The sequence below is a fragment of the Leptodactylus fuscus genome, chromosome 1 (genome assembly GCF_031893055.1).
Source record: "Leptodactylus fuscus isolate aLepFus1 chromosome 1, aLepFus1.hap2, whole genome shotgun sequence".
NCBI classification, from domain to species: domain Eukaryota; kingdom Metazoa; phylum Chordata; class Amphibia; order Anura; family Leptodactylidae; genus Leptodactylus; species Leptodactylus fuscus.
In genome coordinates this window covers 335,802,751-335,869,641 of record NC_134265.1, presented here as the reverse complement: position 1 = coordinate 335,869,641, position 66,891 = coordinate 335,802,751, and the positions used below count along the sequence as shown (strand labels likewise).

Here is a 66,891-nt window from a genome sequence, read left to right as displayed (position 1 = left end):
GAGTATTTTGACCCCATAGGTTTTAAAAGAATTTGCGTCAAACAAAAAATTCTCATATTTTTTACACAAAAGAGTCATTTTAAAGGCAGTTTTTTTGCACACAAGGCATGAAAATGAAGAAAAACACCCCAAAATAGATGGCCCCAATTCTCCCGTGTTCAAAAATGTACACTTTGTGGCCTTAATTCTATGTACGGACGCACGGCAGGGCCCAAAAAGAAGGGAGCACCAACTGGATTTCAAGACACAAATTTTGCTTGCAGATATTTCAGGCCCATTGCACATTCAAACAAGATTTGAGTTACCAAAACAATTGAAACCCCCCATAAATGACCCCATTTTATAAACTAGACCCCTTAAGGTATTCATTGAGGGGTATAGTGAGCATTTTGACCCTATAGCCGTTTCACAGATTTTACTAACCTTAGGATGTGTAGGTTAAAAATTACTAAAATGTCCCTTTATCCCCAAAGTTTTCATTTTCACAAGGGGTTAAAAGAGAAAAAGCCCCCCACAGTTTGTTACACAATTTCTCCTGAACACGGCAATACCCCATATGTGGCCATAATCTGCTGTATGGGAACATGGTGGGGCTTAGAATGAGAAGAGCGCTATTTGGCTTTTGGAGGGCAGATGTTGCTGGAATAGTTTTCAGGTGCCATGTCGCATTAGCTGAGCCCCTAAAGTATCAATACAATGGAAAGTCCTCAGATGTGACCCCATTTTAAAAACTACACCCATCAAGGAATGTATCAAGGGGTATTATCATTTTGAGCCTAAAAATGCTTCCCAAAAATTAATGTACAGAATGAAAATTGAAATTTTTAAAGAAATCTGCCATCTCGGTGCCCAATACGTTGCACCCACTTTGTGTTGTCAGAGACCTGCACTCCTAAAACTATTAAGGGGCCATCCCGAGGGGCAAAAAATTATATATGTGGGTGTAAACTGCTGCTTGGGAACACAGCAGGGCTCAGAAGGGAAGGAGCACTGCGCTTTTTAGCTATTGGGGTACAGAGTTAGAGGGACTTTTGGGGCGCCATGTTGTTTTTGCAGAGCCCTGGAGGTGACAGTAAACTGGAATTCGCCAAGAAGTGACCCCATTTTGTAGGGGAAATTTTAGGGTCTCAGCAAATATGACATGGTGTCCAAACACCAACAATCTAAATCTGCACTCCAAAAGCACATAGCGCTCCTTCACATCTGCGCCCTGCTGTGTACCCAAATGGCGGTGTATGCCCACATGTATGACACTGGTGTACCCTGGATAATGGACTTAATGCCATGTGTGGGTAGAATCGGCTGTTTGGGTACAGCCGGGCACAGAAGGGAAGGAGCGCTATTTTGGTTTTTGGAGAACAGTTTGGTTTTTGGACGTCACTTTTGCAAAGCCCCTGAATTGCCAATAAAGTGTAATCCGCAGACATGTCACCCCATTTTGGACACTAGCCCACAGATGGGATTTATCAAGTGGTGTAGCGAGAATTTTTAACCCTTGAGTGTTGCATTTATTTGGTTTCCAGAAATGAAATTGCGGCTGATAATGAGAAGTTAAAAATGAAGTTTTCCAGAGATTCACCATTTCAGTATCTGATATGTTGTGCCCGACTTATGTCAGCAGAGACACTCCAAACACTGGTAAGCGGGTATCCCGGGCACAACAGCTTTCAGAGCGTTCATCTCTGATACAAGGTGGGCACAACATATTAGGCACTGAAATGACGTATTCCTGGAAAAATGGTCATTTTCACCTTTCACAATCATCTGCGTATTCATTTATGGATAATAAGTTATAGCAACATTTGGGGGTTAAAATGCTCTCTGTACCCCTGGATAAATCCTTTAGGGGTGTAGTTTCCAAAATAAGGTCACATATCAGGGGATTCCACTTTACTGGCGCTTCAGCTCTGCAAAAGTGTCATGGCATCCAAAAACCAAACCGTCTGTGCTCCAAAAACCCAATAACCGTTCTTCCCTTCTGTGTCCGGCTGTGCCCTAATATCAGTTTATACCCACATATGACATTACGTATGTTATCCCGGGTACACCAGTGTCATACATGGGGCATAATCTGCAGTTGGGGTACACAGCAGGGCGCAGAAGGGAAGGAGCGCTATGCGGCTTTTGGAGTACAGATTCAGATGTTTGGTATCTGGATGCCATGTCATGTTTGTAGAGCCTGTAAGGTACCAGAAAAGTGGATTCCCCAAAGGAGTGACCCCATTTTGAAAACTGCACCCCTCAAAGAATTTCTCAGGGGGTGTAGTGAGTATTAGTATCCCAGACGTGACTGCACAGCGGATGGCGAAGAGGGAATATATAAGCTGTGCGGAGGACATTGGGAACACCAAATTCCCTACTATGTCCCAGTAGCTCCTATGATTGGGGGAGTTGCTCTGGGGGTCACTTTGAGGGTCACTTCTGGTGTCTTTTCGCTCATAAGCTCTAAATCTGGGGTGTCCCCTGATATTCGCTCGCACAGCTTATATATTCCCTTCCTGCCGCAGCCAGTTGTGTTCTAATGATTTGGCGATTTTGGGGTTGTTTGTCTTCACATTACTAGATGATATATTTTCTTTATTTTTCTGGTGACGTGGCCATATAAGGGCTTGTTGTTTGCGGGATGAGATGCATTTTGTAATGACACCATTTTTGGGTGCCTACAACTTATTGAATACATTTTATTAACTCTTTTTTGCTGGATTTTCTAAAGAAAAATCAATTCTGGCATTGCATTCTACCTTTTAAATTTTTCGCCATGCAGCGTACAGTATAAGTATCATGTGACCTTTATTCTGCGGGTCGGTACGGTTACAGCGATACCTCATTTATGTTATTTTTTAATGCGATACTAATTCTATAGAATAAAAACACATTTAGGGACATAAATCAATGTTTTTTGTATCGCCATCTTCTGAGAGGCGTAACATTTTTATTTTTTGGTTGACAGTGTTGGTTGAGGGCTTATTTTTTGCGGGACAATGTGCGCTTTTTATTGGTACTGTTGTGCGGTGATTATGACTTTTTGATCACTTTTTATAGCATATTTTGTAAGGTGAGATGGCGAAAAATCACTACTTCCGGCGGGTTTTTTCCGGTTTTTTTTTCCGACGATCACCGTATACATTAAATATTGTTGCAGTTTTATTGTTCAGATTGTTACGGACGCGACGATACCAAATATGTATTGTTTTTATTAACTTTTAGGGTTTTTTTTAATATAATTCATTTTCTATAGAAAAAAGGGAATTTTGGGGCTTTATAACTTTATTCATTTTTATCAGACACTTTATTTATTTATTTTTCACTTTTTGTTTTTTTACTTTTTTATGTGTCCCTTTAGGACACTTGGATTAGTGATGCTTTGATAAAAGCATCACTAATTCTCTATCAGACGCTGCAGGACACAGCTGTCAGTGTCTTGCAGCGTCTGGAGGAAGTCAGACGCAGGGGCTGCCTGCGTCTGACTTCCTCTTAAAGCGGCAGGATCAACCAGGTATTGGGGGTCTCTTGGAGCTTGGGGTCACTGGCCAGACCCCAGGCTCCATGTTAGAGACATCGGCACCCCTCGATCTCGCCGCGGGGGGTGCCGATTCAGCCGGCACCGTCACGGAACCGCTTCAGTTCCGTGATCATGTTTGATCACGGAACTGAAGGGGTTAAAACCCCCCCGATCGGAGACCCCTCCGATGGGGGGTTATGGAATGGGGTCTTAGCTGTTAGATACAGCTAAAATCCCATCCAATTATGTCGGCACTTACAGGGAATCCTTCCCTGACTGCCCGACGTAGTTTTCCTATAGGGCAGTCAGGAAGGACCTGCAAGTGCCGACGTAGATTCCCTATGGGCCGGTCGTTAAGGGGTTAAGAAGTCAGCTCCAGCAGCAGGCTCTTGGCAGAGCTTGGCTGGAGAGCAAACAGAGAGGTCATATTTTTGGAGCTGTGTCCTCAATGATTCTACTGGGTTTTGATTTCTGCTATTCTAGGTGAGGTAACCTATTCTATGTTTAGTTAGAGCCTAGTCGGGCAGGTATTTATTTTTGTATTGTTTCCTTTTGTTGCTGCATTAACTTTTTGAGTGAGAATAAAACTCTATCTTTGTTTTGGACTAAAGAATCTGGACTTGTGTGTCTATGCCACCCTACCTAGCAACCCCAGACCCTGACAATGGTGAAAGTGCAATGTGAGGCTAAGTTTAAGATTTTATCAAGCATTCACTTCCCATGACCTGTAGTATAAAATCAAAAGTAAAATGCAAAAAATGAGGACTAAGAACTTCATAGAACACAAGATATGAAGAAAGTCAATCACTCCTTTATGAAGTAAAACAACATGTAATGGGTGTTTAACTGAAACTAGCACTCGCAAAAACATATGAAATCATGGCCTAGAACATCCACAGCAGAACATGAGGAAAGGGTCATCAGTGCAATTGTGCAGATAGATCTTCTACAAGATTTCCATTAATTTTAGATGGACTTCTGGGATCTCCAAAGATGTGGCTTGAAGCACCTGGGTCTAAGTGTAGAATATGTAACAAGGGCCCAAGTTACCTTGTGCCATATAGAATAATGGCATATTTTATGTGACATAAGGACCTTTGGGGTCCCTCAGGGTATTGGGCCTAGAAGAGACTGCTACCATTGCACACACTATAGCTACACCCTTGGCTATCTCCATCAGTCTCATGGAAGTGAATGGAGCAGTAGCCATGTATGCACAGCCAAGGCTGGATTAAAGATTAGCACCCAGGACCTCCACTATGGAGTTCATAGAGGGGGCCCTCCACTGGTTGCACAACTGAGACAAACATAAGAAGCATGCCATCAAGAAGATGTCCTTTTTAAAAATTAGGCATGTCTGATACTTGTCAGACTTCTTAAAGGGATCCTATCATTAAAACTCTTTTTTTTTTTTTTTCTGGGTACCAGCTTTAAGAAAGGCTATTCGTCTCCTACTTTTAGATGTCTTCTCCCGGCCGCCATACGTTATATAATCCGGTTTTCGTCGGTATGCAAATTAGTTCTCTCGCAGTACTGGGGGTGGGCCCCAGAGCTCAAACAGCACTGGGGACGCCCCAATCCTGCGAGAGAACGCTCCAGCGCCGCCTCCATCTTCTTCAGGAATGGGTCTTCCTCAAGTCTTCTTCCGGTGGTGGCTTCAAACTGCGCATGCCAGCTGGACAAAAGAAAATGGCCGCTTACACAGTATTGTAAGCGGTCATTTTCTTGTGGCCGGCAGGGATGCGCAGTCGGCTGCCCGAGGCCTAGAAGTTTAAAACCACTGTTGGAAGAAGACCCGTTTCTGAAGAAGATGGAGGCGGCGCTGGAGAGTTCTCTCACAGCATTGGGGACGCCCCCCAGTGCTGTTTGAGCGCTGGGGCCCGCCCCCAGTGCTGCGAGATAACTCATTTGCATACTGACGAAAAACGGATTATATACTGAACGGCGGCCCGGAGCAGACATCTAAAGTTCGGAAACGAATAGCCTTTCTTAAGGCTATTCCTACGTGGTACCCAGAAAAAAATGAGTTTTAATGATAGATTCCCTTTTATGTCCACACACAGGTAGCAGCGAAGGGAGAGTCCTTTCCCTAGCTTTATGACATCTTATATGACGTCACTGTGAATGTGAAGATTAGTCACATGAAACGTCCCTCAGCTCCAGCACTGTTAGAGTAGCAGCAGCTGAAATTTATAGTACTAGGCTAAGCGGCCATTGTCAGAAACCTTAACATACAGTCTGCACATTAATTTTTAGCTTCTTCCAATGAAGTGTCAGTGGTGTAGGCAGCAAGGCTAAGTTCATATTAGCGTTGGGTGTCCGTTGTTCTGAACTTTTGTTGGACAAGAAGAATGTATAAAAAAAAAACCTGAAAAAATAGCGGGCCCCAAGGGAGTCTGAGGATCCCCATTGACTGTAATGGAGTGTGTCTGATGTCCATCTTACTTTTTAACTGAAATTGTAAGACAAAAAAGTGAGGATTTTGGGACTTTATCGTCTGGCAATTTTAAACAGACACTGCGATGGAGACCGTGACGCAGATGTGAACCCGGCGTTACGTCCACCGTCATACAACAAGGTAAAAGGTTATGGGTGACTTGTCTAGTTTTGTTTTGTTTGGTTGGTTTTTTTTGCACTGTTTCGCCACGTTTCACTCTAGAGCATGTTCACACGGCGGAAAATGGATTCCACGTGTGACCATCCCGCGCGGCTAGAAGAGAGGGAATGCTGATACAATGCACAGGCATCCCGTCGTGGCATTCCACTCCAGATTAGGCCCGAATGAATAGGCCTAATTGAGAGGGAGTCTCACGCCGTGGATGCCGTGGCTGAGTTAGCCGCAGAATCCGCGGGAAGAAGGGGCATGACGTTTCTTTTTCCTGCTACTAGCTAGAAGAAAGAAAGCAAGTGGCTCTCATTGAAGTTTTTTGGCAGCAGATTTTGAGGCGGATTCCACGATAATAATAAATTTTATTTCTATAGCGCCAACATATTCCGCAGCGCTGTACAATTTGTAGGTTCAAATACAGACAGAAAGATACATTACAAAGAAAGTCATTTCACACAATGGGACTGAGGGCCCTGCTCGCAAAAGCTTACAATCTATGAGGTAGAGGGGGTGACACAAGAGGTAGCAGGGGCGGCATTGCTTATACAGAGGTCAGACACTTTTGTAATAGAGGTGACTGGTCACGTTAGCCCTAAGGAAACTATGAAGATTTTTATGTGGTTATAATAACAAGTATCTTACCACAAACCTCACATGCCCGACGTTGCAGTGGTGCCCTCGCCACACCGGACAGTCACAAGTAGTTACCAAAAGCAAGTTAGAACTGAAGAAAGTAATAATAAATACATGTGTAATACAACTTATCTGTGCTTGCTGATATATAATGCAGTACACACAAGAACACTAGAAGAAATATAAGGGTACTGCATTGTAATATAACAGGTTACTAGTCACTGACTAAATACTATTATAAAGATGTGACCACTAGGGGGCAAAAAGATCCCCCAACAGAACATAATAGTGACGGCTACTTGGTGTTACTGATAAGGAACACGTCCTTATAGAGACAGGTGAGCAGTCACCACCAGGAGGAATATATGTATACATACATTACATTTATAATGGCTTATATGGCACCAGCCTGACCTAGAAGCGAAAATCTAACATCACCACATTACCACAGCTCCTGAGCAACACGCATGACGTCACATCTGACGTCCTACTGAGGGCGGAAGTGAAAGGAAGGATGGGGAAGTATCGGGCGGAAGACGGAAATAACTGACACCGGAAGCGGAGTGCGAAGACTCTAGCTGTGTTTTGTAGTTGTCGGATAGGTAGAGATGGGGTTGTTCGGGAAAACACAGGAGAGGCCACCGAAGGACTTGGTGAGTAGATATCAGGGTGCAGTCATACACAGCTATATATATATATATATATATATATATATATATATATATATATATATATATGTCACCTGGTCTTATCACTTTGTAGTATATACATATATATCACCTGGTGTTATTACTGTGTAGTATATACATATATATGTCACCTGGTCTTATTACTGTGTAGTATATACATATATATATATGTCACCTGGTCTTATCACTGTGTAGTATATACATATATATCACCTGGTGTTATTACTGTGTAGTATATACATATATATGTCACCTGGTCTTATTACTGTGTAGTATATACATATATATATATATATATGTCACCTGGTCTTATCACTGTGTAGTATATACATATATATCACCTGGTGTTATTACTGTGTAGTATATACATATATATGTCACCTGGTCTTATTACTGTGTAGTATATACATATATATATATGTCACCTGGTCTTATCACTGTGTAGTATATACATATATATCACCTGGTGTTATTACTGTGTAGTATATACATATATATGTCACCTGGTCTTATTACTGTGTAGTATATACATATATATATATGTCACCTGGTCTTATCACTGTGTAGTATATACATATATATCACCTGGTGTTATTACTGTGTAGTATATACATATATATGTCACCTGGTCTTATTACTTTGTAGTATATACATATATATATATGTCACCTGGTCTTATCACTGTATAGTATGTTTCTCTCCCTCCTGTCCACTACTGCATAGTATGTATCACTTAGTCCTGTCTTTTACTGTATATTATATATAAGCCTGTTCTGTGTATAACTGTATAGTATATATCACCCGCTTCTATCTATTGCTCTGTACTATATATCACACGCTCCTGTCTATAACTGTATAGTGTATATTGCCTGCTCCTGTATAGTATGTATCCCTTAGTCCTGTTTTTTTACTGTATAACATGTATCAGTATGTCCTATGTATGAGGGCCCGTTCACACGGAGTAAAGGCGCGTGTATTTTGGCAAAATACACCTGTAAAAATAAGACTCCCATTGACTTCAATGACATTTTACACATTTATTTTGATGTGTTTTTTTTTTTACATGTGTAAAAAAAAAATGTCATTGAAGTCAACGGGAATCTTATTTTTACACATGTATTTTGCCAAAATACACGCACGTTTCCTCCGTGTGAACGGGGCCCTTACTGTGTAGGATATATCACCCTATACTGTCTTTAAATTCTATAGTATGTATCTCCATTCCCTTTATGATTGCTGGTGGTCCAAATTCTTGAGTGTGAAGAGGGCTTAGTGCTGTTTCCATTTGCTATCACAGAAATTCCAACTAGAACACAATTAAAACATGACTTTTCCATTATTATGCATACCCCATAGGCAATATGTAATATCTCAGCAGATAACAGCACAGAAGAACAAGCAACAATGGCAGTGAATATGGGACAAAATATGATATTCACAGATATTATGGTTGTCCAATAACTCGATCCGGTGAAGAATCTCTGCAGGAGATGACAGTCGCATCAAAGTCCAGAGTCATCCTGTATAAATGAGCTCGCCATAGAAATCCCTATTAAGATATCCACATAGGACTTCTATGGTAGAATGCTTCATCCAGTAGATAAATCCCATATCAAACTCATGTTAAGAGTCATGTGAATGTTCCATAGAGTACAAACCTTGGGCCTTTCCTATCCATGTTATATGAGGTTAACCAGGGGGCTAAAACATAGTTGCCTCATACATGGGGGGCAATAATAAAGTTATTAATAGGCCCAAAAGGTAAAGGGGCGCAATCAGTTCCCCATACAATTAAAGGGGCTCTATCAGCAAAATCATGCTGATAGAGCCCCACATATGTGTGAATAGCCTTTAAAAAGGCTATTCAGGCACCGTAAATGTCGTGATTTCGTTTGGACCAAACACAGCTAAACCGAATCCGCTATTATTATACTTTGAGGTCCAGGGGAGGTGATCAAACACACTGGGGGCACGAAACCCTGATATTTTTGGCACTTCAGACTGACGTCTGTGACTGCTGAGGCCTGTGATTGGGCCTCAGCATCAAGTGGTGTCGTAATTCATAGGCGCAATTGTTGTGATGTTGCGTGAACGCTGAGGCCTGGTCACAGGCCTCGATGGTAACATCATAACAGGCAGAAGCACCAAAGAGAACAGGGAGACGTGCTGGAGCCCAGGAGAGGTGAGTAACACTGTTTTTTTATGTTTGATCACCATCCCGGAGGCTCCACTCAGATACTCAGGTATCTGAAGAGACCTCAGAGTGTAATAGCAGTTTAGGGTGGGAAGTGTTTGATCCAACCGAAACTGCAAACATTGTAATAGTAACCGAACCGTAATAACCAACGTGGACAAAATCATCATCGGTTGGCCTGGTTCATGTTTGGTTTCAGTTTCTTTTCAATTACTCGCCCAGCCCTAGTAAAAGTTTAATTTTACTTGTGTTCTTATTGGAATTTCTGTGATGACTGTTTTAGTGTAACTTTCTTCTGTGGTTATTTTGCTTGTTCCGTTTGCTGTTTCTCAGGTAGTCTGGGTATTGCCGTGCAGGAATTGATGCGGCACTACATAAGCATTATGGCAATTTCATATTTAGGATCAAGCTATTGCCCAAATAAATCTTAGTATTGACACTCTGCAATTCTGATTATTATTATTATTATTATTACACATTTCCATTCATTGTATGTATACACTCGTAAAGTAGTATATAGTAAGCCGCACTGATCATATCATCTTATATTTGACTACTGTTTAATAAGCAAGAAGCCAGTCCAGGGGGCTCGTGTTGTTTAGTTCCCAGAGCCGTCCTATATTATTATGTCTATCTAATATCTCATCTTCCTTGTTTAGGTGAATGAATGGTCGCTTAAAATCCGGAAGGAAATGCGAGTGATTGACAGACAAATAAGAGGTTGGTTTAACTCTTATTATTTTTATGCTTTATTACAATGTCGATCTTGTTAGATTGCTTGATGGATAAACTTACCTTCCCTGTTCTCTCTTAAGGGGAACCTGTCACATCTTTTCTTTATATCCCTCCCCTCCCCCCCCCCCTACCAAAACAAAGGGAAAGACAACTGTTGCATCATGTTTTTTTCACTTTTAAAAACCTGTTCAGATTCTGCAAATTTATCTCAATTAGTCACGGTGGGCAGGTACTTCGGCTTACTAGTCATGCTGCCTGAGTAGTTATTTGGGCGCTATTGTTTTTGGTTATTTTGGCAAGTTTCACCATATTAGCCGCCTCACTGATCTCTCGCTGTCTGCACCTGAAATCTCACCCAGGCACAGTTAGGACTATTCTCCTGCTATGTCTCTGCATGTGTCTATGGCTTACTGCTCAGCGCGTGCCATGGGGACAATAGTTTAGGCAGAGCTGGCCTAGTTGTCTGTGGCTTCCCTTGGCAATATGAACTGTATGCTAGGAGTGCCGAGAGGAGGATCAACCTGCTATTGCAGTGCGAAAATGGCTGTTTCTGGTGAGACAACCCCCAATAAAAACAAAAGTGTAAACAAGAAAAAAAGCTAAATATCAATAATACAGATTTTTGTTTTTTAAATGTGTGTCAAAATAACCTGTATACTAAAGTTAAAGGGTAGCTATCATTTCACTAAACCCTTGATAGTGAGATGTCAAAAGTTTTGTTCAGTGGGGTTACTGGCGCTGTGACCCTTTGTTTCACCGGTTGCTGAAATCAAGGGGCGCTCAGCTTAGCTGTGTGCTTCTTTGGCTCAGATCAGCCCTCCTCGGTGAGTAAGCAGAGTGGTGTATGGATTCATTGAAAGTTTATAAGTTTATTCACCGCAGATTTTCTGTTCTCTAAGGCCTAAATCCACTATATTATTAGAGGGAATTTCCCATTAAAGAGGACATTTCATCACCTCCACCAATTTATGTTCTTAGCATGTGTTAGGCGTGGCTCCATTGATTCCAGCACAGTTGGAATTTTCTCTCTAGCCCTCACCATTCCTGAGCAACAAGCGCAGTTCATTTTGGTACCTGTGCGCTATTTAAGCTCTGTAATGTCAGGCAGGGGGTGTGATTCAGAGCTCCAATCAGAAGCAGCCAGTGTCAGAGCTCAGAATCACACCCCTTGCATGTTCCTGCCTGATACCGTCCACCTGACAGTACAGAGTCTAAATAGTATATCAGGATTCATTGTGCAAGTTCAAAGAGGGCCTGGATGCCTTCTTCGAAAAGAAATATATCACGGGTTATGGGTTTTAGATTTTAGTAAGGACAAGTTGATCCCAGGTTGTATACTGATTGCCAAATTGGAGTTGAGAAAGAATTTGTTTTTCCTGACATGGTGCACTTTACATAAGTCTTATGGGATTTTTTTTTGCCTCCCTCTAGATCAACACTATAGGGTTATCAGTTGGACTGGCTGGACCAGTGTCTTTATCCAATTTCATCTTTATATAACCAAAACTAACAGCACTAATTCCTCAGGAATGGTGGGGGCTAGAGAAAAAATTCCAACTGTTCAAGAATCAGTGAAGGGGTAACTATTAATTGTAATGTTAGGAGTTGGACTTGTTTAAGATGGTGAAAGATCCCCTTTAAGGCTAAGGCCCCATGTTGTGGAATCGCAGCTTTTTTTGTTGAGATTTTTGAAAATTGAAATCATTCAATTGAATGAGACTGAGCTGCAAGCAAGATGTCACTGGACATGTGCCAACTGTACTTGTATGAGATATAAATTCAGTAGCTACATTAAGAAAAGTGACATTTTTGCTTGGATTTTCGGAGTTAATTGCTTTTTTTTTTAAGATGGCGTTACATTTGACCTGATCTGTCAGAGCTGTCCCTGCCACCATGAGTTTTGACACCCTGTAATGTGAGCAGACTGAGTTGCTGGATTATAGTTTCTCGCTCATACGTCAGGGTGCTATGTGCAGGTCTTGTGACTGGAGTTGCGGCCTCTATAAATAGAAGCTTTTCTCAGCTGTTTGGAGCTGGTTTCTCTGAAGTTAAGGTGTGGGTGTAACGTCAGGCCTTCCCATATCACTATCCACAAAGGCTAAGCCAAGTATGCAGCTATTAGGAAATCAGGAGACCGTGTTTTATTGTCCTTAGTAATTGATAAGAAATCAGAAGTAAAGGTAGATGAAATTCCACCACAACAAGGTCATACTGATACTATTTTCTCTGTGTGTATATAGATACACACACACGTGAATATACTGCCGCCATACAGTTACTAGAGAGAGCATTCTGAGAGTAGCTAGGTGGGACTTGCATCTATATCACCTGTCAGTAAAGGGAGGCAACTGGTGTCTTTTCTATCTGCAGTCCCTCTGATTCTTGGTCCCTCATTATTCCTGTAAAGGGCCACTGGCTCTATGCACACTATTGGCAGTCGACCACCTAAAAAACAGCAACTTCTTGGGTCCAAAATAGCGCAGAGTGACAACCGAGTAACCAAGTGCATTCAGAAGCACATTCAGTTGTGTATATGGGGCCCGATAGAAGCTAAATATCTGCGATAACTGTTATAGGAGTTCTTTCCCTCTGTGTGGCACAGCCCATATAGAGTCTGACAGTAGAGACTGTGACCCCGAAGTACAGAAAGATGAAAAGGGTGACAAATGACCAGAGTGCTTCTTTATAACATCCTGGGCAATAATAAATGGATGCAAAGTCCCTAAACGGTTCTTCTGGGAGTTATAAATATTGATGACCTATCTTTAGGCTGGGGCTTCGGTATCAGATCTGTGGGGATCTGACATCATGATGAATGAATATGATGGCACCCCTCATACAAGCTCCGCTGCTTCTTCTAGGATTGTAGAGTCAAGACCAGGTTCGGATGGAGTCAGGTCTTCTGGGGAGAGTTTACGACTCCAGCCCAAAGATGATTAAAAATTACCTACGTTAAATTATATAATACAAATATTAATTTTGTATAATTAGATACATAGTTTCTTACATATTTACTTGAATTCATAGGAATTCAGTCACTAGATTTTGGGGTTTTTTATCGTGTTTTAGAGGATCTTACCGCTTCTGTCTGACCCTGGCCTACCGACTCTACATCCCCGATCCCCACTGAGCACATATTGTTTCAACTATCCAAAGGTCATCAATATTAATGACAATTAATAATGTATTTAGGCCCTAGTGGGATTTATAGGATTGCTTCTTTTTATTTCAGATATTCAGAGAGAGCAAGAGAAAGTCAAAAGGTCTATAAAGGACACAGCGAAGAAAGGCAACCGGGAAGCATGTATTATATTAGCCAAGGAGGTGGTGCAGTCAAAACGGGCAGTAAATAAGTTATATGCTTCAAAGGCTCACATGAACTCAGTGCTCATGAGCATGAAGAACCAACTGGGTAAGTAGTCGGTGATGAACTTGGCATGAGTGCTGGGTTCTTTATGTTTTCCATTGGCTGTGTATATGAGGACAGGCTTATAACTTGATACGTGACACTCCAAGGTTTCCCAACCTTTTCAAGACTCTGGGTAAAATTCTTTTGGTACGCCGACAAAATAATTTTTACCAGAAAACAAAAAATGTCCTAGGGACACAAATAATAATGCATCACAGCATGCAGTCATCATCTAGTTTTTAAAAAAATATGGGCCAAATAGCAGGATACATCCGTGCAAAACACTTCCTAATATATATCATCTTTAAATTCGGCACCATATATCTGACTTTATTTATTTTCATTGACCTCAGAGTGATGTTTTGTTTGCAAGCTCTCTATCCCAGCAAAACAAAACATCACAGCAGCATGTGACCTCGGATGTGGGAGCCATTCATTACCTGTGATTTCATTCTTAGTGGGGACAGTGGAAAAGGAAGAGGTACACATAGAGTGAGAGCAGGCAGATGAATCATGGGAAATGTAGTTTGTCAACAGATTCACTGCATGCAATAGAGATATAACAGGCTTACAAGGAGCAGCAAGTAACGTAAAACGAAGCAAAGGCTTCACAAGGGAACAGTGATTATTTAGCAGATAATTTTTGGAAGCTGGATAACCCCCTTTAAACATGTTTTTGCAATCTCCATACTTTTTTTTTTTTTTTTTTTTTTTTTTTTTTTTCTTTTAGCTTGAAATCCCGTCTTTTAATAAATTGATAAGTGTGCGTTTTTGTTTTGTTTTTTAATTAGTTTTTTTTAATGCATCCTCATAGCGGTGCTCAGAGTTTCTGGGTCATTACAGAAGAGTACTGAGGTTATGAAAGCCATGCAAAATCTAGTGAAGATTCCTGAGATACAAGCCACAATGAGAGAACTTTCTAAAGAAATGATGAAGGTAAAACCACGCAAAGATTTTATCTCCATAAAAAATAAAATTATGAGTACAGTACTGATCCTGTATATACTCCAGAGCTGCGCTCACTATTCTGCTGGTGCAGTCACTGTGTACATACATTACATTACTTATCCTGTACTGATCCTGAGTTATATCCTGTATTATACTCCAGAGCTGCGCTCACTATTCTGCTGGTGCAGTCACTGTGTACATACATTACATTACTTATCCTGTACTGATCCTGAGTTACATCCTGTATTATACTCCAGAGCTGCACTCACTATTCTGCTGGTACAGTCACTGTGTACATACATTACATTACTTATCCTGTACTGATCCTGAGTTACATCCTGTATTATACTCCAGAGCTGCACTCACTATTCTGCTGGTGCAGTCACTGTGTACATACATTACATTATTTATCCTGTACTGATCCTGAGTTACATCCTGTATTATACTCCAGAGCTGCGCTCACTATTCTGCTAGTTGTTATTCTGTTGTTAACAAGGTTGTTGTCATATAGTGCTCTAACCTCTAAGATGAGCTCCTACAATGGCAGATGGGGCACTTAGTTTTTCCTACATCAGATGACTGTACATTGCTATTGAAGACCTCATTTTACAAAAAAATTCACTTAAGCAAACTTTTTATAGATATTAATCCCTTAAAATACTCCCTGAAGGTCACATTTCGTGCATTTTGGAGATTAGATGAGATGAGGTTGGATAAAGACATTAGTCCATCAAGTCCAACCTATAACTCTACAATCCCCTACAGTGTTGATCCAGGGGAAGGCAAAAAAAAAACCATGAGGCTCATGCCAATTGCACCATTTCAGGGAGAAAAAATCCTTCCCAACTCCAGTCCAATTTTGATTGGACCTGGAGGAGGAGGAGTAAGAAACTTCAGTAACATTACTATGTAATCCAATTAAGGCTTGTTGTCCCATAGGCTGGCATAATAGAAGAGATGTTAGAAGACACATTCGAAGGAATGGAAGACCAAGATGAAATGGAAGAACAAGCAGAGATGGAGATAGATAAGATCCTATTTGAAATCACAGCAGGTAAAGAGGAAATTCAGACATATGTGATATTCAGCATTGTTTTGTGCAGGTTATAATTGTGCCAGTATCATATTTTTGGGCTTGCTTTCTATTTTGTGGGACTTCAGGGCTGTCTGGCTATATTGCCGCTTTAACAATTATTAGTACAAAGGCTAATGGACTGGTATTAAAAACGGGTTAAAAAGTTTTTTTTGCAGCATTACAAGCTGGCTTAAAAATCTATTAACCAGATAAGATCCTATAACCCCACGAGAAAATTAGAGATGGGGTTAAAATAAAATAAAAAAGTTAAAAAAAAAAAAAAAGCACCTGTCCTATGCCTCCACCATCCCAGTCCTTGGCTCTGGTCTTCTAATCTCTTGCCACCCACATGGCCGTTACGACTAATCACTGCCCTCAGTGGTCACATGTGGGTGTTTGGGGTACGTCATTCCGCAAGAGGTTCTGGCAATGGCAGTGCATAGGACACTTGAGTCTGCTTTATTTCTTTATTTTAGTGTCTTCAAAGCTTTCTTCGTTTTGATCTGGGGAACAGAAAACCACTTTAATCCAAGACTTTTTTAAGGGCTCGTTCACATCTGTGCCCGGTCTCCGTTCATGTCCGTTTCCTGCACAAAACAGAGCAGGAGACGGAAACCTGCAGGACTCTTTCATACCTATTCATTTGAATGGGTTTGAAAGATGTCCGGCCGTGAGTGGCGGTGAGCGTTTTATGCTCTGCGCCACTAAGCCATTTTTTTTAAATTGGACACGGAGTCGGACACGCAATACTCTGTGTCCAGTTTTTAAAAAAACGGTTTCGCGACGGAGAGCATAAAGCGCTCACGGCCGGACCCGGTCTGGAAGACGGAAAGCTCAGAACGGGCTCCGGGCGCTAGTGTGAACCTAGCGTAAATTAGAAAATAAATATTAATTTGCTTTATGATTTTCTGATTTTTCTCCCTTCACAACACTTGCACTTCTATTAATCTCAACATGTTTTCCAGGGGCCTTGGGCAAAGCTCCCAGCAAAGTCACAGATGCCTTACCGGAGGCCGAACTGCAGGGTGCCACGGCTGCTGTATCCGACGAAGAGGAGGAGGAGGACTTGGAAGCCATGCAGACCCGGCTCGCTGCCCTCCGGAGCTAACAATGCACTTTACAGACTCTGGTCTTTATTTTACTTGTACCTTTCTTTTGTGAAAGTATTTTGGGTTATATATATATACTCTATAAATCTATCCTCGGCTTATTAAAGGTGGCATACTCCTCGTGCTGTCTTTTCCCCCTGATTCCCGGTACTCACATCTAGCCCTGTAAGGAGGCATGCAGCGGGAAGGACTCCACACTTGCTGAACGCCATGCACTCGTGTGGCTAGATAAACCACGAGGACCTGCGGGGTGTGATCAGTGGAATGGATGGACTATGGACTAAGAGAGTGGGTTTTGCATCTGCTAAATAAATGGTGGCTATATAACTGTACCTATATATAATCTATTTTTTATCTTCTGATTAAGTTCTTGATCGAGTTGTATCAGATGTCTTGAATGTTGTCTATCGATTCCCTAGCCAAAGAAAGGACCCGTACAAGATATATGTGCGTATGTAGCATTGCTATACATACAAATATTACAGGTGGATTCCACATAACCATAGCTATTAGAGATGAGCGAGTACTGTTCGGATCAGCCGATCCAAACAGCTTGCTCGCATAGAAATGAATGGACGTAGCCGGCACGCGGGGGGTTAAGCGGCCGGCCGACGTCAAAGCGGAAGTACCAGGTGCATCCATTCATTTCTATGGAGCGTGCTGTTCGGATCGGCTGATCTGAACAGTACTCACTCATCTCTAATAGCTATATCTAGCTGCTAGAATTGGTCTCATATCTATATATTGTCTGATTCAGGTCATGTATTGTACGCACAACACCTGCCTATGGGCTGTGTCTGGTACTGGAAGTGTTGGTTCCTTGACAACAAACACAAATCTTTGAAAATGTAAAAAAAAAAAAAAAAAGTGGATTTTTTTTGTTTTGAAAACACCACTTTTACTTGGCATAGATCCAATATTCCAAGAGTGAAGGCTACAGAATGTGTCTCAATTCTACCAGGTCTTAAAGGGTTTTTCCAGTTCATATTTTTATGATTTAATAGACACAACAAACCAATATTCTCCTTTCCCCGGGCTTCCATTTCTAGTGGTGGGTGCCCCATTCTGTTTACAAGCCCCCTGGTTGACGTCACCTGTGATGTCCTGTTTCAGCTATGGGACCACTGTAGCCAATCACAGGCCTTGGCAATGGCTGCTTCTTAAAAACGCCACATGACTACTGTGACATGCTGTTTATGAAGAGGTGAACACTGAGGCCTGTGATTGGCAAAAACAGCCTGTATACAAACCAATGGATGTACTGCCATTGGAGACAGAGGCCCAGGACATGTTTATAGCTAATCATATCCCCAATAGCAGCTCTATTACATCATAAACTTATGGTATACCCTTTAGACTAGCTAAGGCCCCACATTATGGAAACATAGCTTTTTTTTTTTTTTTAATTTTTTTTTTTTTTTTGCAGATATTGCTGCAGGTTTTTGAACCAAAGCCAGGATTGGATTGAGAAAAAAGGAGAAACTTCCTATATGTTTCCCATTCCTTTTGTAGCCACTCTTGGCTTTGGCTTAAAAAAAAAACGCAGCAAAATCTGCAATAAAAAAGCTACGTTTCCGCAACATGAGGCCGTAGCCTAAGGCCAAGGCTCAACGTTGCGGAAACGCAGCATTTTTGGATGCAGATTTTGCTAGGGTTTTTTTTTTTTTTTTGAGCCAAAGTCAGGAGTGGCTTGAAAAGGAATGGGAAATATAAAGGAAGCTTTTAGATTTTTTTTATGATATATCTGCAACAAAAATAACGCAATGTGACTGTGAGTAGTGACTGATGACAATGGTCCTCATAGGGTTTGGTATTTGCACACGGACTGTGGCACCTCTGGCAAGGTTATGGCCTAGATATCCTTAGATAAATGCTGCCTTATAAGCATAGGTCGGCAGTAATACAGTCCTTATAATCCAGCCAATCTATCCTAAGATAGACAGTAACAAGTTATTTTCAATTTTTATTTTCTCACCTATTAAACCACATAGAGAATTATTTTCCAGGTTCACCATTTCCAGGTTACTATGTCAACTTTGTAATCAAATGTTCAGAATTCTTTTGCTATACCTGTAGAGACTTACAGCGTGAACACTTCTGTATTTCTTCCAGCTTCTTCTTCACTCTTGAGCTACTAAGCGGTTAAAATAAAAATGAAGAAAAAACACTAATAAAAATAAGTTTGACACTTTAAAAAAATTTCTTGTATATATAATTATATATATATATATACACTGTATGATATATGTATAGGTCATCTGTTTTAGTTGATCTTTTCTGAATCCAACATGGAAAATCTCTTTTGAGACTAAGGCCCCACATAACAAAAGCCCAGAGTGGGGAAAAAATTGCATTGTATTTTTTCCCCGCAGTGGTTTTAAAGTTTTTGCCACATGACATGTAGTGTATACTATAGTTCACATCTAGTCTGCACATTGGAGGTAATTGGCTTTAAAGGGGTTATTAGAATATTGCTAATATTATGATAGGCCATTAATATCAGAATAAAGGGGGCACCTCCTCTGATCAGCCTCTTCATTGTTCACTTTAGCTCATTTAGCTCAGGATAAGCCATCAATATTCTGATCCTAGAAAAAAAAAAAAAAGTGATATACTGTATATAATCGAGTATAAGCTGACCCAAATATAAGACGAGGCCCCTAGTTTTACTGAAAAAACTAGGAAAACTTATTGACTCGAGTATAAGTCTAGGGGGAGGGGGGAAATGCAGCAGCTACTGGAAAATTTCAAAAATTAAAATGGTCGGAGTTTTTGGGTGCTGTAGGTGCTGGGGAAGGGGAGGGGGTGTTTTGGTTGTCTGTCTGCCCCTTCCCTGAGCTTGAGGACTGAGTTTTTTTCCCCCCACTTGGAATTCAGTCTGGCTGATATAGGGTATCTGCAGTGCTCCTATTAACCCCTTCCCGGCGGAGCAGGAGCACTGCAGATCCCCTATATTCAGTAGACACAGGGATACCTAATGTGTTTGTGTCACAGTCATTTTCTACTTTTATATGTATTCTAGGGAAAGGAGGGATTTACAACTTATTCATTTTATTTTTTTATTATTTTTTTTAAAGCTTCTAAAAAAACTGTGCTGAAAAACTCTGCTTATACTCGAGTATATACGGTAACTCTACGTTCATGTCTGCGCCTGAAAGTCCTTTCTTCTGGTCATTCACAGGACTGGAAAAACTGACAATAATGGACATGAACGGAGGCCGAGGGCCCCACTGACTATATTGGGTTCCATTGGGTGATATGTTTTTTTGGGGATGAGGGGGGGTTTAAACTGAGATCAATGGGTGAATGATTCGTCTTGTAGCACGTTCGTCCAGAGATTTCTGATGGATTTTCTCCGGACAGACCCAGCACAGATGTGAACGTAGCCTAAGAGACGATATATTATAGTAACACATTTTTTTTTTTTTTTTTTTGAGCAAGCCCTCAGTCCATTTTCTCAAAAAAAAAAAAAAAAGTTTAGAATTATTAAACTTTTAATGTACTGCATCTGCCTTCATATTTGTGTGAATAGCAGTCAAACAAAAGTCTTCTGCGTCCTTCTTTTAACCCTAAATGCAACACTAAAATTCTTAATAAAACAATGCTCTTTTTTTTCCTTTGGCTAAGGGTCGGTTCACACTAGCTTATGTGTTCCATCCAGAAGGAGTCCGCATGAGGAACCCCCGGACGGAATACAAGCGCAACTGCAAGCGCTGCGCAGTGAAAGCGCATGGACCCCATAGACTATAATGGTGTCCGTGTGCTTGCCGCCCACTGCCTGCACGAATGTCTCCTGGTGTGGCAGCATGTGCAAGCTGTTTGCTGATGATGGTTTTTGTTTTTCTTTGTTTGTATGGCGCTAAAACTTTATTAAAGGCTGTTTTTACATTGGTTGTCTTGTTGTGTATGTCGGTGTATCCTGTAGATCTGTGGTCCCTAAACCGAGGGTTGAGTTGAGACCTCAGTTAACAATCCATTTGCAAATATTCACACTTTGTGACGCTGTGATTCCCATATGGTTGTTGTTGGATTAGGTCACATGACCCTCTGGCAGCAGCAATGTGGAGATCACAGGGATCGTCTTCTCTGCTCCTCTTCTTATTCCAGGGCCAGTGACGTCATGTCTATTGGTCACATGGCCATGCTGTGACAACGGTTTTCCAAAGTCAAGCAGTTTTTGCTGTGAGTACACCAGTCGCAATGTGTGAATACAGCCTTAGATGATGGTTAAATAACCGGTGAGCAATTGTTTTGTAGGTACAGTCGTACACACTTGTCTGACCTTTAGGTGAAAATTTTAAAAATGGCTGACTTCTGGTTAGAGATTAGCGAGTAGTATTTGATGGAGTAGGTATTCGATCGAATACTATGGTATTCGAAATATTCGTACTTGATACTACTAGCTATTTTCAATAAATATTCTACTACTAGCTATTTTCAATAAATATTCTATTCAGAACCAGCGTTGATTGGCCGAATGCTATAGCATACAGCCAATCAACGCTGGTTCTGCAGCAGGCTCGTCCCTGCTAGTCGGGAGAGCTGGCAGCTTGCTGTTACGAGGGAGCTTACTTTTTCTCATAGGAATGAATTGGCCAGTGTACAGCATTCGGTCAATCAACACTGGTTCTGTGAGGAGGCGGAGTTTAAAATCGGACCACAATGGAGACCGCTGTGGTCCGATCTTAGACTCCGCCTCCTCACAGACGAGCCTGTGGCAGAACCAGCGTTGATTTGCCTCAGGCTCGTCTTTGCTAGTCGGGAGAGCTGGCAGCTTGCTGTTACGAAGGAGCTGACTTTTTATCAGTGCAACTGCAAGAGCTACCGTGTTTCCCCGACAATAGGACGTACCCCGAAAGTAAGGCATGGCAGACATTTTGCTGCCTTGCCTAATATAAGGCGCTCCCCCGAAAGTAAGACGTAGTGAATAGAAATGAATGGAAGTAGCCGGCAAGCGGGGGGTTAATCGGCGTGCCGGGCGCTTCCATTCATTTCTATGGGAGCGTGTGTGGGCACCGACCGGAGGCATTAGTGCTGGATGTCTGCATAGTTAAACACCCGGCATCCTGCCGACCGTGGGCATTAACCCTTCTGGCGCCAGTGATCGCCGGCACCTGGAGCATGCTCCAGGGCCGATGTCAATTTGGCATGACAGCCGGGAGCCTTGTAAAGGCTCCCCGGCCTGTCTGCAGTGCTTTTCTTTTGCAGGCTGCTTTATGCAGCCTGCAAAAGAAATGACGATTTTTTTGCAATGCAATGCAATTGCGAAGGTCTGATCACTAAGGCAATGCATTGCCTTAGTGATCAGACCTTTGCAAATGCAATGCAAAAAATCGTCATTTCTTTTGAAGGCAGGTTGCCTGTCTGTAATGTATTTCAGGGGGTTAATAAATGCAAAAAAAAATATATATATATATATATGAAAAGTATTATTTCAAATCAACCCATTTCCCTAGAACACATATAAAAGTATGTAAATACTGTGAAACACATACCGTACATGTTAGGTATCCCTGTGTCCAAAATCGCCTGCCCTACAAATCTATAAAAATATTTTTATACTGTACAGTAACAATAAATGTTAATTTTTATATTTAGCAATGTATGTGAATTCTTCTTTGAAAAATATAAGACACCCCCTGAAAATAAGACATGGCGCATCTTTGGGAGCAAAAATTAATATAAAACACGTCTTATTTTCGGGGAAACAGGGTATGCCGTTAAAGTACACAGACCCCATAGACTATAATGTGGTCCGTGCGCTTTATCTGCACAATGCCCCTCCTAAACACTCTCCTGCTACTCGTGGACTTGGTGACGATAGTGTCGAATAGTGGTCTCCCCTGAAACAAGCATTTTTCCCATAGACTATAATGGGATTTCGATATTCGATCGAGTAGTCGAATATTGAGGGGCTACTCAAAACGAATATGGAATCTCGAATATGTCATTGTTCGCTCATCTCTACTTCTGGTGTGTCATTGGGCAACAAAAATTGTAGTTTGTTTTTAAATTTCACTTGGTGAATGTTTGTTATGGTTGATATTGTCCATTTCCTCCAGCTTTAGTCCAATGTGAACAGGCACCTTACTTAGTCCAGTCCACTGTGTGACAAAAAGCTGAAATTTACCTTATGAAATTTCCATTTCCGGGTGTGCGAAGGTAGTGCACACATGGGATACCTGAGTAAGATGGCGCTGCCTCATACCACAGGGTGTGCGCAGACCTTGTAAATGCTGCTATGACATGCGATTCTCTGCACCAACAAGCCGCTCTTTCACACAGGCTTCATTGGGAACTTTTGCCAGCATGATCCTCCATTGGATCTAAGTGTAAACCTTCACTAAGGAGAAACTACAGCCCAGAAGCGACTACATAGATGCAACCTGCTCCTGGGTACCAGGGGATAAGTATAGGTTTAGCTGGACTTGGTGTAGGTTGAACCATCACCTACTACTCTATTTGAGAGAAATGCAAACTAAACAACAGGACTCAGAAGAGTCAAACCTGTACTGTATGTAACTGAAGAGAGAAGATGAAAATACAAGGACTCGGTGGGTCAGTATACAGGATATATACCTCTTGTAGATGGGTTCTGATTGATTGTCTAATTAATGATTTAACTGCTTGTTAACCTGTCTCTTTTCTAGTGTAAAATATCCCATTTGTGTACTGCCAACGGACGAACAGGAGATATAATATTCTGCTAGTTCACACGTAAATTACGTGTGGCTTATTTTGGTCCTGAAAAAAACCGCTTCCTAATTAGGAAGCATTTTTTTGGACCTTACCGTGCTTTTTGGAGCTTTCTTTAGAGCGTTTTTTTTTTTTTTTTTTTGTAAAAACTTGCTTCAAAAAACGCCAGGCGGTTTTCCCCTCCCGTAAAGTGAATGGGCTGGAAAAAAAACACGCGTTTTTTGCCTCCCATTCACTTCTATTGCTTTCTTCAGGCGCAAAACGCCTGAAGGTCATGTCGCTGCTTTTTTTCTGCTACCAGAAAAATCTGCTAGCAGAAAAAAAAAAAAGCTAGCAGTCTATATAGACCACTATTGTAAAGGGGCGGATTTTTAAGCGAAATCCTCTGTCAAAATCAACCTCTTTGCCCCTGTGTGAACTAGCCCTTAGTTCTGTTTCCAGCATTCTCACTACATCCCTCTAGAGGGCAGTGTGTGCTTGATATAGAATATAGCTCAGTCTTCATAGGTATTTACGCACTATTTTATTTATTTATTTACAGTTTAAGCTATTTTTCTTCCATGGAGAAGATGTTTATTGTACATTTTAAAAGGAATAATAACCATCAATAATGTTTTCCTTCTACCCAAGGATATGTCCACATGGCAGAATTTGGTGCTAATTTTGAGGCAGATTGTGTCCTGAATCTGCCTCATTGTATTCATTTGGAAGCAGAGATCAAAGCAGGACTGATATAGCCTCAGAACCCCCAGGATAAGCCCAATTCACGTGAGCCTAGTCAGCAAGTAAAGGCAAAGGTGGACAAGCAGATGGTCTGAAATTAGAGAGGAATGTGAGGCAGAGGTCTGCTTAAATTTCTGTTACCTTTCTGCCACGTGACCATACACTAAGACGTCATGCAGATGACCACATGCAGTGGACGGGTCCCTAAAAACAGAATAGATGGCACACAGAGATTGGGAACCGTGTGTCTTCCATGATTTTATACTGAATACACTGTAATGAATGGACTGATCCTCAAAAACAGACAGGAATAAGACCTGCTCCATATTTTGCAGGTTTTTTTTAATCTACGGCCCAAACACATCCATAAAAACTACTGGTGTATATGGTGCCATAGAAATGAATGAATATATTATTCACAATTATGGGTTTGTAATTATGCAGATATATGGCCACAAACTGTGGTCATGTGCATGTGGCATAAATATTGCTTCTGCTGATATCTAGTGTATATATTTTACCAGGTGTATTGTAGATGTGTATACTCCGATGGTGCTGAAAGCTTAAAGGGGTATTCCCATGACGCTTGTTCACTAACCTGCAGGCTGTTGTGCCCTCTTCACTTCCTGTTTTTCTCGGCACGTTGGTGGGCGGGGTTTCACTTGCACGGGTTTGGTTGTAAATGAATTACCACAGTGTGAAGATGATGTAGCAGAGCTGGATTTGAGTCAATTTGCATTACATACAGAGGTAACGGACTCCCTATCTCAGCCCTTATCAGCCAAATTCAATTAAACCGACTGATAAGAGCTCAGAAATCCTGGAGCTCTCATCTCCTCTATCTGAGAAGCTCCACTACTTATCAGACACAAACAGCTCAGAGCTGCTCCCAGCCCCTCCCTCCCCCTGAGAACAGGCAGCTACATCACTTGACAAATGAGCAGATAATCCCAAGGGCCATAGAAACTGAGTGTAAACAATGAAGTGAATAAATTAAGTTTGCGGCCAAACAAAGCAGTTTTGATAAAGCAATGTATTTAGGAAAAGTCTTAAATCCACATAAACTAGCAGTATAGATAGGATCCTTGTGATGGGACAACCCCTTTAAGGGGTCATTCAAACATAGGAATTTGATGGTGATTTGGGTCTGGATTCTGCTTCCCATTGTTCAATGGGAAACAGGGATTGGAGCAGGACGCTGAAAAAATAAGTGTCCTGCTTGATCTTGCCGTGGATGTCGCAGCTTGAGACTCCCTGCTGACTAGGCCCATGTATCCCATCGTAGGAAGCCCGTGGCCAGAATATGGTAGCAGGAACTATTTGCTTTGCGCTGTGGAGACGGCTCCTAAGGAGTCCCTTTGTAAGGGGGCGCTCACACTATCACCGCTGTCCGCCCCATTGCTTCTGTCCTAAACCTTGGAAAAACTGGACAGGGGAAGGCTTGTCTACATTCAGCTTTAGAACTCATTCATTTGAATGATTGGTGTCTGTATTCAGCCTCTCCACCTGGAAACCATTTCTTTTTGCACGAACACGTAGTCGTGCATTCGATAAACGGAAGTAACAAACATTTATGTCTATGTAAACAGATGCCCATTTCTTTGTATCCAATTTTTTTTTGCATTCGATAAACGAAAGTAAAAAAACGTGATCTGAATAGAGACTTAGATGTGCAGGTTCCTCCTGACTGTGCTTTTGACCTTACTCCATAGGAATATATAGGAAAGCTTCAAAAATTAAAGCCGCAACCTTAGGTTCTATTTACCTCTGCATCTTGATCTCCATTTTAAGTGGAAAGTAAAATATGGGGCCGGATCAGGTATGATGGAATCCGCAAAGAAGGCTCAACTCCAAATGTGCACATAGCTTACTATACAAAATGGAGTCCACAGGACATGGCTGGCCGCATTGTCTCAACAAAACGGTGGTTGTGAGCACAATACAAAATGAAGGTTACACAGGCTGACATCCTCCACAGCTTTGTTAAATCTGATTTTCTCGAGCGTTGATGGGAGATATAGCAAGTTACACTGCTTAGTAGACATGGCCATACATATTATATCCTCACCTGCTAACATATTTCAGACCAATGATGTCTCTTTCTTCTACTAATCCTTCAAGGATATCATTTAAAAGGTCTTGTTGGTAAAAATCCCTTTAATGTAGAACTTCAGCTGTATCCCAGAGACATTATAAGTCACAACATGCAATCTGGAAGGTTCTGCAGACAGATGAGAGATTTTCATTAAGATGCAGCTGTTATCTGCTGTCAGTACAGGCATCGGCCTCTTCATTTTCTGTGTTTTCAGAGTGGTGATACTTTAAGTATTACATTTAGGATTGATTTCAACTTCAAAAACCTCCAGTGAAAACACAACTTTCCATACCTGGACCCCCCCATACTTTCATGCATGCAGTACAGTCCCCTTTCTGCTTCTAATCAGGTTCCACATTGATTTTTAGATATCCTCATCTATGCTTTACCATGATGCCTCAGACACAGTATCACACAACCAGCTAGTTATAGTACCACTTCTGCCTGATGGGAGTGCTCAGTGATTGTCCTCCCCTCTATATTCTCCAAACTAATCTACACTGCTAAGGATAGTACCATCTCTGCCTGATGGGAGTGCACAGCGATTGTCCTCCCCTCTATATTCTCCAAACTAATCTACACAGCTAAGGATAGTACCATCTCTGCCTGATGGGAGTGTACAGTGATTGTCCTCCCCTCTATATTCTCCAAACTAATCTACACAGCTAAGGATAGTACCATCTCTGCCTGATGGGAGTGCAGTGATTGTCCTCCCCTCTATATTCTCCAAAGTAATATAAGTAGATATAGTGTACACCCAGCAGACAGAGATAGTAATGACTATTGTAAGAGACTATAGCAGTTCATTCACTTGACAGAGTTTCATCTATGAAACTCAGTTTGGATGTGGGCTGCCTCCCAGCAAAATACAGATCTGTAGCGATAACAGTAGATAACGAGTGATTATGAAGATAATCTTGTTTCCCTTAGTCCTAACAGCGGCACAATGTGGGGTATTTCTGCCCCTGTGTGCTGGTAGGACAGGCGGATATTTAATTAGCCAATCAAATGGGTGGCAGGCCCTATAAGAGGGCACAAGAACCTCCCCTCTGCGTGTAAATACAAAAGTACCTCCATTACATTTATATACAGTTTTATACATAAGATATGATTCCCAGGGTGGGAAATCTTGTGCCGCTGTTAGGACTAAGGGAAACAAGATTATCTTCATAATCACTCGTTCCCTGTCGTCCTCAACAGCGGCACAATGTGGGGATATAGCAAGCAGGTCCCCAAGATGGGTGGGACAAACCCATGACCGAACTTAAACTGGTCTGGGCAAAGGCAGTGGAATCTGCCACTTGGTCCTTCAGGCGGTAATGCCGAATGAAGGTGGATTCAGATGCCCAAGAGGCAGCTGCATATATTTGGTCCACAGACAAAGCACTTCTTTCTGCCCGTGAAGTGGACACTGCCCTGGTTGAATGGGCATGAAGGAAAGATGGAGCCGACAGCCCTTGGGCGGTATAGGCGACTCTAATAGTCTCGGTAACCCACTGGGATATTGTAGCTTTGGCGGCTTTGGCGCCCTTGTTTTTCCCCGTGTAGCTGACCAACAGGTTTTCAGTCCACCTAAAGGGGCGAGTGCACTGCAAGTAGATCTGCAGGCATCTAACCACATCCAGCTTGTGCCATCTTTCTTCTTCAGCAGAAGAAGGGAACGGAAAAAATACTGGAAGGGAAATCAGTTGGTTCCTGTTTACAGCAGATGGCACCTTGGGACGAAACCCAGGGAGGAACCTAAGCTGTACATGGTCAGAGAAAAAGGTGGTATATGGCTCCTCAGCGGACAAAGCTTGTAGTTCACTAACGCGTTTGGCAGGTGTGACTGCCAATAGCAGCGCCATTTTGCCGGTTAGCGACTTGAGGGAGACCTCTTCCAGAGGTTCAAATGGCTGGCCACATAGGGCATTCAGGACCGGAATAAGGTCCCATTGGTGGACAGGGGTGTTTACCACCGGTCTCAGCCTAGTTGCCCCTTTAATAAAGGTGCTCACTAAAGGATCCTGAGACAAACGCCTCCCCAGATAGGCGGACAGGGTCGCTACGTGTACCTTGAGTGTGGCCGCAGCAAGACCTCTGTCTAGTCCGTCTTGAAGGAAGTCCAGGATCGCCTCCGTAGGGGGATCGGTGGAGTCCACTTGATGCTGCAGACACCAGGCATTAAAGATGTTACCTATTCGACGGTAGTTCCTGTTAGTCGAATCTGCTCTGGCGCTGGATAGGGTCTTCAAGACGGCTTGTGACAGTCCTCTATTTCTCAATAGGGACTGGTCAACCTCCAGGCTGTCAGGTTGAGTCTCCTCAGATCCTGGCATCTCAGCTCTCCTTGGGTTACCAGGTCTGGGAGTGGGGGAAGCCTCCAATATATGCCCTGACTCATTTGTATGAGCTGAGCAAACCAAGCCCTTTTTGGCCAGAACGGGATTATGGCTATTCCCGAGGCTTGGTCCTGTCTTATTTTTATCAATACCTTCGGTATGATTGGAATTGGAGGGAATATGTAAAACAGCCTGAACCTCCATGGGATGGACAGGGCATCCACCGCCAAGGGATTGTCCTCCTGGTACAGAGAGCAGAAGGTCCCCACCTTGGCGTTGAGTCGGGTAGCCATAAGATCGACCTCCGGGAGACCCCATCTCTGGACGATCTGTTGAAATACGTCTGGATTGAGAGACCATTCTCCTGATACGGTAATACCCTGACTCAGCTGATCCGCTACTATGTTCAGGGAGCCCTTTATGTGAACAGCGGATAACTGGACCAGATTCTTCTCCGCCTAGGCAAATATGAGATTCGTCTCTCTCAGCAAGGTTGGTGACCTGGTGCCCCCTTGTTTGTTTATATAGACTACCACCGTCATATTGTCTGACCGGTTTTTGACAGACTTGCCTTTCAATTCTGGGGCAAAGTGTACTAGGGCCAGGTACACTGCTCTGAGTTCCTTGAGATTGGCTGACCCCAGCTCCGGACATCTCCATCGTCCTTGTACAGTTTTGTCTTGACAATGGGCTCCCCATCCCCACTGGGATGCATCTGTTGTCAACAGGGTCCACACTGTCGGGACCGTGGACCTTCCGTCTTTCAGGTGTATCCACCATCTGAGGGAAAGACGGGTAGCGGGAGAAAGGCAGATCTTCTTGTGCAATCCCCGTGGAGACCTGTTCCAGGTTCTCAACACTTCCATCTGCAGGGGACGCAAATGCCATAAAGCCAAAGGCACCGCCCTGGCCGAGGATGACATCAGGCCCAGGACTCTCATGGCGGTCCGGATGGTTACCTGCCGAGTGCGCAATAGGAATCGTGCACTGGCTTGGATTCTTTCCTTCCTTGGACTGGAGAGGAAGATCTGCATCGCTTCTGAATCCACTATAAATCCGAGGAATTTTCTTCAGGTGGATGGAACGATTTCGGACTTCTCCCAATTGATAATCCTAACTCCTGTAGGAAGTTGATGGCAAGGTTGAGCTGCTGGAGGAGAGTAGCAGGAGACTGAGCTTTCAGTAGCCAGTCGTCTAGATAAGGGACGATGAAAAGACCCTGAAGTCTGAGGGCCGCGGCGACCGGAGCGATCACCTTGGTGAATACCAGTGGGGCGGATGTGATGCTGAATGGCAGAGCTGTGAATTGATAGTGCTCCCTGTGGCCTGCCATAGCGACGGCAATCCTGAGGAACTTCCTGTGGAAATGAGCAATGGGGACATGTAGATAAGCGTCCTTCAAATCGAGGGTAACCATCACCTCTCCTGGCTGAAGAAACACAGCCACGGAATCCACGGTTTCCATTCAAAATGACCTCTTCCTGATAAACCGATTGAGGTACCTCAGATCTATTATCATCCTCCAGCCCCCTTTTGGGGACCAGAAAGACGGGGGAGTAGACTCCCAGACCGAGGTCTGAGGCTGGTACCTTCTCCAGGGCGCCCTTGGTAACATATTCGGCAACCAAGGCTTCTAGACTGGCCTGCTGAGAAGGTGGAAGAGTTTGGGTGGAAACGAACCGATCTGGAGGTGGAAGATGAAAATCGATGTGATACCCGTGTTGTATGATCTTCAACACCCATGGGTCTTGGATATGGGTGAACCATGCTCTGGAAAAGGAGGAAAGACGTCCTCCCACAGGAAGGGGGGCCACAGGGAGCTGCCCCACGTCAAAACTCAGGCTTCCTCTTGGTGTCCTCCTTGGAAGCGCCACGACCAGCTCCCCTAGGGCGATATCTAAAACGCCGTTGTTGGGAAGGGCGTCTATAATTAGAGGAAGAACCTCTGCCTCTAGAGGGAGCACGTCTGCCCCTGGATGCTTTAGGTAGGGACCTTCCCCTACCTTCAGCTAATCCCTCCATAATGGCGTCTAAGCTTTGGCCAGACACCCTTCCCGGCTCAAAGGGGAGAGCACAGAGTGCTGCTTTAGATGCAAAATCTGCCCGCCAAGGCTTTAGCCAAAGGGGTCTACGGGCCGCAGTAGACAACGCCATAGATTTGGCGGAGATTTTTAATTGATGGCAGGAGGATTCCGCCAAATAATCTGCAGCCCTATGAACTCTTTTCATAGAGGCCAGAATCTCATCTCTGTCTACGCCCAAGTCTATATCCCGCTCCAAGGCGGCTAAGCGGTTGCGCAAAAAGTCACCAACCATAGAGGAGGCTATGGCCACAGAGGCTTGCGCGGAGGAAGCTGAGTAGACCTTCTTCAGAACGGAGTCCGCCCTACGATCCAGAGGGTCCTGAAGATTTGAACCATCTTCCAAGGGCACCAGGGTTCTGCGGGACAGCTTTGCTACGGCCAAATCCACCTTCGGGGGAGGCCCCCAGGAATCCCACTGGGTAGTGTTAACAGGAAACAAACTCTTGAAGATCCTGGAAAGCGAATGTCCTTTCTCTGGCTGTTTCCACTGCTGCGCCATAAGGTCGGTCAGCGTGGCGTCCGCATGGAAGGCAATATGTCCCCCAGAGGCAGACGTGGAGGCTTCCCCGTCAACATCTCGGCCCACTGTAGACCGGATGGACTTCAGCAGCCTGCCCGTTTGTTCATAATGGAACGCAGTTCTGCTGGAATAACTGAGTCGTCCTCGGAGGAATCATCCTCTGCCACCCGCAGGTGTTACAAGGGGGGGGGGAGAGACGAGGAACGGTGCTCAGAGCATGGTCTCCTGGTGAGCTGAGACAAGGTGCAATGGATCCCTTTGAGGGAATCATCCTGCAAAACAAAAAGGAGAGTACAAGCAAGGGAAAAACTATTTACCCAAGCGATGCCCAAACTCACCATCTCCTTGACCCATGCCATCATATCTCTGGGAGAGGGCTCCACAGGTGGAGGACCTCTGCACCCGCGACAACGGGCCCACTCATAGCCTGAAAATAGGCAAGTTATAGGACCAGTAGTACCCCGCAGGGAACAACCTTTCAAGCCGCTACCTACCATCAGGGAGCGGTGTGTCGCAATCGAAGCAGGAAAGATGTTTCCTCTTGGAAGAGGTTTTCCTCCTACCATCCCCAGGAGGGGTAGTAGAGGATGACATATCCTACAGAGAGAGATAATAGACCATGCAACACTGTCACCATGACATCATACCAGCTTTTAAAAAAAGGGTAGATCTTACCAGGTCCTGTAGACCGGACAGCGAGGTGACGGATCCCAATAAAGTTTGCAAACTGGAAAAGAGTTCAAGATCAATGAACACCACAATCGCACGCCTTCAGCAGATACTGCAGGAAGGTCTCTGACACCAGGCCAGCCAGCCTCTTAATTCTGGCCGGCTGGAAGTGGGCGGAGCCACAATCAAAGCAGGTGAGGCAACCTGCCCAGACAACTAACCCTGTAATCAGGGGTCTGCAAAGATATACATTCCCCCCCACCAAGAGGCCCTTAACACGGGCACTTACCCCCACATCTCCCCGTCTTTTCCGGCCTTTAATAAGGCCTGAATCTTCCCTGAGTGAGCGGCCGCCAGCGCCAGGCCGTTGCCATGGCGCTATGATACTTCCGGCAAAACCGGAAGTGCGCGCTTACAGCGGCCGGCGGGGAACAGGATACACAACAGTGTGGTTCCACCCGCCGGCAGTCCGCGCGGCCACCAGAGGCGGCATGCGGAGTCCCTGGACTCTCACCAAAATGTCAGGTAAGTCACAAGGAGCAGGGGAAGCGGAGGAGAGGGGGGGCAGGGGGGATAGAGGGGGGTAGCCACACATGGCTAACAAGCACCTTCTCCCCGCAGGGCACAGAAGGTGACAAGAAGAAAACAACCGCTCAGGAGGTGAGTGATCCTGCTGAGCTACTCTAAGAGGACACAAGTCCTCCCACCTGTCCTCTGTCCACACAGGACAGAAAAAAACACGCAGAGGGGAGGTTCTTGTGCCCTCTTATAGGGCCTGCCACCCATTTGATTGGCTAATTAAATATCCGCCTGTCCTACCAGCACACAGGGGCAGAAATACCCCACATTGTGCCGCTGTTGAGGACGACAGGGAACTATAATGCTAGGAGACACTAAATACAGCCCACACATTGACCAAGTTTCATAGATGAAATTCAGGCCAAGTTAATGAGTCGCTAGTATACAATCGGGGAGGCTCGGCTGTCGTCCATGATAACTGTGTAGCAGGAGCAGAATAGTCATCAGCAGTAACTATCATAGGAGTTTGCGTTAAATTTTTGAGCCAAATCCAAGAGTGGCTTCTGTGGTCGGATTAGATGCTGGGTATTGCCACAAGAGGGTGTAAACTGTTCTCCTATAAAAAGGCTGTGAGACAAATTGCTGGCCTTCTAGGATATTTAGACTTTGCTGGGAGGAGATATTGCGATTCCCCCTACGCCAAACAGCGGCACAACATGGGGTATTCCTGCCCCTGTGTACTGTTTAGGACAGGTGGAATAAGTTTAATCAACCAACAAGTCTGACCTTCCCCTCCCCTATATTAAGTCAGAGAGACCTCTCTCCCCCTGTGTTTTTTTCTGTCCTGTGGACAGAGACAGGTGGATGGGGGGGGGAGAGATCTACTTAGTTACTTAGCTTTGGGGGATCTTCGGAGCCTCCGTCCTGTGCCTGCGGCCGCGGGTCCCGCTGTGTGTCTGCAGCAGTGCGGCAGCCTTCAGCCGCATAGGATCCTTGTTTCCGGGGAACCTACCTCCTGGTTTTGGTTCCCGGCGGCCGGTATTAGCTGTGCACTCGGCCGGGCCGCCGCGCATGCGCAGAGGTTCCTGGCGCCGCGGCCCGGCCTATTTGAGCCGATAGAGCTCGGATTGAGACTCTATCTGGCTGTGGCTTTCGGGGGTCCCCTCTCCCGCCTTAGGCTGCCCCCCGCCCCCCCTTTTGAGAAGGGGGGGTCTTTTAGGGGGGGGTTTCCTTGGAAGGGGGTGGGACTTGTAGAGTCCCGCCCTGTCTCCTCCCTCCGTCCTCCTCCTTTCCTCCGCCAGCCTTTATAAGGCCCTTGCTCCTGCTATTGAGTGCTTGACTGCATGCACTCAAGCTGGAACACTGGTATCCTTGTGGTATTAGGATTCTGTTCCCTATTTGCTTAAAGTTAAGGAGTTCTTTGGCGGAGGGGGAGGGGGAGTGAGGTTCCAATACAGGGTTAACCCTTGTCTCTTGCCTTCCAGATGTCGTCTTCTTCCTCTACACGGGACATCCCACCAAGGAAGTCCGCCGCTAAGCGCTGGCACCTGGCATGTGTAAAGTGCAACATCCCGCTACCTGATAGGTACGTCTACCAGTGCTGCCGTGGGTGCAGAGGTTCGCCTTCAGAAGAAACCTCTCTGCGTGATGTCGTGGGATGGGTGAAGGAGTTCGTAGGAGACTCTATGAGGAAACTGGAGACCTCCATTGCCCAGTTAGGCAAGAGACCTCGACTGGAGTCTCCACAGCTGTCCCTCCCGTCTTTGGAAGGCCTACAGATTGTTGATCAGGTATCCTCTGAGGAGGAACCGGAAGAACCGGTAAAGGCTTCCTTCCCGCTTGAGAAAATCCCTAGGCTGCTAAAGATTGTCAGGGCCAGGGAACCAGAGGCTGAGTCCGGTGAGGGCCCGTCTGGATCTCTCAGGTCCTTCAGAGCAAGCCCTGAGGTAATCAAGAGGATGGAGGCGGAGTGGAAGAAGCCGGAGAGGGCGTTTAATACGTCCAGGAGGTTCAAGACCCTCTTTCCCATTGCCGAAAGCCAGCTGAGCTCCTGGGGACCACCGCCGAAAGTAGACATGGCGGTCGCTAAACTGTCTAGACGCACAGTTCTTCCAGCAGAAGACGGTTCCAATCTCCAGGACCCCATGGACCGGAAGTCGGAGGGATCCCTAAGGAGAATATATGCCGCCTCTTCAGCTCAGGCCTCCGTAAGCATTGCTGCAGGGGAGGTGGTGTCCAAGCTTCGGTCTGATCTAGCCACCCTGCACAAGGACACAGATGCAGGAATCCATAGGGACGAGTTACTGGAGTCCATATCGGACATTAGTCTCATGGTGGATTACCTTGCCGAGGCTGTTTTTTACCAATCTAAACTGGCCTCTAGAGCCATGGCGTTATCTACGGCCGCATGGCGGCCTCTATGGCTTAAACCATGGCGGGCGGACAACGCCTCTAAGTTTACCTTGTGCAGTCTCCCCTTTGAGGCCGGAAGATTGTTTGGGAAGGAGCTGGATAAAATAATGGAAGGGCTGGCAGATTCTAAAGGCAAATGCCTGCCACAGTCATTCGGAAGAGGCCAGCGCTCCTTTCGGACCTACCGCCCTTCAAGAGGAACAGCAAGAGGTCGCTTCCAGAGGTGCTCGGGAGGTCAATCCAGAGGCGGCGGTCGGGGCTCCTCCCAGGAGGCAAAGAGAGGCATATGACTATCCCGCCTCCATGCACCGCGCCGCGGTTGTAGGGGGTCGCCTTTCCGCTTTCGCCTCAGAGTGGTCCCGACACATCAAAGACCCATGGGTCCTCGACATCATTCACAGCGGCTACAAGATCAGCTTCGCTATACCACCTCCAGACAAATACATCAGGACCCGCCCTCTTCAGGGCACCAAACAACTTCATTTGGAGGAGTCCATACAGGAGTATGTGGACAAGGCTGCATTGGAACCGGTACCTATAGAGGAACAGGGTCTAGGAGTCTACTCCCCCGTGTTCCTGGTCCCAAAAGCGTCCGGAGGTTGGCGCATGATCATAGATCTCAGGTACCTCAATCAGTATATCTGCAGAGTACGGTTCCGTATGGAGACCATCAAGTCGGTCCTCCCCTTTCTGCAGCCAGGAGATTTTTTCGTCACCCTGGATCTAAGGGACGCTTATCTCCATGTACCTATATTTGCCCTTCACAGGAGGTACCTAAGGATTGCTGTCCGCTTAGGCGGAAAACTTTGCCATTTTCAGTTCAGAGCTCTCCCATTCGGTATATCATCGGCCCCCCACACCTTCACCAAGGTGGTGGCCCCGGTCGTAGCCGCCCTGCGTCTCCAAGGGATATTTATTGTCCCTTATCTGGACGACTGGCTCCTGAAAGCCCAGTCAAGAGAGACCCTCGCCACACAGTTGAGTATCACCGTGGCTTTCTTAACCGAGCTGGGCTGGCTAGTAAACTGGCAGAAGTCAGTATTGGTTCCTTCCACCCGGATTCAATTCCTGGGATTCAAACTAGATTCTCTCAGCATGATGATCTCCCTGCCCTCTCCGCGCAAGGAGAAGATTGGTCAAGCGGCACGACACCTTTCCCGAACCCGGAAGGTTACGATAAGGACGGCAATGAAGGTCCTAGGGCTAATGTCCGCGACCATCGAGGCAGTTCCCTGGGCGTTATGGCACATGCGCCCTCTTCAAGCCGAGATCCTGAGAGAATGGAACCACAGTCCCAGAGGACTGCAGAAGCCAATCCAGTTAACCATCAGGGCCCGTCGATCACTGAGTTGGTGGTCTCATCTCAAGGACGGGAGGTCCACGGCCCAGACTTCCTGGACCCTGTTGACCACGGATGCCTCCCTTTCGGGCTGGGGAGCGCAACTGGGGGAGACCCTAGCCCAAGGTACCTGGAGTCAACTGGAGAAGACCCGTTCCTCCAACTGGCGCGAGCTGATGGCGATATACCGCGCCCTCCTAGCCTTTGCCCCTTACCTAGAGGGAAGGGCGGTGAGAGTAAGATCAAACAACCTGACAGCGGTTCACTATGTCAACAAACAGGGGGGAACCAGGTCCCCCTCACTCATGGAAGTGACAGACCGCATTTTCACCTGGGCAGAAGACAACTTATCCCAATTGTCAGCGGTGCACATCAGAGGGCATCTCAACATCCTAGCGGATCAACTGAGCAGAGGCCTAGCGACGAGAGGCGAATGGTCGCTGGATCCAGGTATATTTCATCATCTTACGGAGAGATGGGGTCTCCCCGAGGTGGACCTGATGGCCACCCAATACAATGCCAAGGTAGGGGTATTTTGCTCCCTCTACCGGGAGGACAATCCCTTGGCAATAGATGCCCTGTCAATACCGTGGAGGTTCAAACTAGCTTACGTTTTTCCTCCAATTCCAATGATTCCGAAGGTATTGGCGAAGCTCAGGCAGGACCACACATCGGCAATAGTGATCATGCCATTCTGGCCAAAAAGGGCATGGTTTACCCACCTCATGTCAATGAGTCGAGGGACCTACTGGAGGCTTCCACAAGTCCACAACCTGGTAACTCTAAACGGTCAGCTCTGCCAGGACCTGGACAGGTTCAACCTTACTGCCTGGAGGTTAACCGCACCGTATGTGGAGACAGAGGATTATCCCAGGCCGTCCTGAGGACATTGGCCAGCTCAAGAGCAGACTCTACCAACCGCAGTTACCAAAGGATTGCTCGGATTTATCAAGAGTGGTGCATAGAGACAATTCGTCCGACAATTCGTCCATTGAAACAGTTCTGGAATTTCTGCAGGGTGGCCTGGACAAGGGATTAACCCCGGCCACTTTGAAGGTACATGTGTCGGCACTGTCTGCTCATCTAGGGACGCGGTTGTCCCAGAATCCTCTGGTTAAACAATTTTTGAAAGGGGCCTCTAGGCTCCGCCCTCCTGTGCAACAGCCGATCCCGCAGTGGGACTTAGCCTCTGTGCTTCAGGGTCTCTGTGAACCACCCTTTGAACCCTTGTCTGAGGTGGACCTAAGATACCTCACACTTAAGGTAACATTTTTATTGGCTATAACATCCGCCAAAAGGGTTGGAGAGCTACAGGCTCTATCAGCTTCAGAGCCTTATATTCAATTTTTTCCCGACAGGGTTCAATTGCGGTTTGTCCGCGGGTTCCTACCCAAGGTTCCCACCCCTGATAACATTAACCAGGTAATATCCCTACCCTCCTTTTTTCCTTCCCCTACCTCAGAACAGGAGGAGAAGTTGCATAGCCTGGACCTGGTGAGGGCTTTGCGGATATATTTGGAGCGGACAAGCCCCTTTCGGAAGTCGGAGAACTTACTCATAAATATATTTGGTCACAACAAAGGTAACAAGGCATCCAAGGTTACCCTGTCCAGATGGATAAAGGAGGCCATCATTGGCTCCTTACAAACTCAGGACCTGCCTGTTCCTGAGTGCCTAAGGGCCCATACTACCAGGGCCGTATCTGCTTCCTGCGCAGAAAGGCATTCCCTCTCAGTGGACCAAATATGTAGTGCAGCTTCCTGGAGCTCTCACCTCACATTCGCTAAGCATTATAGACTTGGCTGGCGCACCTCCGATGCAGTAGCCTTTGGTCAGACCGTCTTAGCTGCGGCCTGCCAGGGTCTCCCTCCCTAGTGGGGTACCTTCGTGCTAGATCCCCATGTTGTGCCGCTGTTTGGCGTAGGGGGAACGAAAGATTATGAAGATAATCTGTTTTCCCTTAGCCCAAACAGCGGCACAAGGCTCCCTCCCTTTATTTTCAGATTTACTGTCTGTAAGGTAGATGGATTATTCTTGTGACTAACACAGGGGGGGAGAGGTCTCTCTGACCTAATATAGGGGAGGGGGAGGTCAGACTTGTTAGTTGATTAAACTTATTCCACCTGTCCTAAACAGTATACAGGGGCAGGAATACCCCATGTTGTGCCGCTGTTTGGGCTAAGGGAAAACAGATTATCTTCATAATCTTTCGGTATTGGTTACACGAGGACACACGGCAACTCTGCTCCAGACTGCCCAGTAGTAGAAAGGATAGATAAGCTGACAAGTACAAGCAGCTCCCAGTTTCCTTATCCATTATCCAGACTTGTGACGTCTACAGCTACAGACTGTGATTGTATTATCTTTAGTAAAAAATCAAAGTTCATTTTGGATTTGGGTTGGTGTATGGAGGTCTCAGGGTGAGCACTTCAATCCTGCCTTTGATTTGGTTAGACAAACTGCCCGAAGTGGGGAGTCATTGTATATGACAGTCACCCCTAGTCGTGATACAAGGGACACTAACAGTTCAGCGATATGTGCAGGACATCCTACGGTCACGTGCAGGGTTTCCAAGTGACATTTTTCAGTAGGACGCCGCTTGCCCATACAGAGTAAGGGTTTCTCCACCAAATTACACTTCCTAGGCCCATCATATTGAGCATTTATGGGACCAGCTACAACATCTGTAAGCAAATGTGCCACAGGATACCCCAAAGAACCTTTATGCCTCAGTGTCCAATCTTGTATGCAGGCTAGAGGTGGCCACAGGGTCCTAAAGCCTCCACTCAATTGTACAGTCTTCCCCCCCAAATTTCCCCTTTGGCTCTAATATTGTAGTCACTTACCTATCATCAGGGGTGAGCCTGCTCCTTTCGCCGCCCGAGGCTCTGAAGAAAGCCGCCCCCCCCCCCCCCCCCGCGGATCGGGGGCTGGCTGGGCGGATCGGGGCGTGGCCGAGTGAAGGTGGCGGGGCTTAGCCCCGTTCGCCGGCAGAGAGTAGGCCCGGAGACTGCCTGCTCTCTGCCTGAGCGTGAGGGGAGGCTGCTGGAGCAGCGCTGCTCCAGTGGCCTCCCCAAACCACCGCTCGGTGATAAGCCAGTCCAGGACAGCTTGTCCTGGACTGGCTTAGGTTAGCAAAAAATGCCGCCCTCCCTGAGGCCCTGGCATAGTGCCGCCTGAAGCGCTCGCTTCAGGTCGCCTCATGGGAGGTGCGGCACTGCCTATCATTACATTCCAACAGTCTCTTCTCGGTGTTTTATTTGTCAATAAGTGTATAAAAGGAAGCACATCTACTTCTATTAAAACCACTCCTGGCTATGGTTCAAAAAAACTGAAAAAAAATCTGCATTGTGTGGCCTCAGGCCAAACCAGACTGTTACACTTGGTTCACTCCCAGCACTGTGTTTTAAAAGGAAGACCTGGGGCTGTTCATCTGTCCTAGTAGAATAGTCAAACAACAAAGCAAAAACACCAACGATACGAACACAAAGTACAGTTTATTATTTTCTTCTCAAGTACTGAAGTAATAAAAAAAACAAAAAAAATTACAAGTGTTCTGAAAGACCCATTGGTAATGGGTCACGGTCCTCGTCCCTCCCCCACCCGCCCTTTTTCCAATATGTTGAAAAAAAAAAAAAATGTTCATTAAATTAAAGCCAAACAAGCCAAAGAAATCTAAATCAAAATGTATTTAATTACACAATTCCAGGCACGTCAGTGCTAGTTCTAAATCAATGTAAAATTATAAGAGCCTGCTTATTTACATTTTACTTAGAACACGCATTCTAGCAATGCATCATGGCTACAATAGCTTTCAATTAAAAAGGAAAAAAAAAAAAAAAAAAAAAGTAAAATTGTCTATGTTACCATCCTACAAGCCCCCAAAAATATGGAAAAAAAAAAAAAAAAGCATATTTAAATCAGATTTACACAATGTTTTTGAATAGTCTCCAAAAACAAGAGGTATATTTTGTACAGTCTAAAAAAACTTTTGGTTTTTCATCAAATGATATATAGGAGTATGGCACCTCTGAAGAGAGGAGTTTATTAGTAGTTAGGTCAATGCATCTCTGAAACCAATGTTGTGGTGACGGCTTAAAATTCATGAAGTTGATCGATCCATCCCAGGGATTGTAAACATCTCCTAAAAAAAAAAGTTCATGTTGTATACGAGGTAACGTTCATAGAGCTAGTGATGGGAGGGGGGAGCTGCCAGTGGAAGTCTATCCAATATTATCCATGCATCCGTGTTAAACCTTCCCTATGCTGGCTTCATTTGCTTTCAGTACTGCGACCGCGTCCTTCACAGCATGGTAGATGACATTCTTCACCTGCAGGGAGAACACACAGACATCTTAATACATAGTTATCGAGAGTCAGACACAAAGGTAAGCTTCTCTAGGATCTAGGGGACCGGAGTATAAGAAAAGCCGGCCCAGTGCAGAGAATGCATTGGCGAGTTTTTATTATTCCCCAGACAACCCCTTGAAAAGTCTTTTCTAAACCCATTATCCTATATTACATGTTGACTACATGTTCCAGTCCTACATCATTCCTCTAGGCCAGCTACATGGGTGATATCGGACAGTGCTTAAAGGGATTCTACCATTAAACCCCTTTTTTTTTTTGTGGATAAGACGTCGGAATAGCCTTTAGAAAGGCTATTTGTCTCTTACCTTTAGATGTGATCTCCGCCGCGCCGTTCCTTAGAAATACAATTTTTTACCGGTATGCAAATTAGTTCTCTCACAGCGATGGGGGCAGGCCCCAGCGCTGGAAATGCAATGGGGGCGTTCCCACTGCTGCTCGAGAACACGATCCTGCGACGCCTCTATCTTCTGCTGGATCCTCCCCTTCTTTCATCGTCTTTCTTCGGCGTCACCTCCGACGCCTGCGCAGTTGGCTCTGCCAGTGAGACACTAGTAGAGCCGACAGTGCATGCGTGCAATTGTGGCCTCGGAACTATGGCCGCTGGCTGGCATGCCCAGTCGGTTCTACTAGTGTATAAGACGACAAAAGAAGGGGAGGATCCAGCAGAAGATGGAGGCATTGCTGGAGCCTGTTCTCGAGCAGCAGTGGGGACGCCCCTATCGCATTTCCAGCGCTGGGGCCCGCCCCCATCGCTGCGAGAGAACCAATTTGCATATCAGTAAAAACTGGTATTTCTAAGGAACGGCGGAGATCACATCTAAAGGTAAGAGACGAATAGCCTTTCTAAAGGCTATTCCGACGTCTTATCCACAAAATAAAGGGTTTTAATGGTAGAATCCCTTTAAAGGCTTTATATTGTGATTTCTATTGTATTATCTGTAACCGTGTCCACCCCCCTCTCCCAACTACCATGTACTATGTATAATAGTGGTGCCCAATACGTAGATCGTGATCTACCAGTTGACTGCAAAGGGAGTATGGGTCGATTTTTTATTTTTACTTTTTTCGTTTGAACCAGCGCAGGAGAGCTGCCGCTCTCCTTGCACTGGTTCAGATGTCTATGTTTCAGCATAGGCAGCTTCATCTGATACGCAGACGTCTGCCAGGAGAAAAGGATGCGGTGGCGGCAGGACCATGTTTAGCTATTGCATGCATGTAGTTCTGTGCCACAAGAAACCAAGAAATGGAAAAATCTAAAGTATACTTTAGAACATATTATATCAACATATCTTTTTACAAGGCATTTCCTATATTGCAGCAGACCTGGCATAGGAAACCATAGGTACCTGAAGCTTGTCCTCGTGGTTTGTGTGTGTATGGGAGAGATAGCGGAATTCCTGAGTCAGCCAGAAACAATGCTTCACATGCTCCGGAGATACAAAATCCTCAGCTACTTTTATGCAGCTGTACAAGTTGTGAACCTGAGGGGATTTGAACATCAATGTTAGAACACGCACACATTTGAGGGGGACAGTGTCTAATATTGTAAGATAGTGGATTTATACCTGATGGGGGGCTCCAGCTGGAATGAATACAGCATCTCCCAAAAACTGTACAATGGCCCATCCCTGTACTCCATGTTCTTGGAGAAGCCTCTTTCTCAATGTACTATCCAGGTACCAACTCTGATCATGGATGGGATCATGATCTGCAGGATTCTCTTGGCCTTGTTCTTCTGCAATCTAATGAAAACAAAACCAAACACCAGCACACGTCAATTAGTTCTGCAGGTTTTTTTGGTTTTTTTGTTTAGTGTGTTAGAATATGATTTGCTTATATCATATTTGCTAAATGTTTGAAGAGGCTAGACTATATGGACATGCACCGCAGCACTTACTAAGCACAGCGCCATTTATTTTATATCAGCTGCACTTGGTATTGCCGCTCATTCCCATTCATTGCAATAGGACTATACTGCGAACAGGCCAGTGATATAAATGTGGCTGGTTGGTAAAGAGTAAGTGGCACTGATATGACTGCTCTAGCTACTTCAAAGACTTGATAGGTGGGGGTACAGTGTGTCTAATAACAGGTCACTGAATAGTCAGCTCGTCTGGGAATCTAAATACATGTCGCTTTCCAAATAGCAAAGTTGATCCCAAAATACTAACAACACTATTGTTATTGCAGATTTACAAGTGGCACACAAGACAAAAAAAAAATTAAATTGAGTCAATTTCCCACAATGTATCGCATACCTTTTTCAAGAACTGTCGAATTTTCTCAGTGTCCTTGGCTGCATAGATATGCCACAGAGCGCCAGGCTTCTCCCGGAATTCCACAAATCGCTTGACGGTCAGTTCATCTGCATCTCCATCTTGTAAGGTCCGAAGCACTTCTGTTTAGAGAAAGAAAATAAACAGTGAGTAACATTCTCAAATTACCAATTAAAATATAATATATATGAAAAAATATAATTTTTCTTTCCAATTGCAAAAAAAAAAACCCACACACAATGAATTATCCAGGAGAAATTCTTACCTTGCTCCTGATCACCCCCATCCTTCGGGATCCCTACGTAGACCATGACATTAGCAGCATCAGATACATCCAGGTGAAGGTTAGTTGTACCATATTTACGATCCTCTGGAGTAATGAGACCTATTTTGTTCAGAAAAGTATATAGTCAATTTCCCAAGATGGCCATTTCTTCAACACTTTCATAGTAAGACCTGGTGTAAATGACTGGATTCATTACATAGTGAACCATCTGTGCTGACACACTAACCGACAGAACTCGGATACAAGTCATGATATCAAATCCTACTAATGTCTTACCGTAAGCATTGTACATCTTAGGGCCCAGGTCGGGGCGAACAAAATAAGTAGGAAGCCGGGCAGCGAGGTTTAGCTTGCCCTCTCTCCTTGTGTATTCAGGTAGTGGAATATTGGTCATCAAGTCATTAAACCTGCAAGAGAGTACAACATGGTTACTGCATGTGCTTCATCCCGAACATACACGGACTTCTACCTACAACCTAAAGCAGCCCTGCCCAGCCCTCTCGCCTCATGAGCTTTACAGGTGGGAAACTTACCGAGATAGCATCATATCTCTGAAATCTTCACCAGGAGGCCAGTCCTTCAATTTCAGCACCATTGGTTCCCCAGCATCATTTTTAAGGCGTTCTAATAGAAAGAGATGAATATTTTAAAGGATCAGTAAATGTGAAGATGAAAGCCCAACTTATAAATTCAGAGGACAAACATTTCTCTGGACTTCTGATCAGTAATCACAAAGATTTTTCACAATTAGGGTGCATGCACACTGAGTAACGCCGGGCGTGTATGAGAGCCGTACACGCCGGCATTACAGCAGACTGCCGAACACTTCCCATTCACTTCAATGGGAGCGCTTGTAACAGCGGCGTTTACAAGCGCTCCCATTGAAGTGAATGGGAAGTGTTCGGCAGTCTGCCGTAATGCCGGCGTGTACGGCTCTCATACACGCCCGGCGTTACGTAGTGTGCATGCACCCTTAGGTGTTTTCCAGGATATCAGCTCTGAATCAGTGGAAAACCAACTTCTGGCACCCCTGCTGATCAGCTGACTAATGTGACCTCAGCACTACGTCCCCTTGATATTTTACTGTATTACTGGCTGCACTTAGTATTACGGTTTAATCCTTTATCCAATGCACTTAATACCAGGCACAGCTACCACAAGAAGTACGGCACAGTGCTTGGTAAACTACATGTCGGGTTTTTCTGTCCGCTTGAAAAGTCGGACATCTTTACATGCGGACAGTGAAGGAAGGGCACAGAGTGCAAAAGAACGCACCCGATCGCCATTTAAATAAATGACAAGTGTCACGGACACAGCTAGTGTCCGCTCCTAATGTCCGTGCCAGATTTTGAACGGACACTAGGAGCGGACACTACCTGTCGGACACAGACGGTAGTGTGAACGCCCCCTATGAAGGGACAGGTCTCTCAAGGCAGCCATTTCAGGGACAAATAGAATTCTGGGTGAATCTGTAACGTTCAGAGAATTTATCTGTCCAAGTAAATCTGTGTTTCATTTTTCTCTAGAGCGCGATTAGATCAAGTCATACATACTGGAAATGTCTTCAAAGCCGTCCCAGAAGTCGCCGACAGTGGCTCCTGTGATGATGTCATTAGTCCTACAATTCACTAAGTCCGCTTCTTGATCCCCAAACTCATCTCTGAAGGATTCAGGTCTCCATAGGTTAATATTTAACTTATGGTGCACTCCGGATACCATGACAGGCTGGAAGAGAAAGATTTCATTATGAGCTGTAGTAGTATTTTTTCTTAGTACTGTGCTGAGCGAGGTTCATAAGAACCACAGAGAATGTACCGTATAGATCGTAGAAAGTGACTTACCTGTCCTTGTTTCCAACATTCACGGAAGACATTCCAGTTGCTCTTATTGCTAGGATCCTGCAGACAAAGCAACCTATTGTCACAGAGCCAGTAGTGTGGAGTATTAAATCCCATTAAACTGGGTTGAACAGCAAGTCCTTGTGGCTTCCTTTCTGGATTAGTCATGGGCTTGGTCTGAACCAAAGATGCAAATATGTCATCTAGCAGTTTAGGCGTGCTCTTCTCACCACCCTCGGGCTGCAGAGAAAGACATATGGTGTGAAATACAGAATATTAAATGCAGATTGTACATGCAAATTTAAGAAACTTTCTAACGTAGATATATTTACAGGAAAATGCTTCTTTCTCCAATTACCAGCCACTTTGACTCCCAAACCACCTACAGTGATCAGTCATACTCCCATCACTGCTAAAACCACCTTGATGGAGGCAGAGCAGAGATTGATTTTAACCTGTCGAGGCTATTTGAGCACTAAACCCCCCAAAGGTCCTTATGGACCAATGGTTTAGTCTCCCAAGTAGTCTATGGTCACATTAAAAATAAAACCACACTACACGTACTTAGAAAGGAATCTGATGAGTCTCATTGGACTAATCTCCTCCCTTTACCTGTGCAGCTCTTCACTGAAGCTGGTGAAGTACACATCCACCCACGGCCCGGTCCAGAAAGCCAAAGTGCACTACCCTAGCTTCAGTGAAAAGTTGCACTGGCATCAGGAGTACATGGTTGGGCAAGTATAAAGGGCAATTTGGGGCAGGATTGTGGAGTCTGAGATGTGGAGTCGAAGCCAGCACTGGGTGGATTGGCTGAAAAAAGTACCTGACTCCATCTTCAAACTAAAAATTATTATTTTTTATACAAGTAACAAGTATTGCTATCTTATAATGAACTAAATGTATAGTTTGTTATATATTTATGTGTCCACCTGCCACCAAATGAGGGGAAGAGGAGACCCCAAGGACTATTATATACCCCTTTATCACCCCACGCTCACCCATACCCACATATCCTAAACAAGAACGAGGAGACCCCAATGACTACTGAACCTCCAAAACAACCAATCCACACCCAACCCCTCTCTTTGCTTCGGCAAAGCCAAATGTATATTCAGTCGCACCAATAAAGCTTTTTTGACTTTCTCAATCACTAGATTTTTGGGAATTCGGAGAGGTTTACTGCTCCTCTGAATGTGCCCTATGCTACAACCAGGCACTCACCTTCATGCTTGAAGAATTGAGGAGGTTTCTTAAGAACCCAGAACTGTTACTGCTCATAGGTGACAGAATGGAGCTACTGAACGGCTGCAATGCAGAGGCTGGCTTGCCAAAACTAGCAAAGGAGGGTAGTGCTTTGTTTTCAGTTTTCAGTGCAGATGTGAACAGGTTATCTGTGGTAAGATCAGAACAGAAATACTTGAGAACGCAGACAGATTAAGTCAGAGCATAGAATGACTGGAGGAAAACCAAGACTAATAAGAACTTGCACTTTATTTATCAAACCGACCTTTGTTTTCTTTGTTCACGTTTGTGTTAGGAAGATTTGTTAGCCAACTTAAAGGCCCAGCAACTGAAGATGAAGGCGTTTTGCTACTAGACGATAATGGGTCCTGTGCAGGAAGCTTACTCGGCTGGAGGGATCCATTAGTGGATTCAGAGCTAGAGGGACTCTGGAAACAAGAGGCGCACATCATGAACATCCTTCCTAGAATAAGACGTCTCTAAACCTGCACAAGGTAATCCAGAAAGAAATACCTGCTTTGGCTCCTCCTTCACAGCTGGTCTAGGTAAAGGCTTCTGGTGCTTGTTAGAACAGGGACAATTTGACTTGATACCCCACTTTCCCCTTACTGAGTGGACGACATCTCCGACATCATAAAGCGCTGTAAAACAGAAAGATACATAGACAGTTCCAGATTATCCCTGCGTCACCCCTTCTGACATGTATGACTTCGTAAATGCAATTTAGGGCCTTGGGCTGTCTTTAGAAAAAGTTGTTGGCATTTTTTTTTTTTTTAACTACTATTTTGTGGTGTATACAAGTTCAAGGGATTCTCCACAATCAGCAATATTTATTGCTAAGACACCGAATGGCTAGGTTGCTGAAAATCAGACCTTCCCAAGCTGAAGGGGTAAGTGGCACTTGGCTGAGCACTGACGCTTCTTTATTGTGCACTTAAACAGCGATATCTGCAATATCCTGCAGTTCTGCTACTGAGTAGACAGCGTGCAAGTCAAGAGACCACTGTAAACAATAAAGGAGGCCGCAACACTGATAAAGCACTTGGGAAATAACATAGACACAAGTTTATAATGCTTACCTTTTCCAGGTACAATCTGAGTCGGCATTAGATTGTCAGGCTCATGTAACTGCCCTTTGGCACACTTCAGCCAGGAGAAGGATTCATCATCATTACCTTAGAAAGGAGAGGAATAAAAATGATCCAATAAAATAAAAAATAAAACACATGCAAAATCCGCAATGCTACCTAGAAACCGCTCACACTGCTAATAGAAGAGTAAGTGATAAAAGTAAACATGCAGCAACATAAAATGGTACTCACTGTTCATATTCTTCTTCTTCATTCGATGACAGTCTACACACACCCCAAAGCCACATTTAGGACAAACCCAATGTAGATTGAAGATGGTGGTGTCACAGACGTCACACATTTCACGCACGCCACGCACAGCACGTTTCCAGGCCACTTGTTCTGCAGGAAAGAAGATATATTAAGTAACCAGGAGCTTTATAGAAAAAAAATCTTGAATTTTCTACTATATTAACATACGGTCCTTACTTTGTGGATCTACAGAAGCCATGACTTCCTTTTCGGACATGACAAGCTTACAGAAGTGATCTCCGATGTTTGCCAGAATGTACTTGGCTGTGTCAAGGTCCAAATCTACAACGCTGTTCAATAGAGGAAGCCACAAGTTTATTGCTTCGGCGTCGTATTTATTAGGAGTCAGGAAGCCTCCTTCCCGCAGTAATCCATGTTTATTGAAGAATAACCTGTAAGGACAGATGGATTTTGTAAGCAGTGATCCACTTTTCAACATAACTAGTGGTGTTGAGCAACAATAGATAATAAAAGCGAAGAACAACAAGAACAGTCAAGTCCCCTGTGTGAATTGTGCAGTCACATGCATGTGTAAGCATCCCACTATTCACTTTCATGGGACAGACATATATCTCTACCGTATCATTCAGTCCCATATGAGTGAATGAAACGGCGGTCCTAGCTGCAACCTACTGTTCAATTCAGACTCAAACACCCCCTCATCTCGTAATGGTTGGGTGTCCCAGCAGTTAGACTTCACCACCAGGTGACTCAAACCGATTTATCTGTGGGGCTGGGTTTACAGATTTCCTTTAACAAATGACAAGAGCCTCTGAATGAACAAGAATTGCACCCACCTCCGGAAGTGAAAGAAGCGGCAGAAGACGGCAGCGTCCCGCTGTTCCTTGCTCCGTCCAAAACGGTCCAGACGGCATTCTCTACACTTATGTAAATGTGGAGCAATGTCATTGCAAGAGCCATCCTGAACAAAGCAGTCACCGCTGGACTGGAGCCTTTTCAGCTTCTGGGGGTCCAGTAATATTGACCTGGGATACGTTACTGAAAAAAACAAGATCAAGTTAGTGGCTAGTTCCATTGGCGTAAATGAGGCAGCTACCTCTTCATTCAAATGGGTAGGGGGATAGCACCCCCGTGATCAGACACATATCTTGCATTTTCTTTATGGGACAATCTCTTTAATTAAAATTAAATTATATTCTGCCCAAAATTCCAACTGCTCAATACGGTGCACAAGCCACACCCCTGTATATCCTTGTTGTAATTTATGATAAAATCTATCTTGTCATCCCACTTACCCCCGTCATTTTTATTAGGACTCTTGTGGGGCGTAATCTCTATTTTTGAAGGTCTTTGAACAGGAATGTTGTTTTGTGGACTAGGCGTAAATTCAGGTTTCACGGGTGCTAAATGAGGAGCAGGTTTGGTCTCGGTTGCTGGAGCTGTCCCAAATACACTTGGCGGTTGCCGGGTTAAGTTTTTACAGGCCTCAGAACTTCCCAAGCGGGGAGAGTCTTTCACAGTCAATGTGTTTTTCTCAGGAAATCGTTCCACGGAAAACTCAAAGCCCTTTGGAAACACAGTCGAGGGTTTAGTAAAGGCCGCAAATAGGTTTTCTGACTTCTGTCCGCTGTCGCCATTAGTCTGGCTGGCCCAGGATGAAAAGCTGGTACCGGACGAGAAAGTGCCTGTGGATTTATCAGTCAAGCCAAATCCTAGCCCCTTGCCTTGTGACATTGCAGCACTGAGAAACAAGTTTTTTTCCTCCCCTTTTCCATCACCATTCAACATGGAGGAGGTTTCACTTGGCAAGTTTTGAGAACATTTCCTGAAAGGTAAGAGATGGGATTATTTTAGGCAAAAATGTATGTACACTTAGAACTAATAATACTTGTTAACTATAACTATCCACAATTACAATTTATACTTGGCTTAGCGTTGAATTCTCCATCTTTCGGTTCTGTCAGGGGACCCAAGTGACAGAGTCCGACCGCTAACACAGCTGTTACACACGGTGGACCCCATTGACTATAATTATTATTACTGACCCTATTATAGTTAATGGGGTCTGCCTCTTTCAGTCCACCGCACAGATGTGAACCCAGCCTTTGTTTATTTTTAAAGTAAAATGGAACTTTTTGAAAAAAAATGAAAAAAAAAGTTTTAGTATCTTCAGGTAAAAAAAATGAACCAATCTCTTTGTGCCTTTAAAGGGGTTGCTTCACATTATAAACGCATTAGCTACTTACTGGATAGGTAATAGATGCCTGACTAGTAGTGGTATAACCACAGAGACCTTCACCGTTAATAAGAAATGAGAATGCTGTCACCCCCACCGTCAATGAAGTGATAATCCAGTCTGTGCACTGCTGATTCCTTCATCTTTATTGGGCTAGCTAAGATAAGCAGAGTACTGAGCTCAGCCATCTTTGGCAATCCCACATAGATGCATACCGCACACCCGATTGCAACTCTAGTCACACAGAAAGCGCAGGACCCAATTCTTGTGATCATGGGGACCCAATGATCTGACACTTATTATTTGTCCTTTGGGTGAGCCCCATTTGTTTGCATCATGGCCAGGTGACCCATGGACATGCTGCCACTCCCTGGGAAGAGGAAGTGGAGCTTAGTATCCTAGTCCTGGACAACACCTTTATATTTTTGGGGCATATGGTCCTTAACTACCATGTCCACTAAAAAAAGCAAGTGTTTGCACATGTGAGTAACTGTGCATATTCAGTTCTTAGAATATTGTAAACCAAACTACAGTTGTCTGAAACAAAGGCCTAAATTCTCAGCACGGCCAGCGTTAAACGACACAATCCTGGCCTGTCTGGAGCCGCCATTGGTGTGTGCTTACTGCATATACCATAGTGGCTAGAGATGTAGGGATCTGTATCAGAATAAGATGGCTTTGACCACCAACGTAAATCAACATCGAAAAGGTATCTTGTTGCACCATAGTCTACAACAAATGCTTCACATATTCTTACCCTGGAGGCGTTGCAGCACCAAAGCTTGGAGGAGAATTTGCTTGGGGTGGAGTTGCACGGGACGTCTGGTTTTGGGTGGAAGGCGTAGTAGCAGTACATCCCAGCAACGCTTCTCCAAATCCGACCGGCACAGACTGCTTGGGTGCCAAACTTGTCTACAACACAGAAATTTTTGCAGTAAAGCAACAGTTGTTTAATGCGTCCCTATATTCACTGCACAAAATAAAATTTTATTATATATATATATATATATAACTTGGGAAAGGCAATACACTGCACCTATTTGAAGGCAACGGTCAGTCTATGTAATGCTCAGGATGCGCTCTCATAACTAAGATGGTTACATGTGGTGGACATTAGGCTTCTTATTGCCATATCCACTCAATTAGGGAACCTTCTGAACAGGTCCCAACTAAGCATATAAAAAACAAAAACGAGGACAAGCTACTATTCAAGACACATGCTTAATATAGAGGTAATCCATACTGCTAGGATATCTTATCACGTTAGTACAAGAGCCAATGCCCACCGATCCGGAGAATAAACCAGGTATAGAGAAAGATTAGTGCAGCGTCCCTGCCACAGTGATAGATAGTGTTGTATCCGCTGCCTTCTCAGGATCCCGGGGGTCCTTGAGGTCACACCCTGCTAGTCATCAATTAATTAATTAGATATGATGATAAAAAGCTTCCACTCACTGTTTGATCAACAACTCCACTTTCTGCTGATGGTTTCATAAAGTTCAGAAGAGGGTTCCCTGAGGATTTTGGGTTGTCTACCACTACCAATGTCTTCCCATCATCTCTGGAGTAGGTAATGAAGCTTGGCTTCTTAACGGATTCTTTAACTGGTGCCTAAAAGAGACATATTTATGAGAATCTGCACATTCACACATGCAGTCCTGTTAAAGGGATTTTCCATGACCTATTAACTGATAACCTATCCTGACACGCCAAAAGATCGGCAGGGGTTTGACACCCAGACACCCTGCTGACCAGCTGTCTGAAGAGGCTGCAATATTCAAGTGAGTGCTGCTACCTCATCACAACTTACCAAGTACACTAACATACACTTGTGCAGCAGGTATGCTTGGCATCGCAGTTTTGCCCATTCACTTGAACGGGACAAAGTCACGATCAGGCCCCTCGGCCGCATCACATTGATGCAAAAATGGTGTTTATGTAGTACCACTGCAAACAGCTGACCTGCGGAGGTCCTGGATGTCGAGCCCCCAAGGATCTTCAATTGATTACTGATCCTAAGGATAGGTCAACAACTTTACAGTCCCGGAAAACCACCTTACTAGGCAACACAATAGCCAATCTTAAGCGGCACAAGCCAGCTACCTGCGCAACTCTGTTCTGTTTTGCGCTCGTCTTCCCTGTACTGCTTTCACTCGGCCGCTTCAGAGGCTTCTTGGTAACGGCAACTGAAATAGACAGGCAATTGTGTGTTAGCCCAGAGAAAGTCTGCCATTACCTAGGATCACCACTACAGGGTCTCCTTGCATAAGGCAGGCAGTGAAACCTTACCTTTATCAGTGAAATTATGAACGAGTTCAACATGTATCAGAGCAGGATCAATAATCTTTAGATTGGGGACCTAAGGGACACAAGTAACACAAACACAAGTAATGAATAAACCATCTGCTGTGTGTCATATCATCAATATTGCATATACATAGTGATAAACCCCCTTGGCCACATCACATACATACACGTGGACTTTTACCTGTTCACATTGAATTTGCAGTGTCCGGGACGAGCTGCTCGTGTTCACCACTGTGGCGCTGAACCACTGATAGCCTTCACTCATACTATATACTCTTATCGATGACCCTATTAAATTCTTTGCACCTTTAAAAAGAAGAAAAGAAAATCATGGTTATATACAGATAATATACATTTTTCCAATTCCATGTTTCCTGCCTGCGCAGTTGGGTTCGGACAGAGCCGACTGCGCCATGTTTCGCACGCTATCCTGATTCGATTACTACACAATGGCAGTGCGCTTGTGTAGTAATGGAATCAAGATGGAGGGGGGAGCATGAACCCCGAAGTGGTAGAGCTGACTGTGGAGGCTGGAAACAGAAGCAGGGGGCGTGATGAATACCACACATGGGCGCTATCCATAAATGGAAAAACAGGCATAACTTGAAAATGGCAGCAATGACATAGAAATAAAGGTAGAAGATGAATAGCTTTTATAAAGCCTATTCCAACATAGCGTCAGTTGAAAAACGATATATGCAGTATAGAGAGAAAATCACTTTTGTTGCTTTGTGACGTTTCACTGTAATTACAGATCTACAGAAGTCACCGAGAGGTAAGTACCTTGCAGTACACGACTCTCATCCACGCTCTTCCTTATGAGCTCCTGGAAGGTCTTGTTAAACGTTCGGTTTCCCTGCATAAATTGCTTTAAGCTCTCCCGATCCTGTCATAATGAAAATTAGAGAACAGTCAGCTTACGGATGGCGGAGCAAGTAACAGAACACTAAACACAGAAAATGCTGGACAAAAGACAAAATCCTAGCACTTCCTCACTACACCGTCAAAATTATATGAAGAAATCTGTGTGTCTCAGAGGTCAGTCATGTCCTGCTCCACCAACTGCTCTGTCTGGCTTTCAGACACGTGGCTGCAGCAGAACACCTCAACCCTGCTCAGATCAGCTATTCCAGAAGCTACAGTAGTGGACAGTGAGCAGATATAGTCTGCTCCTTTTCCAGTAATCGGGTGGTGCTGCAGCATTCTGGTGCCACCGCTATACATTGGATGAGGCTACAGACTTCTTCGGTTCCAACTATACATTGGATGAAGCTACTGACTGCTTGGGCTCCCCCATATACATTGGATGAGGCTACTGACTGCTGGGGCTCCCCCTATACATTGGATAAGGCTACGGACTGCTGGGGCTCCCCCTATACATTGGATGAAGCTACTGACTGCTTGGGCTCCCCCTATACATTGGATGAGGCTACTAATTGCTTGGGCTCCCCCTATACATTGGATGAGGCTACTAATTGCTTGGGCTCCCCCCTATACATTGAATGAGGCTACTGACTGCTTGGGCTCCCCCTTATACATTGAATGAGGCTACTGACTGCTTCGGCTCCCCATCCACAGCTGATCTGTGCAAGATCCATTGTCAGACGCCGACAAATCAGAAACTGGTTACCTATCCCGTGGATAGGTCACTGATGTATAAAACGCATTTGGGACCAGAAATCCTATACTGTACTAGGACACACAGCAACGGCTAGTTGTTATGCTGTACTGATAAAAAATACAAGAAAAAAAAAAAAAAGGGAAAAAAAAAAAAACACCTCCGAACATTAGACCTATTGTAATAAACATTGTTTAACTTACTGAATAAATCATTTCGAGGCAGGACAAGGGCACTGGCCGAAAACCAAGCCAGAGTTTAAGATAATATAACAAGCGCTGCTTACAAAGTCACAAAATCTTGTAAAACTCATTTACCATAAAGAAACTAATATGTGATAAAGGTTTGCTTAAAATTGTTAGCCCGCACAAAAGATGGAAGAGCCAATCATGAGGTAAGTTCTTTCTATTTTGGTCGTGTGGCAATCTCACATACATACAGTACACTTTACATTCTGACCACTCGGTAGCAATATCATGTCTAAGTTTACATGAGCCCCATCTTACTCTACACACCACAGTCAGCAAAACAGAGAGAAGAACTGAAATAACTTACCCGTAAAACTCTCACAACCTCCTCATTCATGAAAATTCTGTGCCTATCTCCAAGAAACTGTATGCAGGTCATGGGCTCCATGGACACCTTGCTCACCAGGACTTTATATTGCTGCAAGTAACAAAAACACATTAGGGAAAGCATGGACATTTTTCTAAAGTGAAGAAATCACAAGAAGTCATCAAACAAAAGGATGTTGCTGTTTGGAGGCTGCGACTCTTTGCATCATAGTGGATAAAATGCTAGTATTTCCTTTATATAGGCCTATACCTGTAAGACTTTGTGCACACAACCAAGTGTGCAGTCCAAGGGACATGCGATGTGGCCCAAGTGTGCTCTGATACTCCGTCACCATATTTATAGATCAGGTCCTATAAAATGTCGGAATAGAACGGAGCACTGGGACACACTCTGCAGACCCCCACTAGTAGGTTATGCCACACGTGTTATTTGAAAAGTGAAAAAAATAATAATTTTGGGCTGCAGTCACAGTTTTTGTGCAAAGTGTGCATCAAAAGCTGTTCATGCACATGAAATAGCCATCTTATACATATGCATGCTTGGCTTCTGATGGGATATCAATAAGGAAACGGCACAATGCTTTATTATATGCTTTCCTGTGGTTCTCTGTACTTGCACACATCCAAGGACAGACAAGCTCTGGAAATGTATGGCTATGTTTTTCCATTTCCTGCAGTACATTCCCACACGACTGAACGTGGATCATAAGTGACTGAGGTCACCTTACAGGCTTCACACGGGGGTCCTCTGTATTATCCAATGTTATGTAGACAAAGCTTCACCAGGATATCTTGTAGAGGATTGCTCAGACCAGATACACTGTAACCAAGTCTCAGCTGTCTGATCAGGATTTGGTCAGAACTGAATTTCAGCCTCGGTACGTAAACAGAGTTGATATACACAGATCGTGAGAAGATCATATAAATAACTATATACACTACAAACCAACTACCCAAAGGAGTTGTCCCATTAGACATTTACCCCCCCGATCACTCCATATCACACTGCTGGAGGTCCAACCACTGAATGGTGCAATGAAAGTCATCTAGCACCCACCTTGTGGACGAAGTGCCTGAGCATTCAACACTACGAGGCCGCCAGGCCCCCAATCTACGGCAGCCCCAGAGAATATAACTGCTGGTCAGGCGAGCACACTGGCGCCTCATTCACAAGTCGGATGTGGTCAGAACCTCAGCAATGTGATGTGACACTTATCGCCCTATCCTGTGTGTGTGTAATGGGACAACCCCTTAAAAAGTGAAGCTGCTGCAAAATCCACATTTGATGCAGTTTACTACATGTTGTAAGTGAGGTTTGTGGTGCACCTACATAAAAAACAGGCATGCTGTATAGTCATAAATCTAATGGACTCATGTCTAAGGCCTGGGGAATAAAAATATCCACTTGCCTGGCACGGTCGTACCTGCTGAATTTTATCTGCACAGATCTGCAAGTTAAAACCAAAGCAAATCTACACTGTGTGAATCCAGCATTGCCATGTAATGTCCCTAGAGCATTGTAAGCAGTTTGTTGCCCCAGAGAGAAGAGCAGCAAGGGCAGCTCAGTGGTTAGCAATGTTTCCTTGCAGCACTGGAATCCAACCAAGGAGAACATGGGCATGGAGATTGTATGTTCTCTCGAGTCGTTTGTGAACCCTTGTTGGGACAGCGAGTAATGAAAAGGTCTGGAAGGTGTTGTGGACCCTGTCAGTGCTATATAAGGTAGAGAAATAAAGAGGGAAGTGATACTCACCATTCCTGGGCACAGCACAGACATCGAAGGGTTACTGGGACATTTGCGGTCAGCGATTGCCAAGCTGTATTCCACCAGAAATAACTGGACCTGTGAGCCGTACACTTCGATCCATGTTCGCTTCTCCCAAGGTTCATCTTCAAACTCCACGCAAACCTACAGAAACGAGAAGTGAGTGAGTCGCTGGCACCCCATAAAACATACCTCGCAACGTCGTCTGTCATGTCTGAGTCATTTGACAACAAGCAGTATTGTGCACCACATGCGATCCACCAGCCTAAAACACGGACTAAGTCCCGCCCATCCATAGCGTGGAACCCGGCCAGCAAACAACTCATGTAGACTGCTGACTGAATACATCCAGATTACCATCTGTACAAGTCAGCCGCAAGCACAGACACCCATAGAATAGAATTAACCCCATCAGTATCTGCTGTACTGTCCGCTCTGTATACTGCACAATCCAGGCTACACTCTGTTCCCAAAAGGACACGTTCTGTATACGCTGCTTGCTGTAGGAGTTTTCCCAGGACGTGTGCTAAACAGACCCTTTATGGCAAACCCACACACGTAAAATAGTCACCAGCCACCTCCTAGTCTCTGCCACATAGATGCATGCTTGACTCAGGCCCATCTGTTTGCAATGCAGAGAGGGGAGGAAGCACCGGCTATGGGACTACAAAGGCCATGATGAGATTCATCATGCAAACCCGTCCCATCACAAAATCATCATCTATCAGGAAAATACGCATAAAATAGCCTGCCCTTGAAAACTGGTCAATTCAGATTATTGCACATGTATGAGGTCCATAAAACCTCAACACCGCTCAACTATAGAACAAAAGAGAATTAGTGGAGTGGAAAGGGATGAGAGGATGAAGGTTACAGTGACAGCTACACTAGGACATGGCTTCTTCAGTTATTCCCTAAATCGATTTTGGACTCCCTCGATCTACGAACAGCCGTATTCAGATGTATTACGACATACTGTGCCCGCCTACCTTATCTGCAAGCTACATGAAACAGATTGGAAGCGCTGCTCATCTACAAAACCTTATACCCAGATCGGCCAGTACTGGAACGTCCACCGTAACGTTGCACTAATAGGTTACTTTTTTATCCTTTACTATGTTACTTTTATTTTTTGCTAATATTTAGAGGGAATGATTTCTTTTTTTTTTCTTTATTAGTTACATTTAAGCAAATAAAGGATACACGATCGGTTTGGTCTTTTGTTGGTTCCTGAGGTGGCCATATCATAGACAAACACATCCTGTATTTCCTGTACCGGCAGGACGTGTGCACTTTATGGCCGCTCAAAGTAACTGGAGTCAGTTGTCAGAAAAGTCAGAGATGGATCAGCGCCCCCTCCTGCATACAAAGCCTTATCTACGTATATAGGCTTGAAGGGGTTCTCCAGGAAGTCTTGGCACAGATAGCATACCCAGGAATTCTGGGTTGGTTCTGAGCCCAGGTCACATGACACGAGTCCGCCTGTTTCTGTGCTTTTGGCTGGTCATGTAATACATATACGACCTCCTGACTCCCCTGATCATAGAAGTTGTTGGGGGTGGAGAGAAAATTCAGAGAAATAAGAGCCTGTCAGAGAGGTACAGGGGACAGAAACTCTCCGCATTGAGAAGACACACATGCTCGGCTGAGTTGACTATGTATGTGAAGGTCAAAGTGTGTGTGTGTGTGTGGGGGGGGGGGTAGAGGGGCTCGTTGTGAAATATTGCAGTTGGCAAACAAGAGTTGACCCAGCAGCAATATATTGTTTATGGCCCGCCATACTATCCTGCCTTGTCCAAGCTTCCAGGAGAGTCCACCATCTTAAAAGGAGAGGTCTCTTCTCATCTTGTGTCTGTGAGCTGCAGAGAACAGGACATATATATATATATATATATATATATATATATATATATATATATATATATATATATACACACACACACACACACACACACACACACACACACACACACACACACACACTAGATTTCAGGGGTAGAAGAGCTCACACATCCAAGACTTTGCTCACATCTGTACTTTTACAGCCTTATGGAAAGCCAAGTAGAAGCCAAAAGCAAGAAGACTGTCCAGACTCCAGAGGCGTCCTCCTCCACATTGTCAGAGAGGGCGGGCATGCATGTACCACCGCCCGCCCTCTTCTTACTGCGGGCGGGGGAGGGATGTGCCACCACGTGGCTAATGACCGTATGTTTACAAGACCTTGTGCACGGGGAGGAGGTGACTAATGATGGAGTAGGGTCGGCTTAAGAGTCTCCTGCCGGCTTCTGCACAATGGAGTGCACTAAAGGCAGGCTCGGATTTTCGGGCTGAATTGATAACAGACTGAAAATGCTAATTTCTCAATTTATATTGCTGATGCCCAAAATGAACATCATCCTAACAAGGTCTCTAACCATTATGGTTGGCACGCCTGTATATCTCATGATGGCCACTAACACAACCGGATTAGACAAACATTGGCGAAGTTCACAGATTTCGAGACGACTGGTTTTGTCGCCAGAGGTATTGAAGAAACAAAGTACTTCCCCCATCTCCAGAGAAAACACATGCATGCTCAGATAAGCCCAATGTACATGTATGTAAGAGGGGAATTGCGGCCAGTACGAGTGTTTGGGCTGCTTCAGAACCATCTAACTTGACAATGATCTTCTTAAAACTAAAATTTGGGGAACAGCAATGAAAGCCAAAAGACCTCCAACCGTAGATGAGGAGGGGGTTGGGTTTTATAGCGTGAACTCATCTGACCTAATGCACCAAGCACTTGGAGAGATGACTCCTGGTGGTTTTTTGGACCCCTCTAAATTCTAGTACAATGAATCCTGGCTGACTGAATGAGCACTATAAGATAAAATACACCAAGAGCCACAGAGAAACTTAAGTAACCTCTAAAAGAACCATTTCAAGACAAGGACGAGCTGCATGAAAACTCAATGCTGTAGGCTGGCGAGACAGGATGTGTTAGGGTCTCTAACCACCACCGCTTCCTTTATCTTTATTGCATGTTGATCTTACTGGGAACCAAACCTAGCATTTATCTCATAGACATCTGCCGCACGTGTGAATGCAGTCTATTGTTCCCTGTAAGCAGCCATTTGAAGCCAAGGAGTGTCTCGGCCGTCTGTAGGAGTGCAGAAAACCTCGAGAAATTGACACGCACATGTAAAGCGATCTCATCTGCTCCCTTCTAAGCTTTCCTGGTCCAGCTCTGTCAAAGCAGAAAACAGATCTCACGTCCCATTGAAATGACCCTCCATGACGGATTGATGGCCGCCGTCCTCTGCGGCTTTTTGTTAGCCAATTCCCCACGTACAAACAGTAAACTCTGAATGAAACACACGGTCCCAGATTTAAGCCTATTGAAGACCCCAGCTGCCAGTATAATCCTCTCCGTTCCTCTGCCTCTCTCCCTACAGCCCGCACAATGCCTGGCATGGATTCCTTTTATAGTAAGCAATTTGCAATGCAAGCAGCAAGCCTTCCCGTCTCCTCCTAACCCATTCCTACAATCTGGTTGGTAAAATCCCTTGCAGCTAGGAAATGTAGAAGGTCCAAGGCACAGCATGAAGCCATTAAGCGTGTTCACCCCTTTAATTAAGGGGGAGGGAAGGCTTTCATGCAACTGGATATGGTGGGAAGCAAATCTATCTATCTATAGGTATATTCCAACCGATGAGCAAACATAAAACCTTCAACATGGACGTTGGATGTGTAAATTAGGAAGGATGCAGAAACTGTCCATGGCCGGGTATCTAAGCTCACATGGCTACCTCTTGGGGCCAACAGCCAATTACCACAAAGCTGAAAACGAAAGGATGGCTGGGATTGGATGGAATATATGATGGGAGGAGTCACCACCTATAAACAACTGGAAGTATACAGAGAATAGCAACAAAACGCTAAATGCTGCAAAGTAACACTAAATGCAAAACAACCTCTTCAGGGTTAAGTGCCATTGAGCGTGGACTGGATGGAGCCACTACAGTAAGTGGAGTCGTACGGTCGCCGGTACACATGACAAAGAATTAACACCGTCTGTACTATGGGCGCAAATAAAAAATAAATGAAGAGACAATCCAACAATGTTAGTAACAAAGGTCATAAAAGCATTACAAGCCAACATGGCAGACAGCCCCGTCTATAAACACCCTGAGGGCAGCGATTACATCTATGCAAATATGGACATTTGGTCTTGACTTTGGCAGCGTGTCAGCTGATAATACTAGGTTTGCATTTTCCACCACCATAGAACAATGATACATCCCGTGTCCCTACACCGCACAGCGTCTATTAAGTATAAGCTGAAAGGACAGGACGCTGTCACATACGATAATGTCATGTTTGGCTGGGATACTCCCCTTACATAACAGGACTCGAGGCGCTCCCCCCTCCAGTGTGCTAAAGAATCTGCTGGACCCAAGTTTACACACGATAAGCAAACCCCCTTCCCCCTCCCTGCAAAGGCAGACGGCACGTACACAGAGGAACTTCCAAATGCATAACAGCTGGGGGTGGGGAGAGAAGCGGCAGCCCTGCAGACTTGCAAAGGACATTCAGGGGGAAGACAATGGGTTGCTAAACTGCCTGAGCTTACTGACTCCAGCCATGTGCCAGATACGTAGGAAAGAAAGCCATGAACCGAAGATAATACACAAGCCTTAGAAAGCTATACGGGGCTACGCAACACACAATTAGGTCTCAAGACTGATACAACGTCCAGGATTTTTCTATATTCTGCCTAGTAACAGAACCACGACCACTATGGCGCCAACTCCCCTATTGCTGGCACGTCAGTCAGGTCCATAAGTGCTAGGAAGTCCTAAACCCAAAATAAAGCTGAAAACTAGGGGACTCCGAGGATCAGCCCACCACCAGTATTATGGAAGTAGTCACGTAATGGTCTGAACCTAAACAGAAAGCACTCGACAGAAACAAGAGACGTCACCAAAGTACCAGAATAGATAAAACCAATGTAATATATAACAGCTGGGCTCATTCCAGGAGCAGCGGACCCAATGCACACAAAATTCCCCTTGGCTACTGGACCTTGGGGGCCACACAAGGACTAGTCATGGCAAACAATAACCCGCAAAAACAGCTGTGCATGCCTACGGCAAATCTAGAAGACGTCTTGCAAACAGTCTAACAGGAAGGACTAAGCGGCTACAGACACATTTAGTTGTGCGGTTCTTTACAGATCCCACCAAAAAGGTCTAGCAACTCCAATAAAAGGCTCATCTATAGTCATCTTGGTACGTTCTGCAGCAAAATCCGATGTTCTGTCCGTATTTACTGCCGGTGACCGCAGCTATTGTGCCTATTGCACGTAGTGGCAGCATGGTCATCAAAACAGGAAGTCAGTGACAGCCGAGGAGAAGGGGGCGGGGCCATGAAAGAAGAAGTTGTGAGTCTACAATATAGGGAAGCAACCACAGGCTACAATATTGTTATTGGACTACTGAACAAGCCGTTTGGCATTTGGAGTTAGGGTATTACCAGAGTTGGATGTTTTCTGAGCATTACTATTAAGCCTAGATTCACCCGTGGCCTGAACACTATGCCGGGAGAGTCATCTTTGCTGCAGGGAGTCCCTACACTATGATGTTGTGGGTGTCAGGGACTCCTAGCAGCATAGGCAACTATAATGCTAGGATTCCCTCTCCCGGCGTAGTGTCCAGGCCGGGAAATCCATCAAATACACGATTCAAGTTTCACGGCTGAAACTCAGTTGTGTGAATCTAGGGTTACTCAAAGTCTTAGAGATTCATCCTTGTTCAATGACCTCCTCATTTCTCGATGTGTGATCGCTAGGTCATGTTTCCATTCTGATCATCGATCGAATGCAAATTTCTGCTTACAAGAGTTACTAGCAATTAAGGATCACTGAAGTGAGCGAGCAGCAATTTCTTGCATGACGCTTTAGGGCTAAATTTTCTCCCCAAGTAGAAAAGTGTTAGACAACCTTCGACCAGTCTAATGACATTCTTTGGGTAAGTTCACTGGGCCGAAAGTGAACAGGAATTTAAGGCAGACCTTCCACTTTCAGACCCACTGGCTTTCCGCTGCACCTCTTACGTCCTGACTAGTCACCCATGAATAGGACTAATCTGCAGTGGCTGAACCAGACTCCGAATCTGGGACAAGATTGACAAGGACATCTATTTTTTCAGAGTCCAGCTTCTATCTCTGCCTCCCACTGGAAACAATGAGAGCCAAATTCAGTTGTCGCTGATTTTGGGGTGGAATCCCCTGTATGCAGCGACAGGACTTGATCTGCTTGCACACGATAACCGGGACTAATCCCTACAACGCGCTTTCCTTGTCGGTGTACTGCAAAACTCACTATGGTTGATGAAATTACACACAAACAGAAGCCTATTCGTGATTGACCAACTGATCCTCTGGTCAACGACCATCACAACGGCACGGCCATTTATTTCGTATTGTCGGTTATTCAAATAGACCATCCATATTCAATGAAGGACAATTGATCTTAAAAAAAATAAACGATTTTTCACCAAACTATGTGACAAATTTCGAACATGACCAAATTCTTTCCAGATGCCAACTAGGTGTTGTAGGTCAAATAAAACAATTATGATGCACCCATCTCTGCTAGTCATTACATCTGGCCTACGAAACCATATTTGCAAAGAGATTTTATTAAAATGGGATTCAAAGACTGCAGAACAAAGATACAGCACAAATTTAGGAACCGTGAGACAAGTAACAAGTTAGTAATCTGACTAATGTAAAGGAAGCCGTGGTGTCGAGCACTGTATGCCCACCAATAAGGAACATGCACAAAGTTATGGAGCTCCCCAATATACCCAGTGCCATTCTTATTCCCCAAAGATCTCCGTGCTGTCACGGCCAATGGGGGGAATCTAAATTATGAAAGTGCAATTTGAGCTTCCCCTTAAGTGACCCTAGATTTGTATCTCATTTTTCACATGTCAATCCACCGACACAGAATATTGCACATCCAACCGTCCCAAGTATGCAGAACATCAAATTTCATATATACGAAGACTAGTGCTCTTATAGACAAGTATATAGCCTTCACATAACGCACATGCCTCCCAGCCTAACCACAGATCTATGATGCTTCGAATTTCAGACGGTAGATCCGTGGTCGGTCAGGATTTGCATCCATGTCTGAATAAGGCCATAATGATCAGCACCAATAAGAGAAGGAAGCTTTAAGCCAGAACATCTAGGACAGGGGTCCCCAACCACCGGTCCGTGGGGCATGTTACAGCGGTCCGCGTACCGGCGGCGAGGAGTCAGCAGCTGCTGTGGAGTGCCCGGGGTTCAGCCAGGACCCGCCAGCCGGCTGCACAACACTGACGCTTGGTTGTTGCTCATCGGGATAAGGTGAGCAAAGTGCGGGGTTGAGCCGGGACCCGCTGTATGTCCGGGATTCTAGTACTATGCAGGACATGCAGCGGGTCTTGGCTCCACCTCGCACTCGCCTACCAAACTTTGGGCAACTACATTACACGTCACTTGTCCCTGTGACGTGTAATGTAGCTGTAGTGAAGTTAATAGCAGCATTAGGAGTGATATCCGTCATCAGTAGCCATCTTCACAATAGTGTCTGTCAGCAGTAGCCATCTTCATAACCTGCAGTGTCCGTCAGTTTGCACTCTCTCTTGTGTTTTCATATGTACGTGATTCTAATCTACACCCCCATGCTTAACCCCGACCCCATCCACACCCCTTCCCGGGCCATAGAAAAATTGTCTTCCTGAAACTGGTCCCTGGTGGAAAAAATGTTGGGACCACTGATCTAGGAGACCTATATACTCATGGCCAACTCCAGGACTTTTAGGGTCCATTCATACTTGACAAGCGCTTTTTCTGCAGCATTATACATAGGTCAGTAAACTCGCAACTTTCTGTCATATTTCCTGCGATTGGAATTGAGATGCCGATTTGAGGAGAACCATTACCAGGCTTTATCCCACGGTGTACGGTTAAAGAGCAACCTTTGCATTTTACAAATTTACATTTAGAGAATATTTATAAATTTTACTAGATGGACTAGAAGGACACGGCTACAAACTATATACAGTTACACATAATATTTGAGGACAATAACAAGTGCTCATGACCCACCAAAAGAGCTCGACAATACACAACACAATCCACTGCAGAGCGCTAAGAAAAGCCTCATCTTGTACATAGCGAAGCACAACAAGCCACTGGTGGATCCAAGAAAAGCCGCCAACCATGGAGCAAGTGCACCTAAAGCTACAGTATGGTCTACTGCCATACTGACCTAGCTAAAGAAAACTGCACAGCCTTGGACAACAATATGGCCGGTTCAATGTGGTAGCCACATCTGAGCGATACTTTGCATGTAATGCATCGGAGTCTCTCCAGGTTGTCATACCGAAGAAGCGACATGTGAAGTCCATCAAGGTGTTGACGTTTTATTACTACGGGGCTGAGCTTGAATGTGCTCGATCTGTACATGATTAGAGATGAGCGAGTACTGTTGGGATCAGCCATTCCAAACAGCACGCTCCATAGAAATGAATGGATGCACCTGGTACTTCCACTTTGACGGCGGCCGGCCGCTTAACCCCCCGCGTGCCGGCTACGTCCATTCATTTCTATGCGAGCGCGCTGTTCGGATCGGCTGATCCCAACAGTACTCGCTCATCTCTATACATGATCTCTAACCAGCAACCAAAGGGTATACAATATAAAAGGGTTCTGCCACCATAACAGATCACCTGGGATAGTTGATCGGTCCAAATGCCGGGGCTCTGACTGTTCATCAGAACAGGGGACTCATGACCCTCTACTGAATGGGGTGATGGTCACACTGGAGCACCACCACTCCATACTCATCTGTCCGCCCTATAGAGAAGGATGTGTGACCATCACTCCAATCAAATGGGTTTCATGGGACCCCTGTTGTCTTTATCGGTAGGAACTCCAGCAATGTACCACCTATTCTGTGGATGGGTAACAAGTTGTTACGGAGAGAGTACCCCTTTAAGGACGTAGATCAATAATCCAAAGATGACCCCAGCAAAAATGGGGAAGTAATATCAATAAACACAAGGGGATCATAACCAAGAATCAGACACGTGGGGGGCAAACAAGTCACTGGTCGGCAGTCAGATCAGAACCCACGAGGAATACTATAGCAGCGTAACGTACCTTCAATTCCACGCAGTTGAAATCTTTGTGGGAAGCCGCCCGGATGATGCCGCTTTTCCATGGCCAGTTGTTGATCTGTTCTACGTCCAGCTGCTTCAGGTCGGCCCCCGTGATACAGGTGAACCTCTGACCCACCAGGACATGGTGGCTGTCTTGGTGCATCAGCACCATCATAGTTAGCCCTAAGGGTTAACAACAGCAACGTCAATGTTAAATAAGCGTAGAACGTGACGGGATACGTTGGGTTAACGATCAAGGCAACCTAAGGTCTCAACCACAGAAGTCACATGTGAACAAGGCCACACAAACAGTAGGGAAGTGCACGCCCCTCCATTAAATACCAATGTCAACACGTGAACGTCATGGCGAGCAGGTGGCTGAATATTTACATCCAGACGTGACGAGCTTTACTGACAAAATGGGGGGCAGGACAAGCAAATTAACCCTAAAAATACCAGTCTAGGACTATAACGTGCACGGGTGATGGGGCGACCACCCACTACTTGGCACTGCCAGCCTGGATCGGAGGGGGATCGAGGCTAAGCCATGGGCCACGGCAACACAAAACGGTTGACGGATGTCGTGCGAGTCACCGAGGCTACTTTGTAACACCTGGCGGAACCACGCAGAAGTCACATGACAACTTTTGCCTGACAGGTCATGTGACTGCAAAGTCTACGGATCAGCTGTCGCGGCCACATGCACTTTTACCGAAATCGCCAACCGCCACCGGTTGGGTGGGGTGGAAATCGGGGTCAACGACAACCCACACCGCCAAAACCTACGGATGGGGTCGCCCAATGTGCACCGATGTATAAGCATCACGTAAGCCGTCATGGCAAACGAGGTCACCAAACCAGATACATTAAGATACACGAGCCTTAATTATAATATATGCAAATTACATCAACCACACAAAGTGTTTAACCCTTCCAACACCACACACAGCCATTTCTGCGACTGTGAACGAGGCCGGATAATAAAGCTTACAAGGCCGATCAACCCAATAAAATCCCGGTAATCGCCGGTACCTACCCTCAGGAGCCTCGCAGTCACGCACCGGTGACGCAAATGTCAACTTTAGGCAATGAGCGCCTCGGCAGCTGCACCGGCGGCTCTGCAATCCCTGCCCGATCTATTGTCGTTCTCCTCAGCCGATCGGGCGCAGCTCTAGCTCGGTACAGGACACTACTATGCAGAGAGGCGGACAAACACTACACGCGTCCCCCTCCAAACCACTCCCCTCTAGCGCCGATTGGTGGAACAGGAACCAGAGGCGGGCAGAGGTGAGGAATGCCGCGTCACCATTGGCGGCGCGCGGCTGTCAATCAAGCCTGAGTTGCCAAGCGCCCGTAGCCCCGCCCCTCCGCCGCCTCCACTTTCAACTTAGAGCAATTCTTCACAGCGCAGGGGACTCCATCGACCAGTTACCACAAAACGTATCCCTCCGCCGCCTAGGTAATGCACATAGGCAGCCATTAGGCGATGAAATAGTCCCCCATCCGCCTAGTGACTGCAAAGCGGTTTATAATGTGACGAAAAGGCACGGAAACGGTGCG

At 44.9% G+C, this 66,891-nt stretch overlaps 2 protein-coding genes across 2 annotated transcripts; one reads left to right on the top strand and one right to left on the bottom strand.

The window, feature by feature from the left end:
- The first annotated feature begins 7,278 nt into the window (after positions 1 to 7,278).
- On the top strand, positions 7,279 to 18,375 carry CHMP3 (charged multivesicular body protein 3). Its single transcript, XM_075261367.1, has 6 exons — positions 7,279 to 7,396; positions 10,286 to 10,346; positions 13,594 to 13,773; positions 14,585 to 14,706; positions 15,658 to 15,772; positions 16,759 to 18,375. Exons 1-6 carry the CDS (start codon positions 7,352 to 7,354, stop codon positions 16,899 to 16,901), a joined length of 666 nt encoding a protein of 221 aa, XP_075117468.1. The 5' UTR covers positions 7,279 to 7,351; the 3' UTR covers positions 16,902 to 18,375.
- A 21,547-nt stretch (positions 18,376 to 39,922) lies between these two features.
- Positions 39,923 to 66,554, bottom strand: KDM3A (lysine demethylase 3A). Its single transcript, XM_075261297.1, has 27 exons — positions 66,368 to 66,554; positions 65,333 to 65,514; positions 56,126 to 56,281; positions 54,353 to 54,463; positions 52,963 to 53,065; positions 52,361 to 52,485; positions 52,162 to 52,231; positions 51,976 to 52,058; positions 51,328 to 51,483; positions 50,630 to 50,784; positions 48,932 to 49,461; positions 48,473 to 48,674; positions 47,853 to 48,067; positions 47,616 to 47,765; positions 47,373 to 47,468; positions 46,807 to 46,934; positions 46,559 to 46,721; positions 46,273 to 46,442; positions 45,055 to 45,291; positions 44,767 to 44,938; positions 43,747 to 43,837; positions 43,490 to 43,620; positions 43,193 to 43,312; positions 42,910 to 43,049; positions 42,217 to 42,393; positions 41,998 to 42,132; positions 39,923 to 40,611 (listed from the first exon to the last, which is right to left on the bottom strand). The coding sequence occupies exons 2-27, from the start codon at positions 65,504 to 65,506 to the stop codon at positions 40,531 to 40,533; spliced, it is 4,071 nt and encodes a 1,356-aa protein (XP_075117398.1). The 5' UTR covers positions 65,507 to 65,514; positions 66,368 to 66,554; the 3' UTR covers positions 39,923 to 40,530.
- Positions 66,555 to 66,891: the final 337 nt, after the last annotated feature.

Coding starts and splice junctions, on each gene's coding strand:
- CHMP3 (XM_075261367.1), top strand. CDS start 7,352: ATGGGGTTGTTCGGGAAAACACAGGAGAGGCCACCGAAGGACTTG. Junction 13,774..14,584: donor GAGCATGAAGAACCAACTGG/GTAAGTAGTCGG, acceptor GCATCCTCATAG/CGGTGCTCAGAGTTTCTGGG. Junction 14,707..15,657: donor TTTCTAAAGAAATGATGAAG/GTAAAACCACGC, acceptor GTTGTCCCATAG/GCTGGCATAATAGAAGAGAT.
- KDM3A (XM_075261297.1), bottom strand. CDS start 65,506: ATGATGGTGCTGATGCACCAAGACAGCCACCATGTCCTGGTGGGTCAG. Junction 47,469..47,615: donor GAAGAAGAAGAATATGAACA/GTGAGTACCATT, acceptor CTCCTTTCTAAG/GTAATGATGATGAATCCTTC. Junction 46,722..46,806: donor TGAAGGAGGAGCCAAAGCAG/GTATTTCTTTCT, acceptor TCTTGTTTCCAG/AGTCCCTCTAGCTCTGAATC.